Below are 70,070 nucleotides of genomic sequence, written 5' to 3'. Positions count from 1 at the left end.
GACTCACTCACTCTCTCAGTGACTCACTCGCTCTCTGTGACTCACTCGCTCTCTGTGACTCACTCACTCTATGTGACTCACTCACTCACTCAGTGACTCACTCACTCGCTCTCTGTGACTCACTCGCTCTCTGTGACTCACTCACTCTCTGTGAATCACTCACTCACTCAGTGACTCACTCACTCACTCTCTGTGACTCTCTCACTCTCTGTGACTCACTCACTCACTCAGTGACTCACTCACTCTCTCTGTGACTCACTCACTCTCTCTGTGACTCATTCACTCTCTGTGACTCACTCACTCTCTGTGACTCACTCGCTCTCTGTGACTCACTCGCTCTCTGTGACTCACTCACTCTCTGTGACTCACTCACTCACTCAGTGACTCACTCACTCGCTCTCTGTGAGTCACTCGCTCACTGTGACTCACTCACTCTCTGTGACTCACTCACTCACTCAGTGACTCACTCACTCACTCTCTGTGACTCTCTCACTCTCTGTGACTCACTCACTCACTCAGTGACTCACTCACTCTCTCTGTGACTCATTCACTCTCTGTGACTCACTCACTCTCTGTGACTCACTCACTCACTCAGTGACTCACTCGCTCTCTGTGACTCACTCGCTCTCTGTGACTCACTCACTCTCTGTGACTCACTCGCTCTCTGTGACTCACTCGCTCTCTGTGACTCACTCACTCTCTGTGACTCACTCACTCACTCAGTGACTCACTCACTCTCTGTGACTCACTCGCTCTCTGTGACTCACTCGCTCTCTGTGACTCACTCACTCTCTGTGACTCACTCACTCACTCAGTGACTCACTCACTCTCTCAGTGACACTCGCTCTCTGTGACTCACTCGCTCTCTGTGACTCACTCACTCTATGTGACTCACTCACACTCAGTGACTCACTCACTCGCTCTCTGTGACTCACTCGCTCTCTGTGACTCACTCACTCTCTGTGACTCACTCACTCACTCAGTGACTCACTCACTCACTCTCTGTGACTCTCTCACTCTCTGTGACTCACTCACTCACTCAGTGACTCACTCACTCTCTCTGTGACTCACTCACTCTCTCTGTGACTCATTCACTCTCTGTGACTCACTCACTCTCTGTGACTCACTCGCTCTCTCTGTGACTCACTCACTCACTCAGTGACTCACTCACTCTCTCTGTGACTCACTCACTCTCTCTGTGACTCACTCACTCTCTGTGACTCACTCACTCTCTGTGACTCACTCGCTCTATGTGACTCACTCACTCTCTCAGTGACTCACTCACTCTCAGTGACTCACTCGCTCTCTGTGACTCACTCACTCTCTCAGTGACTCACTCGCTCTCTGTGACTCACTCACTCTCTGTGACTCACTCACTCACTCAGTGACTCACTCAATCTCTCTGTGACTCACTCACTCTCTGTGACTCACTCACTCACTCAGTGACTCACTCACTCTCTCAGTGACTCACTCGCTCTCTGTGACTCACTCGCTCTCTGTGACTCACTCACTCTCTCTGTGACTCACTCGCTCTCTGTGACTCACTCACTCTCTGTGACTCACTCACTCACTCAGTGACTCACTCACTCTCTCTGTGACTCACTCACTCTCTCTGTGACTCACTCACTCTCTCTGTGACTCACTCACTCTCTGTGACTCACTCACTCACTCAGTGACTCACTCACTCTCTCTGTGACTCACTCACTCTCTCTGTGACTCACTCACTCACTCTGTGACTCACTCACTCTCTGTGTGACTCACTCACTCTCTCAGTGACTCACTCGCTCTCTGTGACTCACTCACTCTCTGTGACTCACTCACTCACTCAGTGACTCACTCACTCTCTCAGTGACTCACTCACTCTCTCAGTTACTCACTAGCTCTCTGTGACTCACTCGCTCTCTGTGACTCACTCGCTCTCTGTGACTCACTCACTCTCTCAGTGACTCACTCACTCTCAGTGACTCACTCACTCTCTGTGACTCACTCACTCTCTCAGTGACTCACTCACTCTCAGTGACTCACTCACTCTCTGAGTGACTCACTCGCTCTCTGTGACTCACTCACTCTCTGTGACTCACTCACTCACTCAGTGACTCACTCGCTCTCAGTGACTCACTCGCTCTCTGTGACTCACTCGCTCTCAGTGACTCACTCACTCTCTCAGTGACTCACTCGCTCTCTGACTCACTCACTCTCTCAGTGACTCACTCACTCTCAGTGACTCACTCACTCTCTGTGACTCACTCACTCTCTGTGACTCACTCACTCACTCAGTGACTCACTCACTCTGTCAGTGACTCTCTCACTCTCAGTGACTCACTCACTCTCTGTGACTCACTCACTCTCTGTGACTCACTCACTCACTCAGTGACTCACTCACTCTCTCAGTGACTCACTCGCTCTCAGTGACTCACTCACTCTCTGTGACTCACTCACTCTCTCAGTGACTCACTCGCTCTCTGTGACTCACTCACTCTCACAGTGACTCACTCACTCGCTCTCTGTGACTCACTCGCTCTCTGTGACTCACTCACTCTCTGTGACTCACTCACTCAGTGACTCACTCACTCGCTCTCTGTGACTCACTCACTCTCTCTGTGACTCACTCACTCTCTCAGTGACTCACTCACTCTCTCAGTGACTCACTCACTCTCTCTGTGACTCACTCACTCTCTCTGTGACTCACTCGCTCTCTGTGACTCACTCACTCTCTCTGTGACTCACTCGCTCTCTGTGACTCACTCACTCTCTGTGACTCACTCACTCTCTCAGTGACTCACTCACTCTCTCAGTGACTCACTCGCTCTCTGTGACTCACTCACTCTCTGTGACTCACTCACTCTCTCAGTGACTCACTCACTCTCTCAGTGACTGACTCACTCTCTCTGTGACTCACTCACTCTCTCTGTGACTCACTCACTCTCTCTGTGACTCACTCACTCTCTGTGACTCACTCACTCTCTCTGTGACTCACTCACTCTCTCAGTGACTCACTCACTCGCTCTCTGTGACTCACTCGCTCTCTGTGACTCACTCACTCTCAGTGACTCTCACTCTCAGTGACTCACTCACTCTCTCAGTGACTCACTCACTCTCTCAGTGACTCACTCACTCTCTCTGTGACTCACTCACTCTCTCAGTGACTCACTCACTCTCTCAGTGACTCACTCACTCTCTCTGTGACTCACTTGCTCTCTGTGACTCCCTCACTCACTCAGTGACTCACTCGCTCTCTGTGACTCCCTCACTCTCTCAGTGACTCACTCGCTCTCTGTGACTCACTCACTCACTCAGTGACTCACTCACTCTCTGTGACTCCCTCACTCTCTCAGTGACTCACTCGCTCTCTGTGACTCCCTCACTCACTCAGTGACTCACTCGCTCTCTGTGACTCCCTCACTCTCTCAGTGACTCACTCGCTCTCTGTGACTCACTCACTCACTCAGTGACTCACTCACTCTCTGTGACTCCCTCACTCTCTCAGTGACTCACTCACTCTCTGTGACTCCCTCACTCTCTCAGTGACTCACTCGCTCTCTGTGACTCCCTCACTCACTCAGTGACTCACTCGCTCTCTGTGACTCCCTCACTCACTCAGTGACTCACTCGCTCTCAGTGACTCACTCACTCTCTCAGTGACTCACTCACTCTCTCTGTGACTCACTCACTCACTCAGTGACTCACTCACTCTCTCAGTGACTCACTCGCTCTCTGTGACTCACTCACTCTCTGTGACTCACTCACTCTCTCAGTGACTCACTCACTCTCTCAGTGACTCACTCGCTCTCTCAGTGACTCACTCACTCTCTCTGTGACTCACTCACTCACTCAGTGACTCACTCACTCTCTCAGTGACTCACTCACTCTCTCAGTGACTCACTCACTCTCTCTGTGACTCACTCACTAACTCAGTGACTCACTCACTCTCTCAGTGACTCACTCGCTCTCTGTGACTCACTCACTCTCTGTGACTCACTCACTCTCTCAGTGACTCACTCACTCTCTCAGTGACTCACTCGCTCTCTCAGTGACTCACTCACTCTCTCTGTGACTCACTCACTCACTCAGTGACTCACTCACTCTCTCAGTGACTCACTCGCTCTCTGTGACTCACTCACTCTCTGTGACTCACTCACTCTCTCAGTGACTCACTCACTCTCTCAGTGACTCACTCACTCTCTCTGTGACTCACTCACTCACTCAGTGACTCACTCACTCTCTCAGTGACTCACTCGCTCTCTGTGACTCACTCACTCTCTGTGACTCACTCACTCTCTCAGTGACTCACTCTCTCAGTGACTCACTCGCTCTCTGTGACTCACTCTCTCTCAGTGACTCACTCACTCTTTCAGTGACTCACTCACTCTCTCAGTGACTCACTCGCTCTCAGTGACTCACTCGCTCTCTGTGACTCACTCGCTCTCAGTGACTCACTCACTCTCTCAGTGACTCACTCACTCTCTGTGACTCACTCACTCTCTCAGTGACTCACTCGCTCTCAGTGACTCACTCGCTCTCAGTGACTCACTCGCTCTCTGTGACTCACTCACTCTCTGTGACTCACTCACTCTCTCAGTGACTCACTCGCTCTCTGTGACTCACTCACTCACTCAGTGACTCACTCACTCAGTGACTCACTCACTCTCTCAGTGACTCACTCGCTCTCTGTGACTCACTCGCTCTCTGTGACTCACTCACTCAGTGACTCACTCACTCTCTGTGACTCACTCACTCAGTGACTCACTCGCTGTCTGTGACTCACTCACTCACTCAGTGACTCACTCACTCTCTGTGACTCACTCACTCACTCAGTGACTCACTCGCTCTCAGTGACTCACTCACTCTCTGTGACTCACTCACTCACTCAGTGACTCACTCGCTCTCTGTGACTCACTCACTCTCTGTGACTCCCTCACTCACTCACTCAGTGACTCACTCGCTCTCTCTGTGACTCACTCACTCACTCTGTGACTCACTCACTCTCTGTGACTCACTCACTCTCTCAGTGACTCACTCACTCTCTGTGACTCACTCACTCTCTGTGACTCACTCACTCACTCTGCGACTCACTCACTCTCTGTGACTCACTCACTCTCTCAGTGACTCACTCACTCTCTGTGACTCACTCACTCACTCAGTGACTCACTCGCTCTCTGTGACTCACTCACTCTCTCTGTGACTCACGCACTCTCTGTGACTCACTCACTCGCTCTCTGTGACTCACTCACTGTGACTCACTCACTCTCTCAGTGACTCCCTCACTCACTCTCTGTGACTCACTCACTCTCTGTGACTCACTCACTCTCTCAGTGACTCCCTCACTCTCTCTGTGACTCACTCACTCTCTGTGACTCACTCACTCTCTGTGACTCACTCACTCACTCTGTGACTCACTCACTCTCTGTGACTCACTCACTCACTCAGTGACTCACTCACTCTCTGTGACTCACTCACTCACTCAGTGACTTACTCACTCAGTGACTCACTCACTCTCTCAGTGACTCACTCGCTCTCTGTGACTCACTCGCTCTCTGTGACTCACTCACTCACTCAGTGACTCACTCACTCTCTGTGACTCACTCACTCACTCACTCAGTGACTCACTCGCTCTCAGTGACTCACTCACTCTCTGTGACTCACTCACTCACTCAGTGACTCACTCGCTCTCTGTGACTCACTCACTCTCTGTGACTCCCTCACTCACTCACTCAGTGACTCACTCGCTCTCTCTGTGACTCACTCACTCTGTGACTCACTCACTCTCTGTGACTCACTCACTCTCTCAGTGACTCACTCACTCTCTGTGACTCACTCACTCTCTGTGACTCACTCACTCACTCTGTGACTCACTCACTCTCTGTGACTCACTCACTCTCTGTGACTCACTCACTCTCTCTGTGACTCACTCACTCTCTCAGTGACTCACTCACTCGCTCTCTGTGACTCACTCACTATCTGTGACTCCCTCACTCACTCACTCAGTGACTCACTCGCTCTCTGTGACTCACTCACTCTCTGTGACTCACTCACTCTCTCAGTGACTCCCTCACTCACTCTCTGTGACTCACTCACTCTCTGTGACTCACTCACTCTCTCAGTGACTCCCTCACTCACTCTCTGTGACTCACTCACTCTCTCTGTGACTCACTCACTCTCTGTGACTCACTCACTCTCTGTGACTCACTCACTCACTCTGTGACTCACTCACTCTCTGTGACTCACTCACTCACTCAGTGACTCACTCACTCTCTGTGACTCACTCACTCACTCAGTGACTCACTCACTCTCAGTGACTCACTCACTCTCTGTGACTCACTCACTCACTCAGTGACTCACTCGCTCTCTGTGACTCACTCACTCTCTGTGACTCCCTCACTCACTCACTCAGTGACTCACTCGCTCTCTCTGTGACTCACTCACTCACTCTGTGACTCACTCACTCTCTGTGACTCACTCACTCTCTGTGACTCACTCACTCTCTGTGACTCACTCACTCACTCGGTGACTCACTCACTCTCTGTGACTCACTCACTCTCTCAGTGACTCACTCACTCTCTGTGACTCACTCACTCACTCAGTGACTCACTCGCTCTCTGTGACTCACTCGCTCTCTGTGACTCACTCACTCTCTCTGTGACTCACTCACTCTCTCAGTGACTCACTCACTCGCTCTCTGTGACTCACTCACTATCTGTGACTCCCTCACTCACTCACTCAGTGACTCACTCACTCTCTGTGACTCACTCACTCTCTGTGACTCACTCACTCTCTCAGTGACTCCCTCACTCACTCTCTGTGACTCACTCACTCTCTGTGACTCACTCACTCTCTCAGTGACTCCCTCACTCACTCTCTGTGACTCACTCACTCTCTCTGTGACTCACTGACTCTCTGTGACTCACTCACTCTCTCAGTGACTCACTCGCTCTCTGTGACTCACTCACTCTCTCTGACTCACTCACTCTCTCTGTGACTCACTCACTCTCTGTGACTCACTCGCTCTCTCTGTGACTCACTCACTCTCTCAGTGACTCCCTCACTCACTCTCTCAGTGACTCACTCGCTCTCTCAGTGACTCACTCGCTCTCTCAGTGACTCACTCACTCTCTGTGACTCCCTCACTCACTCAGTGACTCCATCACTCTCTCAGTGACTCACTCGCTCTCTCTGTGACTCCCTCACTCACTCAGTGACTCCCTCACTCTCTCAGTGACTCACTCGCTCTCTCAGTGACTCCCTCACTCACTCTCTCAGTGACTCACTCACTCTCTCAGTGACTCACTTGCTCTCTCTGTGACTCCCTCACTCACTCAGTGACTCCCTCACTCACTCTCTCAGTGACTCACTCGCGCTCTGTGACTCACTCACTCTCTCAGTGACTCACTCTCTCAGTGACTCACTCACTCTCTCAGTGACTCCCTCACTCACTCACTCAGTGACTCACTCGCTCTCAGTGACTCACTCTCTCAGTGACTCACTCACTCTCTCAGTGACTCCCTCACTCACTCACTCAGTGACTCACTCGCTCTCAGTGACTCACTCACTCTCTCTGTGACTCACTCACTCTCTCAGTGACTCACTCGCTCTCAGTGACTCACTCACTCACTCAGTGACTCAATCGCTCTCATTGACTCACTCACTCAGTGACTCACTCACTCTCTCAGTGACTCACTCACTCTCTCAGTGACTCCCTCACTCACTCACTCAGTGACTCACTCGCTCTCAGTGACTCACTCACTCTCTGTGACTCACTCACTCTCTCAGTGACTCACTCGCTCTCAGTGACTCACTCACTCACTCAGTGACTCACTCGCTCTCATTGACTCACTCACTCAGTGACTCACTCACTCTCTCAGTGACTCACTCACTCTCTCAGTGACTCTCTCACTCACTCACTCAGTGACTCACTCGCTCTCAGTGACTCACTCACTCTCTCTGTGACTCACTCACTCTCTCAGTGACTCACTCGCTCTCAGTGACTCACTCACTCACTCAGTGACTCACTCGCTCTCATTGACTCACTCACTCAGTGACTCACTCGCTCTCAGTGACTCACTCACTCACTCACTCAGTGACTCACTCGCTCTCAGTGACTCACTCACTCACTCAGTGACTCACTCGCTCTCAGTGACTCACTCACTCACTCAGTGACTCACTCGCTCTCAGTGACGCACTCACTCAGTGACTCACTCGCTCTCAGTGACTCACTCACTCACTCAGTGACTCACTCGCTCTCAGTGACTCACTCACTCACTCACTCAGTGACTCACTCACTCTCTGTGACTCACTCACTCTCTCAGTGACTCACTCGCTCTGTGACTCACTCGCTCTCTCAGTGACTCACTCACTCTCTGTGAGTCCCTCAGTGACTCACTCACTCTCTCAGTGACTCACTCACTCTCTCAGTGACTCCCTCACTCACTCTCTCAGTGACTCACTCACTCTCTCAGTGACTCACTTGCTCTCTCTGTGACTCCCTCACTCACTCAGTGACTCCCTCACTCACTCTCTCAGTGACTCACTCGCGCACTGTGACTCACTCACTCTCTCAGTGACTCACTCTCTGTGACTCACTCACTCTCTCAGTGACTCCCTCACTCACTCACTCAGTGACTCACTCGCTCTCAGTGACTCACTCTCTCAGTGACTCACTCACTCTCTCAGTGACTCCCTCACTCACTCACTCAGTGACTCACTCGCTCTCAGTGACTCACTCACTCTCTCTGTGACTCACTCACTCTCTCAGTGACTCACTCGCTCTCAGTGACTCACTCACTCACTCAGTGACTCAATCGCTCTCATTGACTCACTCACTCAGTGACTCACTCACTCTCTCAGTGACTCACTCACTCTCTCAGTGACTCCCTCACTCACTCACTCAGTGACTCACTCGCTCTCAGTGACTCACTCACTCTCTGTGACTCACTCACTCTCTCAGTGACTCACTCGCTCTCAGTGACTCACTCACTCACTCAGTGACTCACTCGCTCTCATTGACTCACTCACTCAGTGACTCACTCACTCTCTCAGTGACTCACTCACTCTCTCAGTGACTCCCTCACTCACTCACTCAGTGACTCACTCGCTCTCAGTGACTCACTCACTCTCTCTGTGACTCACTCACTCTCTCAGTGACTCACTCGCTCTCAGTGACTCACTCACTCACTCAGTGACTCACTCGCTCTCATTGACTCACTCACTCAGTGACTCACTCGCTCTCAGTGACTCACTCACTCACTCACTCAGTGACTCACTCGCTCTCAGTGACTCACTCACTCACTCAGTGACTCACTCGCTCTCAGTGACTCACTCACTCACTCAGTGACTCACTCGCTCTCAGTGACTCACTCACTCAGTGACTCACTCGCTCTCAGTGACTCACTCACTCACTCAGTGACTCACTCGCTCTCAGTGACTCACTCACTCACTCACTCAGTGACTCACTCACTCTCTGTGACTCACTCACTCTCTCAGTGACTCACTCGCTCTGTGACTCACTCGCTCTCTCAGTGACTCACTCACTCTCTGTGAGTCCCTCAGTGACTCACTCACTCTCTCAGTGACTCACTCACTCTCTCAGTGACTCATTCACTCTCTCAGTGACTCACTCGCTCTCTGTGACTCCCTCAGTGACTCACTCACTCTCTGTGACTCCCTCAGTGACTCACTCACTCTCTCAGTGACTCACTCGCTCTCTCAGTGACTCACTCGCTCTCTGTGACTCACTCGCTCTCTCAATGACTCACTCACTCTCTGTGACTCCCTCAGTGACTCACTCACTCTCTCAGTGACTCCCTCACTCACTCACTCTCTCAGTGACTCTCTCACTCTGTGACTCACTCACTCTCTCTGTGACTCCCTCACTCTCTCAATGACTCTCTCACTCTCTGTGACTCACTCACTCTCTCTGTGACTCCCTCACTCTCTCAGTTACTCCCTCACTCACTCAGTGACTCACTCGCTCTCTCAGTGACTCACTCACTTTCTCTGTGACTCCCCCACTCCCTCTGTCACTCCCTCACTCACTCTCTGTGACTCACTCACACTCTCAGTGACTCCCTCACTCACTCACTCTCTGTGACTCCCTCACTCTCTCACTCTCTCAGTGACTCACTCACTCTCTCAGTGACTCCATCACTCACTCACTCAGTGACTCACTCGCTCTCTCAGTGACTCACTCGCTCTCTGACTCACTCACTCTCTGTGACTCACTCACTCTCTCTGTGACTCCCTCACTCTCTCTGTGACTCCCCCACTCCCTCTGTCACTCCCTCACTCACTCTCTGTGACTCACTCGCTCTCTGTGACTCCCTCAGTGACTCACTCACTCTCTGTGACTCCCTCAGTGACTCACTCACTCTCTCAGTGACTCACTCGCTCTCTCAGTGACTCACTCGCTCTCTGTGACTCACTCGCTCTCTCAATGACTCACTCACTCTCTGTGACTCCCTCAGTGACTCACTCACTCTCTCAGTGACTCCCTCACTCACTCACTCTCTCAGTGACTCTCTCACTCTGTGACTCACTCACTCTCTCTGTGACTCCCTCACTCTCTCAATGACTCTCTCACTCTCTGTGACTCACTCACTCTCTCTGTGACTCCCTCACTCTCTCAGTTACTCCCTCACTCACTCAGTGACTCACTCGCTCTCTCAGTGACTCACTCACTTTCTCTGTGACTCCCCCACTCCCTCTGTCACTCCCTCACTCACTCTCTGTGACTCACTCACACTCTCAGTGACTCCCTCACTCACTCACTCTCTGTGACTCCCTCACTCTCTCACTCTCTCAGTGACTCACTCACTCTCTCAGTGACTCCATCACTCACTCACTCAGTGACTCACTCGCTCTCTCAGTGACTCACTCGCTCTCTGACTCACTCACTCTCTGTGACTCACTCACTCTCTCTGTGACTCCCTCACTCTCTCTGTGACTCCCTCACTCACTCAGTGACTCCCTCACTCACTCACTCAGTGACTCACTCACTCTCTGTGACTCACTCACTCTCTGTGACTCACTCACTCTCTCTGTAACTCCCTCACTCTCTCTGTGACTCCCTCACTCACTCAGTGACTCCCTCACTCACTCACTCAGTGACTCACTCGCTCTCTGTGACTCACTCGCTCTCTCTCTGACTCCCCCACTCCGTCAGTGACTTCCTCACTCACTCACTCAGTGACTCACTCGCTCTCTCAGTGACTCACTCGCTCTCTCAGTGACTCACTCGCTCTCTCAGTGACTCACTCACTCTCTCAGTGACTCCCTCACTCACTCACTCTCTGTGACTCCCTCACTCTCTCACTCTCTCAGTGACTCCCTCACTCTCTCAGTGACTCACTCGCTCTCTCAGTGACTCACTCACTCTCTGTGTGACTCCCTCACTCTTTCAGTGACTCCCTCACTCACTCACTCAGTGACTCACTCGCTCGCTCTGTGACTCACTCACTCTCTCAGTGACTCACTCGCTCTCTCAGTGACTCACTCGCTCTCTCAGTGACTCACTCACTCACTCACTCTCTGTGACTCCCTCACTCTCTCAGTGACTCCCTCACTCTCTCAGTGACTCACTCGCTCTCTCAGTGACTCACTCACTCTCTCTGTGACTCCCTCACTCTCTCAGTGACTCCCTCACTCACTCACTCAGTGACTCACTCGCTCTCTCTGTGACTCACTCACTCTCTCTGTGACTCCCTCACTCTCTCAGTGACTCCCTCACTCGCTCTCTCTGTGACTCACTCGCTCTCTCTGTGACTCACTCACTCTCTGTGTGACTCCCTCACTCACTCTCTCAGTGACTCACTCGCTCTCTCAGTGACTCCCTCACTCACTCACTCAGTGACTCACTCGCTCTCTCAGTGACTCACTCACTTTCTCTGTGACTCCCCCACTCCCTCTGTCACTCCCTCACTCACTCTCTGTGACTCACTCACTCTCTCAGTGACTCCATCACTCACTCACTCAGTGACTCACTCGCTCTCTCAGTGACTCACTCGCTCTCTGACTCACTCACTCTCTCAGTGACTCACTCACTCTCTCTGTGACTCCCTCACTCTCTCTGTGACTCCCTCACTCACTCAGTGACTCCCTCACTCACTCACTCAGTGACTCACTCGCTCTCTCAGTGACTCGCTCGCTCTCTCAGTGACTCCCCCACTCCCTCAGTGACTTCCTCACTCACTCACTCAGTGACTCACTCGCTCTCTGTGACTCACTCGCTCTCTCAGTGACTCACTCACTCTCTGTGACTCCCTCACTCACTCACTCTCTGTGACTCCCTCACTCTCTCACTCTCTCAGTGACTCCCTCACTCTCTCAGTGACTCCCTCACTCTCTCAGTGACTCACTCGCTCTCAGTGACTCACTCACTCACTCAGTGACTCACTCGCTCTCATTGACTCACTCACTCAGTGACTCACTCGCTCTCAGTGACTCACTCACTCACTCAGTGACTCACTCGCTCTCAGTGACTCACTCACTCAGTGACTCACTCGCTCTCAGTGACTCACTCACTCAGTGACTCACTCGCTCTCAGTGACTCACTCACTCAGTGACTCACTCGCTCTCAGTGACTCACTCACTCAGTGACTCACTCGCTCTCAGTGACTCACTCACTCACTCAGTGACTCACTCACTCTCTCAGTGACTCACTCACTCTCTCAGTGACTCACTCGCTCTCTGTGACTCACTCGCTCTCTCAGTGACTCACTCACTCTCTGTGACTCCCTCAGTGACTCACTCACTCTCTCAGTGACTCACTCACTCTCTCAGTGACTCACTCGCTCTCTGTGACTCCCTCAGTGACTCACTCACTCTCTGTGACTCCCTCAGTGACTCACTCACTCTCTCAGTGACTCACTCGCTCTCTCAGTGACTCACTCACTCTCTGTGACTCACTCGCTCTCTCAGTGACTCACTCACTCTCTGTGACTCCCTCAGTGACTCACTCACTCTCTCGGTGACTCCCTCACTCACTCACTCAGTGACTCACTCGCTCTCTCTGTGACTCACTCACTCTCTCTGTGACTCCCTCACTCTCTGTGACTCCCTCACTCGCTCTCTCTGTGACTCACTCGCTCTCTCTGTGACTCACTCACTCTCTCTGTGACTCCCTCACTCACTCTCTCAGTGACTCACTCGCTCTCTCAGTGACTCACTCACTTTCTCTGTGACTCCCCCACTCCCTCTGTCACTCCCTCACTCACTCTCTGTGACTCACTCACTCTCTCAGTGACTCCCTCACTCACTCACTCTCTCAGTGAATCACTCACTCTCTCAGTGACTCCATCACTCGCTCTCTCAGTGACTCACTCGCTCTCTCAGTGACTCACTCGCTCTCTGACTCACTCACTCTCTCAGTGACTCACTCACTCTCTCTGTGACTCCCTCACTCTCTCTGTGACTCCCTCACTCACTCAGTGACTCCCTCACTCACTCACTCAGTGACTCACTCGCTCTCTCAGTGACTCCCTCACTCTCTCTGTGACTCCCTCACTCACTCAGTGACTCCCTCACTCACTCACTCAGTGACTCACTCGCTCTCTCAGTGACTCACTCGCTCTCTCTGTGACTCCCCCACTCCCTCAGTGACTTCCTCACTCACTCACTCAGTGACTCACTCGCTCTCTCAGTGACTCACTCGCTCTCTCAGTGACTCACTCACTCTCTCAGTGACTCCCTCACTCACTCACTCTCTGTGACTCCCTCACTCTCACTCTCTCAGTGACTCCCTCACTCTCTCAGTGACTCCCTCACTCTCTCAGTGACTCACTCGCTCTCTCAGTGACTCACTCGCTCTCTCAGTGACTCACTCACTCTCTCAGTGACTCCCTCACTCACTCACTCAGTGACTCACTCGCTCTCTCTGTGACTCACTCGCTCTCTCTGTGACTCACTCACTCTCTCTGTGACTCCCTCACTCACTCTCTCAGTGACTCCCTCACTCTCTCAGTGACTCCCTCACTCACTCAGTGACTCACTCGCTCTCTCAGTGACTCACTCACTTTCTCTGTGACTCCCCCACTCCCTCTGTCACTCCCTCACTCACTCTCTGTGACTCACTCACTCTCTCAGTGACTCCCTCACTCACTCACTCTCTGACTCCCTCACTCTCTCAGTGACTCACTCACTCTCTCAGTGACTCCATCACTCACTCACTCAGTGACTCACTCGCTCTCTCAGTGACTCACTCGCTCTCTGACTCACTCACTCTCTCAGTGACTCACTCGCTCTCTGTGACTCCCTCAGTGACTCACTCACTCTCTGTGACTCCCTCAGTGACTCACTCACTCTCTCAGTGACTCACTCGCTCTCTCAGTGACTCACTCGCTCTCTGTGACTCACTCGCTCTCTCAATGACTCACTCACTCTCTGTGACTCCCTCAGTGACTCACTCACTCTCTCAGTGACTCCCTCACTCACTCACTCTCTCAGTGACTCTCTCACTCTGTGACTCACTCACTCTCTCTGTGACTCCCTCACTCTCTCAATGACTCTCTCACTCTCTGTGACTCACTCACTCTCTCTGTGACTCCCTCACTCTCTCAGTTACTCCCTCACTCACTCAGTGACTCACTCGCTCTCTCAGTGACTCACTCACTTTCTCTGTGACTCCCCCACTCCCTCTGTCACTCCCTCACTCACTCTCTGTGACTCACTCACACTCTCAGTGACTCCCTCACTCACTCACTCTCTGTGACTCCCTCACTCTCTCACTCTCTCAGTGACTCACTCACTCTCTCAGTGACTCCATCACTCACTCACTCAGTGACTCACTCGCTCTCTCAGTGACTCACTCGCTCTCTGACTCACTCACTCTCTGTGACTCACTCACTCTCTCTGTGACTCCCTCACTCTCTCTGTGACTCCCCCACTCCCTCTGTCACTCCCTCACTCACTCTCTGTGACTCACTCGCTCTCTGTGACTCCCTCAGTGACTCACTCACTCTCTGTGACTCCCTCAGTGACTCACTCACTCTCTCAGTGACTCACTCGCTCTCTCAGTGACTCACTCGCTCTCTGTGACTCACTCGCTCTCTCAATGACTCACTCACTCTCTGTGACTCCCTCAGTGACTCACTCACTCTCTCAGTGACTCCCTCACTCACTCACTCTCTGTGACTCTCTCACTCTGTGACTCACTCACTCTCTCTGTGACTCCCTCACTCTCTCAATGATTCTCTCACTCTCTGTGACTCACTCACTCTCTCTGTGACTCCCTCACTCTCTCAGTTACTCCCTCACTCACTCAGTGACTCACTCGCTCTCTCAGTGACTCACTCACTTTCTCTGTGACTCCCCCACTCCCTCTGTCACTCCCTCACTCACTCTCTGTGACTCACTCACACTCTCAGTGACTCCCTCACTCACTCACTCTCTGTGACTCCCTCACTCTCTCACTCTCTCAGTGACTCACTCACTCTCTCAGTGACTCCATCACTCACTCACTCAGTGACTCACTCGCTCTCTCAGTGACTCACTCGCTCTCTGACTCACTCACTCTCTGTGACTCACTCACTCTCTCTGTGACTCCCTCACTGTCTCTGTGACTCCCTCACTCACTCAGTGACTCCCTCACTCACTCACTCAGTGACTCACTCACTCTCTGTGACTCACTCACTCTCTGTGACTCACTCACTCTCTCTGTGACTCCCTCACTCTCTCTGTGACTCCCTCACTCACTCAGTGACTCCCTCACTCACTCACTCAGTGACTCACTCGCTCTCTGTGACTCACTCGCTCTCTCTCTGACTCCCCCACTCCGTCAGTGACTTCCTCACTCACTCACTCAGTGACTCACTCGCTCTCTCAGTGACTCACTCGCTCTCTCAGTGACTCACTCGCTCTCTCAGTGACTCACTCACTCTCTCAGTGACTCCCTCACTCACTCACTCTCTGTGACTCCCTCACTCTCTCACTCTCTCAGTGACACCCTCACTCTCTCAGTGACTCACTCGCTCTCTCAGTGACTCACTCACTCTCTGTGTGACTCCCTCACTCTTTCAGTGACTCCCTCACTCACTCACTCAGTGACTCACTCGCTCGCTCTGTGACTCACTCACTCTCTCAGTGACTCACTCGCTCTCTCAGTGACTCACTCGCTCTCTCAGTGACTCACTCACTCACTCACTCTCTGTGACTCCCTCACTCTCTCAGTGACTCCCTCACTCTCTCAGTGACTCACTCGCTCTCTCAGTGACTCACTCACTCTCTCTGTGACTCCCTCACTCTCTCAGTGACTCCCTCACTCACTCACTCAGTGACTCACTCGCTCTCTCTGTGACTCACTCACTCTCTCTGTGACTCCCTCACTCTCTCAGTGACTCCCTCACTCGCTCTCTCTGTGACTCACTCGCTCTCTCTGTGACTCACTCACTCTCTCTGTGACTCCCTCACTCACTCTCTCAGTGACTCACTCGCTCTCTCAGTGACTCCCTCACTCACTCACTCAGTGACTCACTCGCTCTCTCAGTGACTCACTCACTTTCTCTGTGACTCCCCCACTCCCTCTGTCACTCCCTCACTCACTCTCTCAGTGACTCACTCACTCTCTCAGTGACTCCCTCACTCACTCACTCTCTGTGACTCACTCACTCTCTCAGTGACTCCATCACTCACTCACTCAGTGACTCACTCGCTCTCTCAGTGACTCACTCGCTCTCTGACTCACTCACTCTCTCAGTGACTCACTCACTCTCTCTGTGACTCCCTCACTCTCTCTGTGACTCCCTCACTCACTCAGTGACTCCCTCACTCACTCACTCAGTGACTCACTCGCTCTCTCAGTGACTCGCTCGCTCTCTCAGTGACTCCCCCACTCCCTCAGTGACTTCCTCACTCACTCACTCAGTGACTCACTCGCTCTCTGTGACTCACTCGCTCTCTCAGTGACTCACTCACTCTCTGTGACTCCCTCACTCACTCACTCTCTGTGACTCCCTCACTCTCTCACTCTCTCAGTGACTCCCTCACTCTCTCAGTGACTCCCTCACTCTCTCAGTGACTCACTCGCTCTCAGTGACTCACTCACTCACTCAGTGACTCACTCGCTCTCATTGACTCACTCACTCAGTGACTCACTCGCTCTCAGTGACTCACTCACTCACTCAGTGACTCACTCGCTCTCAGTGACTCACTCACTCAGTGACTCACTCGCTCTCAGTGACTCACTCACTCAGTGACTCACTCGCTCTCAGTGACTCACTCACTCAGTGACTCACTCGCTCTCAGTGACTCACTCACTCAGTGACTCACTCGCTCTCAGTGACTCACTCACTCACTCAGTGACTCACTCACTCTCTCAGTGACTCACTCACTCTCTCAGTGACTCACTCGCTCTCTGTGACTCACTCGCTCTCTCAGTGACTCACTCACTCTCTGTGACTCCCTCAGTGACTCACTCACTCTCTCAGTGACTCACTCACTCTCTCAGTGACTCACTCGCTCTCTGTGACTCCCTCAGTGACTCACTCACTCTCTGTGACTCCCTCAGTGACTCACTCACTCTCTCAGTGACTCACTCACTCTCTCAGTGACTCACTCGCTCTCTGTGACTCCCTCAGTGACTCACTCACTCTCTGTGACTCCCTCAGTGACTCACTCACTCTCTCAGTGACTCACTCGCTCTCTCAGTGACTCACTCACTCTCTGTGACTCACTCGCTCTCTCAGTGACTCACTCACTCTCTGTGACTCCCTCAGTGACTCACTCACTCTCTCGGTGACTCCCTCACTCACTCACTCAGTGACTCACTCGCTCTCTCTGTGACTCACTCACTCTCTCTGTGACTCCCTCACTCTCTGTGACTCCCTCACTCGCTCTCTCTGTGACTCACTCGCTCTCTCTGTGACTCACTCACTCTCTCTGTGACTCCCTCACTCACTCTCTCAGTGACTCACTCGCTCTCTCAGTGACTCACTCACTTTCTCTGTGACTCCCCCACTCCCTCTGTCACTCCCTCACTCACTCTCTGTGACTCACTCACTCTCTCAGTGACTCCCTCACTCACTCACTCTCTCAGTGAATCACTCACTCTCTCAGTGACTCCATCACTCGCTCTCTCAGTGACTCACTCGCTCTCTCAGTGACTCACTCGCTCTCTGACTCACTCACTCTCTCAGTGACTCACTCACTCTCTCTGTGACTCCCTCACTCTCTCTGTGACTCCCTCACTCACTCAGTGACTCCCTCACTCACTCACTCAGTGACTCACTCGCTCTCTCAGTGACTCACTCGCTCTCTCTGTGACTCCCCCACTCCCTCAGTGACTTCCTCACTCACTCACTCAGTGACTCACTCGCTCTCTCAGTGACTCACTCGCTCTCTCAGTGACTCACTCACTCTCTCAGTGACTCCCTCACTCACTCACTCTCTGTGACTCCCTCACTCTCACTCTCTCAGTGACTCCCTCACTCTCTCAGTGACTCCCTCACTCTCTCAGTGACTCACTCGCTCTCTCAGTGACTCACTCGCTCTCTCAGTGACTCACTCACTCTCTCAGTGACTCCCTCACTCACTCACTCAGTGACTCACTCGCTCTCTCTGTGACTCACTCGCTCTCTCTGTGACTCACTCACTCTCTCTGTGACTCCCTCACTCACTCTCTCAGTGACTCCCTCACTCTCTCAGTGACTCCCTCACTCACTCAGTGACTCACTCGCTCTCTCAGTGACTCACTCACTTTCTCTGTGACTCCCCCACTCCCTCTGTCACTCCCTCACTCACTCTCTGTGACTCACTCACTCTCTCAGTGACTCCCTCACTCACTCACTCTCTGACTCCCTCACTCTCTCAGTGACTCACTCACTCTCTCAGTGACTCCATCACTCACTCACTCAGTGACTCACTCGCTCTCTCAGTGACTCACTCGCTCTCTGACTCACTCACTCTCTCAGTGACTCACTCACTCTCTGTGACTCCCTCAGTGACTCACTCACTCTCTCAGTGACTCACTCACTCTCTCAGTGACTCACTCGCACTCTGTGACTCCCTCAGTGACTCACTCACTCTCTGTGACTCCCTCAGTGACTCACTCACTCTCTGTGACTCACTCGCTCTCTCAGTGACTCACTCGCTCTCTGTGACTCACTCGCTCTCTCAATGACTCACTCACTCTCTGTGACTCCCTCAGTGACTCACTCACTCTCTCAGTGACTCCCTCACTCACTCACTCACTCACTCTCTCAGTGACTCTCTCAACTCTGTGACTCACTCACTCTCTCTGTGACTCCCTCACTCTCTCAGTGACTCTCTCACTCTCTGTGACTCACTCGCTCTCTCAGTGACTCACTCACTTTCTCTGTGACTCCCCCACTCCCTCTGTCACTCCCTCACTCACTCTCTGTGACTCACTCACACTCTCAGTGACTCCCTCACTCACTCACTCTCTGTGACTCCCTCACTCTCTCACTCTCTCAGTGACTCACTCACTCTCTGTGACTCCATCACTCACTCACTCAGTGACTCACTCGCTCTCTCAGTGACTCACTCGCTTTCTGACTCACTCACTCTCTGTGACTCACTCACTCTCTCTGTGACTCCCTCACTCTCTCTGTGACTCCCTCACTCACTCAGTGACTCCCTCACTCACTCACTCAGTGACTCACTCACTCTCTGTGACTCACTCACTCTCTCTGTGACTCCCTCACTCTCTCTGTGACTCCCTCACTCACTCAGTGACTCCCTCACTCACTCACTCAGTGACTCACTCGCTCTCTGTGACTCACTCGCTCTCTCTCTGACTCCCGCACTCCGTCAGTGACTTCCTCACTCACTCACTCAGTGACTCACTCGCTCTCTCAGTGACTCACTCGCTCTCTCAGTGACTCACTCGCTCTCTCAGTGACTCACTCGCTCTCTCAGTGACTCACTCACTCTCTCAGTGACTCCCTCACTCACTCACTCTCTGTGACTCCCTCACTCTCTCACTCTCTCAGTGACTCCCTCACTCTCTCAGTGACTCACTCGCTCTCTCAGTGACTCACTCACTCTCTCTGTGACTCCCTCACTCTCTCAGTGACTCCCTCACTCACTCAGTGACTCACTCGCTCTCTCTGTGACTCACTCACTCTCTCTGTGACTCCCTCACTCTCTGTGACTCCCTCACTCGCTCTCTCTGTGACTCACTCGCTCTCTCTGTGACTCACTCTCTCTGTGACTCCCTCACTCACTCTCTGTGACTCACTCGCTCTCTCAGTGACTCCCTCACTCACTCACTCAGTGACTCACTCGCTCTCTCAGTGACTCACTCACTTTCTCTGTGACTCCCCCACTCCCTCTGTCACTCCCTCACTCACTCTCTCAGTGACTCACTCACTCTCTCAGTGACTCCCTCACTCACTCACTCTCTCAGTGACTCACTCACTCTCTCAGTGACTCCATCACTCACTCACTCAGTGACTCACTCGCTCTCTCAGTGACTCACTCGCTCTCTGACTCACTCACTCTCTCAGTGACTCACTCACTCTCTCTGTGACTCCCTCACTCTCTCTGTGACTCCCTCACTCACTCAGTGACTCCCTCACTCACTCACTCAGTGACTCACTCGCTCTCTCAGTGACTCACTCGCTCTCTCAGTGACTCCCCCACTCCCTCAGTGACTTCCTCACTCACTCACTCAGTGACTCACTCGCTCTCTCAGTGACTCACTCGCTCTCTCAGTGACTCACTCGCTCTCTCAGTGACTCACTCACTCTCTGTGACTCCCTCACTCACTCACTCTCTGTGACTCCCTCACTCTCTCACTCTCTCAGTGACTCCCTCACTCTCTCAGTGACTCCCTCACTCTCTCAGTGACTCACTCGCTCTCAGTGACTCACTCACTCACTCAGTGACTCACTCGCTCTCATTGACTCACTCACTCAGTGACTCACTCGCTCTCAGTGACTCACTCACTCACTCAGTGACTCACTCGCTCTCAGTGACTCACTCACTCACTCAGTGACTCACTCGCTCTCAGTGACTCACTCACTCACTCAGTGACTCACTCGCTCTCAGTGACTCACTCACTCAGTGATTCACTCGCTCTCAGTGACTCACTCACTCACTCAGTGACTCACTCGCTCTCAGTGACTCACTCACTCACTCAGTGACTCACTCACTCTCTCAGTGACTCACTCACTCTCTCAGTGACTCACTCGCTCTCTGTGACTCACTCGCTCTCTCAGTGACTCACTCACTCTCTGTGACTCTCTCAGTGACTCACTCACTCTCTCAGTGACTCACTCACTCTCTCAGTGACTCACTCGCTCTCTGTGACTCCCTCAGTGACTCACTCACTCTCTGTGACTCCCTCAGTGACTCACTCACTCTCTCAGTGACTCACTCGCTCTCTCAGTGACTCACTCGCTCTCTGTGACTCACTCGCTCTCTCAGTGACTCACTCACTCTCTGTGACTCCCTCAGTGACTCACTCACTCTCTCAGTGACTCCCTCACTCACTCACTCAGTGACTCACTCGCTCTCTCTGTGACTCACTCACTCTCTCTGTGACTCCCTCACTCTCTCAGTGACTCCCTCACTCGCTCTCTCTGTGACTCACTCGCTCTCTCTGTGACTCACTCACTCTCTCTGTGACTCCCTCACTCACTCTCTCAGTGACTCACTCGCTCTCTCAGTGACTCCCTCACTCACTCACTCAGTGACTCACTCGCTCTCTCAGTGACTCACTCACTTTCTCTGTGACTCCCCCACTCCCTCTGTCACTCCCTCACTCACTCTCTGTGACTCACTCACTCTCTCAGTGACTCCATCACTCACTCACTCAGTGACTCACTCGCTCTCTCAGTGACTCACTCGCTCTCTGACTCACTCACTCTCTCAGTGACTCACTCACTCTCTCTGTGACTCCCTCACTCTCTCTGTGACTCCCTCACTCACTCAGTGACTCCCTCACTCACTCAGTGACTCACTCGCTCTCTCAGTGACTCACTCGCTCTCTCTGTGACTCCCCCACTCCCTCAGTGACTTCCTCACTCACTCACTCAGTGACTCACTTGCTCTCTCAGTGACTCACTCGCTCTCTCAGTGACTCACTCGCTCTCTCAGTGACTCACTCACTCTCTCAGTGACTCCCTCACTCACTCACTCTCTGTGACTCCCTCACTCTCTCACTCTCTCAGTGACTCCCTCACTCTCTCAGTGACTCCCTCACTCTCTCACTGACTCACTCGCTCTCTCAGTGACTCACTCGCTCTCTCAGTGACTCACTCACTCTCTCAGTGACTCCCTCACTCACTCACTCAGTGACTCACTCGCTCTCTCTGTGACTCACTCGCTCTCTCTGTGACTCACTCACTCTCTCTGTGACTCCCTCACTCACTCTCTGTGACTCCCTCACTCTCTCAGTGACTCCCTCACTCACTCACTCAGTGACTCACTCGCACTCTCAGTGACTCACTCACTTTCTCTGTGACTCCCCCACTCCCTCTGTCACTCCCTCACTCACTCTCTGTGACTCACTCACTCTCTCAGTGACTCCCTCACTCACTCACTCTCTGTGACTCCCTCACTCTCTCAGTGACTCACTCACTCTCTCAGTGACTCCATCACTCACTCACTCAGTGACTCACTCGCTCTCTCAGTGACTCACTCGCTCTCTGACTCACTCACTCTCTCAGTGACTCACTCACTCTCTCTGTGACTCCCTCACTCTCTCTGTGACTCCCTCACTCTCTCTGTGACTCCCTCACTCACTCAGTGACTCCCTCACTCACTCACTCAGTGACTCACTCGCTCTCTCAGTGACTCACTCGCTCTCTCTGTGACTCCCCCACTCCCTCAGTGACTTCCTCACTCACTCACTCAGTGACTCACTCGCTCTCTCAGTGACTCACTCGCTCTCTCAGTGACTCACTCACTCTCTCAGTGACTCCCTCACTCACTCACTCTCAGTGACTCCCTCACTCTCTGTGACTCACTCGCTCTCTGTGACTCACTCACTCTCTCTGTGACTCCCTCACTCTCTCAGTGACTCCCTCACTCACTCACTCAGTGACTCACTCGCTCTCTCTGTGACTCACTCACTCTCTCAGTGACTCCCTCACTCACTCACTCAGTGACTCACTCGCTCTCTCTGTGACTCACTCACTCTCTGTGACTCCCTCACTCACTCACTCAGTGACTCACTCGCTCTCTCTGTGACTCACTCGCTCTCTCTGTGACTCACTCACTCTCTCTGTGACTCCCTCACTCACTCTCTCAGTGACTCACTCACTCTCTCTGTGACTCACTCGCTCTCTCTGTGACTCACTCACTCTCTCTGTGACTCCCTCACTCACTCTCTCAGTGACTCACTCGCTCTCTCAGTGACTCCCTCACTCACTCACTCTCTGTGACTCACTCACTCTCTCAGTGACTCCATCACTCACTCACTCAGTGACTCACTCGCTCTCTCAGTGACTCACTCGCTCTCTGACTCACTCACTCTCTCAGTGACTCACTCACTCTCTCTGTGACTCCCTCACTCTCTCTGTGACTCCCTCACTCACTCAGTGACTCCCTCACTCACTCAGTGACTCACTCGCTCTCTCAGTGACTCACTCGCTCTCTCTGTGACTCCCCCACTCCCTCAGTGACTTCCTCACTCACTCACTCAGTGACTCACTTGCTCTCTCAGTGACTCACTCGCTCTCTCAGTGACTCACTCGCTCTCTCAGTGACTCACTCACTCTCTCAGTGACTCCCTCACTCACTCACTCTCTGTGACTCCCTCACTCTCTCACTCTCTCAGTGACTCCCTCACTCTCTCAGTGACTCCCTCACTCTCTCACTGACTCACTCGCTCTCTCAGTGACTCACTCGCTCTCTCAGTGACTCACTCACTCTCTGTGACTCCCTCACTCACTCACTCAGTGACTCACTCGCTCTCTCTGTGACTCACTCGCTCTCTCTGTGACTCACTCACTCTCTCTGTGACTCCCTCACTCACTCTCTGTGACTCCCTCACTCTCTCAGTGACTCCCTCACTCACTCAGTGACTCACTCGCACTCTCAGTGACTCACTCACTTTCTCTGTGACTCCCCCACTCCCTCTGTCACTCCCTCACTCACTCTCTGTGACTCACTCACTCTCTCAGTGACTCCCTCACTCACTCACTCTCTGTGACTCCCTCACTCTCTCAGTGACTCACTCACTCTCTCAGTGACTCCATCACTCACTCACTCAGTGACTCACTCGCTCTCTCAGTGACTCACTCGCTCTCTGACTCACTCACTCTCTCAGTGACTCACTCACTCTCTCTGTGACTCCCTCACTCTCTCTGTGACTCCCTCACTCTCTCTGTGACTCCCTCACTCACTCAGTGACTCCCTCACTCACTCACTCAGTGACTCACTCGCTCTCTCAGTGACTCACTCGCTCTCTCTGTGACTCCCCCACTCCCTCAGTGACTTCCTCACTCACTCACTCAGTGACTCACTCGCTCTCTCAGTGACTCACTCGCTCTCTCAGTGACTCACTCACTCTCTCAGTGACTCCCTCACTCACTCACTCTCAGTGACTCCCTCACTCTCTGTGACTCACTCGCTCTCTGTGACTCACTCACTCTCTCTGTGACTCCCTCACTCTCTCAGTGACTCCCTCACTCACTCACTCAGTGACTCACTCGCTCTCTCTGTGACTCACTCACTCTCTCAGTGACTCCCTCACTCACTCACTCAGTGACTCACTCGCTCTCTCTGTGACTCACTCACTCTCTGTGACTCCCTCACTCACTCACTCAGTGACTCACTCGCTCTCTCTGTGACTCACTCGCTCTCTCTGTGACTCACTCACTCTCTCTGTGACTCCCTCACTCACTCTCTCAGTGACTCACTCACTCTCTCTGTGACTCACTCGCTCTCTCTGTGACTCACTCACTCTCTCTGTGACTCCCTCACTCACTCTCTCAGTGACTCACTCGCTCTCTCAGTGACTCCCTCACTCACTCACTCTCTGTGACTCCCTCACTCTCTCACTCTCTCAGTGACTCACTCACTCTCTCTGTGACTCCCTCACTCTCTCTGTGACTCCCTCACTCACTCAGTGACTCCCTCACTCACTCACTCAGTGACTCACTCGCTCTCTCTGTGACTCCCCCACTCCCTCTGTCACTCCCTCACTCACTCACTCAGTGACTCCCTCACTCACTCATTCAGTGACTCACTCGCTCTCTCAGTGACTCACTCGCTCTCTCAGTGACTCACTCGCTCTCTCAGTGACTCACTCACTCTCTGTGACTCCCTCACTCCCTCAGTGACTTCCTCACTCACTCACTCAGTGACTCACTCGCTCTCTCAGTGACTCACTCGCTCTCTCAGTGACTCACTCACTCTCTCAGTGACTCCCTCACTCACTCACTCTCTGTGACTCCCTCACTCTCTCACTCTCTCAGTGACTCACTCGCTCTCTCAGTGACTCACTCACTCTCTCAGTGACTCCCTCACTCACTCACTCTCTGTGACTCCCTCACTCTCTCACTCTCTCAGTGACTCCCTCACTCTCTCAGTGACTCACTCGCTCTCTCAGTGACTCCCCCACTCCCTCAGTCACTCCCTCACTCGCTCTCTCTGTGACTCCCCCACTCCCTCAGTAACTCACTCACTCTCTCTGTGACTCCCCCACTCCCTCAGTCACTCCCTCACTCACTCTCTGTGACTCCCCCACTCCCTCAGTCACTCCCTCACTCACTCTCTCAGTGACTCCCCCACTCCCTCAGTCACTCCCTCACTCGCTCTCTCTGTGACTCCCCCACTCCCTCAGTCACTCCCTCACTCACTCTCTCTGTGACTCCCCCACTCCCTCAGTCACTCCCTCACTCACTCTCTCTGTGACTCCCCCACTCCCTCAGTCACTCCCTCACTCACTCTCTCAGTGACTCACTCGCTCTCTCTGTGACTCCCCCACTCCCTCAGTCACTCCCTCACTCGCTCTCTCTGTGACTCCCCCACTCCCTCAGTAACTCCCTCACTCTCTCTGTGACTCCCCCACTCCCTCAGTCACTCCCTCACTCTCTCTGTGACTCCCCCACTCCCTCAGTCACTCACTCGCTCTCTCTGTGACTCCCCCACTCCCTCAGTAACTCACTCGCTCTCTCTGTGACTCCCCCACTCCCTCAGTCACTCCCTCACTCGCTCTCTCTGTGACTCCCCCACTCCCTCAGTAACTCACTCGCTCTCTCTGTGACTCCCCCACTCCCTCAGTCACTCCCTCACTCCCTCTCTCTGTGACTCCCCCACTCCCTCAGTAACTCCCTCGCTCGCTCTGTGACTCCCCCACTCCCTCAGTCACTCACTCACTCTCTCTGTGACTCCCCCACTCCCTCAGTAACTCCCTCGCTCGCTCTGTGACTCCCCCACTCCCTCAGTCACTCACTCACTCTCTCTGTGACTCCCCCACTCCCTCAGTAACTCCCTCGCTCTCTCTGTGACTCCCCCACTCCCTCAGTCACTCCCTCACCCGCTCGCTCTGTGACTCCCCCACTCCCTCAGTCACTCACTCGCTCTCTCTGTGACTCCCCCACTCCCTCAGTCACTCCCTCACTCACTCTCTCTGTGACTCCCCCACTCCCTCAGTCACTCACTCGCTCTCTCTGTGACTCCCCCACTCCCTCAGTCACTCCCTCACTCCGGGTAACTTGGCTCAGTTTCATGCAGCAGTTTCATTCTGACTCACCAGCACCGCCAGCAGCAACAGGCGTCTCCTCATCCTCCCGGGACTGGCGGCCAGCTCTCCCGGTCTCTCCCCCGGCTCTCTGCCCCTCACCCGCTGCCCGGGGGGAGCGGCCGCCCCATGGCGGAGCCGCCCAGACACTGGGGCCGCTGCTCCGGCCGCAATTGCCCCTCCTGCGTCGGTCGCTCCGGTAAAAATCCCTGGCTCTTGCGGTGAATTTGCAGCCTGGCGGATCCGAGCCGCCCCACCGACAGTCCTCCCTTTGTCTTTCCCCCCCCTCCTCCGCCTCCTCCCCCCCCCCCCGCACTTACGTCCGATTTTCCCCCCCCCGCCACTCCTCCTCCTCCTTACGCCCGCATTTTCTGCTCCCCAATGCCCCAGTAGCCCTCACACTCCGCCGCTCGGGCAACAGAGCAGGAAATGAATCGGCAGAGAGCGAGAGAGAGAGACGTGCGGAGGCTGGGCGGCTGAAGGTTAACCCTTCAACACACCTCAAACAAGACCAGAACCACTGCAAGTACAGCAGCAATTTGCACACCCAAAATTTGGGGGAGGTGATGAGACCCCCAAAGTCTGGGGGGAGGGGGTGAGGGGTTCCACAGTCCTCACCCACCTCCTCCCAGTTACAGACCCTGTTCCCTATCGGAGGGGGATTAACCCTCTCACCCACCTCCTCCCAGTTACAGACCCTGTTCCCTATCGGAGGGGGATTAACCCTCTCACCCACCTCCTCCCAGTTACAGACCCTGTTCCCTATCGGAGGGGGATTAACCCTCTCACCCACCTCCTCCCAGTTACAGACCCTGTTCCCTATTGGAGGGGGATTAACCCTCTCGTCCACCTCCTCCCAGTTACAGACCCTGTTCCCTATCGGAGGGGGATTAACCCTCTCACCCACCTCCTCCCAGTTACAGACCCTGTTCCCTATCGGAGGGGGATTAACCCTCTCACCCACCTCCTCCCAGTTACAGACCCTGTTCCCTATCGGAGGGGGATTAACCCTCTCACCCACCTCCTCCCAGTTACAGACCCTGTTCCCTATCGGAGGGGGATTAACCCTCTCACCCACCTCCTCCCAGTTACAGACACTGTTCCCTATCGGAGGGGGATTAACCCTCTCGCCCACCTCCTCCCAGTTACAGACCCTGTTCCCTATCGGAGGGGGATTAACCCTCTCGCCCACCTCCTCCCAGTTACAGACCCTGTTCCCTATCGGAGGGGGATTAACCCTCTCACCCACATCCTCCCAGTTACAGACCCTGTTCCCTATCGGAGGGGGATTAACCCTCTCGCCCACCTCCTCCCAGTTACAGCCTGTTCCCTATCGGAGGGGGATTAACCCTCTCGCCCACCTCCTCCCAGTTACAGACCCTGTTCCCTATCGGAGGGGGATTAACCCTCTCACCCACCTCCCAGTTACAGACCCTGTTCCCTATCGGAGGGGGATTAACCCTCTCACCCACCTCCCAGTTACAGACCCTGTTCCCTATCGGAGGGGGATTAACCCTCTCACCCACCTCCTCCCAGTTACAGACCCTGTTCCCTATCGGAGGGGGATTAACCCTCTCACCCACCTCCTCCCAGTTACAGACCCTGTTCCCTATCGGAGGGGGATTAACCCTCTCACCCACCTCCTCCCAGTTACAGACCCTGTTCCCTATCGGAGGGGGATTAACTCTCTCACCCACCTCCTCCCAGTTACAGACCCTGTTCCCTATCGGAGGGGGATTAACCCTCTCACCCACCTCCTCCCAGTTACAGACCCTGTTCCCTATTGGAGGGGGATTAACCCTCTCGCCCACCTCCTCCCAGTTACAGACCCTGTTCCCTATCGGAGGGGGATTAACCCTCTCACCCACCTCCTCCCAGTTACAGACCCTGTTCCCTATCGGAGGGGGATTAACCCTCTCACCCACCTCCTCCCAGTTACAGACCCTGTTCCCTATCGGAGGGGGATTAACTCTCTCACCCACCTCCTCCCAGTTACAGACCCTGTTCCCTATCGGAGGGGGATTAACCCTCTCACCCACCTCCTCCCAGTTACAGACCCTGTTCCCTATCGGAGGGGGATTAACCCTCTCACCCACCTCCTCCCAGTTACACACCCTGTTCCCTATCGGAGGGGGATTAACCCCCTCACCCACCTCCTCCCAGTTACAGACCCTGTTCCCTATCGGAGGGGGATTAACCCTCTCACCCACCTCCTCCCAGTTACAGACCCTGTTCCCTATTGGAGGGGGATTAACCCTCTCACCCACCTCCTCCCAGTTACAGATCCTGTTCGCTATCGGAGGGGGATTAACCCTCTCGCCCACCTCCTCCCAGTTTCAGCGAGGAAGTCTCCAAAACATACCAGATGGTAGACATGTTGATTTTAATAGACATAAATCCTGATACAATATATACAAAGAGCTGTGAAATGGAGTATCTCAGCGTAATTGTTCCGTTGCAGCTGAATCTGGGGCAAAGTGGTTCCATTAATCCTCACCAGGTTAACCGTGAGGTCGGGACTGGACCTGATCGGATATTATCAGGGTCCGTCAGAGATTGTCAGTGTAATGTCTGCCCCCGTGAGGATGCTCAAAGGTTGGTTGAGCTGTTGAGTTGGGAGTGTCTGAGCCAATCACGTGACGTTTCACAAGACTCAATAAAACCCCGACCAGTTGGGGTTCGGGGGATGAGGTATGCAGTCGTGAGCTCGGTGGATGAACTGGCAATGTGTGTAGTGTTGAACCTTTTGCGAATAAACCAACTTGTTCTTAATAGCGATGTGTCGCTCTGAATTGTCAAGCAAAGAACCCAGGAAGGAAATACGTTACAAAATGGCGATGAAGGTTGGATTTCTTCATGAAGAAATCGTTGCTGGAATCTCCCTTGCTGAGAAGGCAAGGAGCTATATCGGTAGTGTGAGTCCTGCATGAGAGTCTGGTGGTACCATTGTTTTTGTTGCTAAGTACTGGACAGTGTTGAACCGACAAAGAGAGCTTGTGGAAAGCCATTTAGAGTCTTTGAAAAGCAGCCAGAGACAATCTTGCTCTCTCGTACGGTTGTAGCAAACGTCAATATCCATGTTGGGTATCCAGACCAAGGGTGTAACAGCGTGGATAACGTGCAAATTCCCCTCTGAGGGCAGTGCTCGATGATGTGCTCAAGGGTCTGATTAGTCACATGATGGAGGATGCTTCAGTCTTCCACCTCATCATCATAGGCAGTCCCTCGAAATCGAGGAAGACTTGCTTCCACTCTAACAGTGAGTCCTCAGGTGACTGAACCGTCCAATACAGGAGCCACAGTCCCTGTCACAGGTGGGACAGACAGTGGTTGAGGGAAGGGGAGGGTGGGACTGGTTTGCCGCACGCTCCTTCCGCTGCCTGCGCTTGGTCTCTGCACGCTCTCGGCGACGAGACTCGAGGTGCTCAGCGCCCTCCCGGATGCACTTCCTCCACTTAGGGGCGGACTGGTCTTTGGGCCCAGGGACTCCCAGGTGTCGGTGGGGATGTTGCACTTTATCAGGGAGGGGGTGTCCCTTGTAACGTTTCCTCTGCCCACCTGGGGCTCGCTTGCCGTGTAGGAGTTCCGAGTGGAGCGCTTGCTTTGGGAGTCTCGTGTCTGGGGGGCGTGCGGACAATGTGGCCCCGCCCAGCGGAGCTGGTCGAGTGTGGTCAGTGCTTCGATGCTGGGGATGTTGGGCCTGGTCGAGGACGCTAACGTTGGTGCGTCTGTCCTCCCGGGGGATTTGTTGGATCTTGCGGAGACATCGTTGGTGGTATTTCTCCAGCGACTTGAGGTGTCTGCTGTACATGGTCCATGTCTCTGAGCCATACAGGAGGGCGGGTATCACTACAGCCCTGTAGACCATGAGCTGGGGGTGAGATACCTACTGTACATGGTCCATGTCTCTGGGCCATACAGGAGGGCGGGTATCACTACAGCCCTGTAGACCATGAGCTGGGGGTGAGATACCTACTGTACATGGTCCATGTCTCTGGGCCATACAGGAGGGCGGGTATCACTACAGCCCTGTAGACCATGAGCTGGGGGTGAGATACCTACTGTACATGGTCCATGTCTCTGGGCCATACAGGAGGGCGGGTATCACTACAGCCCTGTAGACCATGAGCTGGGGGTGAGATACCTACTGTACATGGTCCATGTCTCTGAGCCATACAGGAGGGCGGGTATCACTACAGCCCTGTAGACCATGAGCTGGGGGTGAGATACCTACTGCACATGGTCCATGTCTCTGAGCCATACAGGAGGGCGGGTATCACTACAGCCCTGTAGACCATGAGCTGGGGGTGAGATACCTACTGCACATGGTCCATGTCTCTGAGCCATACAGGAGGGCGGGTATCACTACAGCCCTGTAGACCATGAGCTCGGTGATGGATTTGAGGGTCTGGTCTTCGAACACTCTGTTCCTCAGGCGGCCGAAGGCTGCACTGGCGCACTCGTCGCCAATGTCTGCCCTTGCCGATAGGAGGCTCCTGGAGCACTGGACCAAGACTTTGCTCAGCTAAGCCCGTGTGCTAGCTGGCTTGCAACGGCCACCCCACGTTGGAAGAACTCACGCACAGGCATCTTCCGCCATTCAATCTTCCACCTATGGAGAAGGTTGCAGCATTGGGCGTGGCTGGTTGTGAGGTGGTTTGATGGTTGTCCACAGTTTGCGAGACAAGGTTTAATCTTGCAGGTTGCCGTGTGGGGTCCTCGCTCAGGGTTCCATTGCGTGTGCCGCAGTTGCGCCCAAGCTTTTTTGCCGTCGGTCGCTTTGCGACGGGCTGCTGGGAGGTTGTTCAGGTCGGCCTGGATCGACGTGCCTTCGCTGGAGTAGCGGCTGGCTCCTCTGGAGACACATTCGTGGCGGAGGTGTGGTGGGGCGATGTTTGCGGCCAAGGGGGAGCCAAGGAATCGGTGTTGATTCAAGCGCAGCGGGGGGGGAGGGGAGGAATCGAGGGGAGGAGGGGGAGGGAGAGTCGGGGGTGGGTTGTCTTCGAGTCATTACGGCACAGAAGGATGGCCATTCTGCCCGTCGAGTCCATGCGCCTCTCTGTACAGCAATCCAGTCAGTCCCATTTCCCCCCACTCCCGCTCTGTCCCCGGAGAGTTTATTTCCCGCAGCTATTTCCCATCCGATTTCCTTTCGAAATCATCCGTCGTCTCTTCGCTTCCACCAGTCTGGTCGGCAGTGAGTTGCAGGCCACCACCACCCGCTCCGTGTCTCCCGCCCGTAACCTTCAATCTGTGTCAGCCGAGGCTCAGTGTGCCCGAGAGCAGCTCGTCTCCGGGTCAGAAGGTGGTGTGTTCAAGTCCCACTGCAGGGGCCTGAGCACATTAATCTAGGCCGACACTCCCAGGGCAGGGCTGAGGGAGCGCCGCACTGTCGGAGGGGCAGTACTGAGGGAGTGCCGCACTGTCGGAGGGGCAGTACTGAGGGAGCGCCGTACTGCGCTGTCAGAGGGGCAGTGCTGAGGGAGTGCCGTACTGTCGGAGGGGCAGTACTGAGGGAGTGCCGCACTGTCGGAGGGGCAGTGCTGAGGGAGCGCCGTACTGTCGGAGGGGCAGTGCTGAGGGAGTGCCGCACTGTCGGAGGGGCAGTGCTGAGGGAGCGCCGCACTGTCGGAGGGGCAGTACTGAGGGAGTGCCGCACTGTCGGAGGGGCAGTACTGAGGGAGTGCCGCACTGTCGGAGGGGCAGTACTGAGGGAGCGCCGCACTGTCGGAGGGGCAGTGCTGAGGGAGTGCCGTACTGTCGGAGGGACAGTACTGAGGGAGTGCCGTACTGTCGGAGGGACAGTACTGAGGGAGTGCCGTACTGTCTGAGGGGCAGTGCTGAGGGAGCGCCGCACTGTCGGAGGGGCAGTACTGAGGGAGTGCCGTACTGTTGGAGGGGCAGTACTGAGGGAGTGCCGTACTGTCGGAGGGACAGTACTGAGGGAGTGCCGTACTGTCGGAGGGACAGTACTGAGGGAGCGCTGTACTGTCGGAGGTGCCATACTCCAATTAAACCGAGGCCCCGTCTGCCCTCTCGGGTGGATGTAAAAGACACCATGGCCACTATTTGGAAGAAGCGCGGGGGGAGTTCTCCCCGTTGTCCTGGGGCCAATATTTATCCCTCGATCAACATCACAAAAACAGATGATCTGGGTCATTATCACATCGCTGTGTGTGGGAGCTTGCTGTGCGCAAATTGGCGAGTGTGGGGGAGAGTGAGTCACCGACGTCATGGTGGGTCGGATTGAAACTTGCCCCAGAGTCGGGATCCAGTGCCGGTTCCACGAATTTCCATCCGCAATCCACCTTTAACCGCTCCGGCAATTGTCGATTAACATTAAACCTCCCTGTGGAGAGATGCAAGATAAATTGTCCGAGTACCAAATTGACAATCGGGGGGAAAAATGTCGGTTGCTGGGAATCACCCGCCTCTTCCTCCTCGCGAGCCGATTGTCTCTCAATCATGTCCCCCTCCGCCTCCGGCAATCTGGTACCTCGTCCCATGGGCAGTGGTGGTGGGGGCGGGGTGCTGTTCTCCATTCGTGAGCCCAAGACAGGGGTCACTGGACAGGGATCAGGAGAAGGAACCCGGGCGGATTCACCCCTCCCCCCTTCCGAACCGAGGGGTGACTTGTAGAGGGAGCTTTACTCTGTATCTAACCCCGTGCTGTACCTGCCCTGGGAGTGTTTGATGGGACAGTGCAGAGGGAGCTTTACTCTGTATCTAACCCCCTGTACCTGCCCTGGGAGTGTTTGATGGGACAGTGTAGAGGGAGCTTTACTCTGTATCTAACCCCCTGTACCTGTCCTGGGAGTGTTTGATGGGACAGTGTAGAGGGAGCTTTACTCTGTATCTAACCCACTGTACCTGCCCTGGGAGTGTTTGATGGGACAGTGCAGAGGGAGCTTTACTCTGTATCTAACCCCCTGTACCTGCCCTGGGAGTGTTTGATGGGACAGTGTAGAGGGAGCTTTACTCTGTATCTAACCCCCTGTACCTGTCCTGGGAGTGTTTGATGGGACAGTGTAGAGGGAGCTTTACTCTGTATCTAACCCCCTGTACCTGCCCTGGGAGTGTTTGATGGGACAGTGCAGAGGGAGCTTTACTCTGTATCTAACCCCCTGTACCTGCCCTGGGAGTGTTTGATGGGACAGTGTAGAGGGAGCTTTACTCTGTATCTAACCCCCTGTACTTGCCCTGGGAGTGTTTGATGGGACAGTGTAGAGGGAGCTTTACTCTGTATCTAACCCCGTGCTGTACCTGCCCTGGGAGTATTTGATGGGACAGTGTAGAGGGAGCTTTACTCTGTATCTAACCCCCTGTACCTGTCTTGGGAGTGTTTGATGGGACAGTGTAGAGGGAGCTTCACTCTGTATCTAACCCCGTGCTGTACCTGCCCTGGGAGTATTTGATGGGACAGTGTAGAGGGAGCTTTACTCTGTATCTAACCCCCTGTACCTGCCCTGGGAGTGTTTGATGGGACAGTGCAGAGGGAGCTTTACTCTGTATCTAACCCCCTGTACCTGCCCTGGGAGTGTTTGTTGGGACAGTGTAGAGGGAGCTTTACTCTGTATCTAACCCCCTGTACCTGCCCTGGGAGTGTTTGATGGGACAGTGTAGAGGGAGCTTTACTCTGTATCTAACCCCGTGCTGTACCTGCCCTGGGAGTATTTGATGGGACAGTGTAGAGGAAGCTTTACTCTGTATCTAACCCCCTGTACCTGCCCTGGGAGTGTTTGATGGGACAGTGTAGAGGGAGCTTTACTCTGTATCTAACCCCGTGCTGTACCTGCCCTGGAAGTGTTTGATGGGACAGTGTAGAGGGAGCTTTACTCTGTATCTAACCCCGTGCTGTACCTGCCCTGGGAGTGTTTGATGGGACAGTGTAGAGGGAGCTTTACTCTGTATCTATCCCCCTGTACCTGCCCTGGGAGTGTTTGATGGGACAGTGTAGAGGGAGCTTTACTCTGTATCTAACCCCCTGTACCTGCCCTGGGAGTGTTTGATGGGACAGCTTTAACCTATGTAGAATTGCTTACGATGTGGTTAAGGTGGAATTCATGTACAGCGGTGATCGGATCCGCTGGAGTTCGGCGAGGGTGAGCGTCCGTTGCCGTGACGACGTGGCTGCTGCGTCCAATACCTCCGACTCGTCCACGACCTCCGACCCTTGGCTTACCGGCCTGCCCTGCATGGCCTTGGCCCTCTGCAAGGTTTCCAGCACCGAGCCGAGGCCTGGGAACTTTGGGCTCTCTTCCACCTCCTCCTGCTGCTGGGCCCAGTCCGGGGACTGAGGCCGGGAGTCGAGGCCTAGCTCAGGCTCGCCCTGGACCAGAGCCTGGTCCTGGATTTTGACGGCCTGCTCCGGAGCCTGGATTTCCTGCTCCTCCTCGGGCAGCTCTTCCCAGGCCCCCTCGAGAGCCTGGGCCCAGATTGCGGGGCCCTCCGCGGGGGGTGACCGCCCAGGCCCATCCTCCTTCCTTAGGCGTCGCTCGATGAACCGCTGGGCCCCGAACCTGGCCGGCGATCGGGGCCTGCGGGTGAGGCCTGGGCTGGCCGGGGGTCCCAGGCCTGTCTCGCCCTCCTGGGCCTCGAGCTCAGGCTCCGACCCCACCTCCAGGTCCTCAGGGCGTGTCAGCAGCAGCTGCGGGAGGTGAGCGACCATCTCCGATGGGCTGCAGAGAGACAGAGCAAGAGAGAAAGACAAGAGGAGAAGGTTCAGTCAGCGGGAACGGAGCATTTTCTGTAGCAGTAACAGGATATTCAACCATGAGAGTCTCCTCATCCACGCTGATCCCCCTCCCTTTTAATATCCCCAGCCTAATCCCCCTCCCCTTTAATATCCCCCAATCTAATCCCCCTCTCCTTTAATACCCTCAATCTAATCCCCCTCCCCTTTAATATCCCCATTCTAATCCCCCTCCCATTTAATATCCCCCAATCTAATCCCCCTCTCCTTTAATACCCTCAATCTAATCCCCCTCTCCTTTAATACCCTCAATCTAATCCCCCTCTCCTTTAATACCCTCAATCTAATCCCCCTCTCCTTTAATACACTCAATCTAATCCCCCTCTCCTTTAATACCCTCAATCTAATCCCCCTCTCCTTTAATACCCTCAATCTAATCCCCCTCTCCTTTAATATCCCCAGTCTAATCCCCCTCCCATTTAATATCCCCAGCCTGATCCCCCTCCCCTTTAATATCCCCATTCTAATCCCCCTCCCATTTAATATCCCTCAATCTAATCTCCCTCCCCTTTAATACCCTCAATCTAATCCCCCTCCCCTTTAATATCCCCAATCTAATCCCCCTCCCCTTTAATACCCTCAATCTAATCTCCCTCCCCTTTAATATCCCCAATCTAATCCCCCTCCCCTTTAATATCCCCATTCTAATCCCCCTCCCCTTTAATACCCTCAATCTAATCCCCCTCCCCTTTAATACCCTCAATCAAATCTCCCTCCCCTTTAATATCCCCAATCTAATCCCGCTCCCATTTAATATCCCCCAATCTAATCCCCCTCTCCTTTAATACCCTCAATCTAATCTCCCTCCCCTTTAATATCCCTCAGTCTAATCCCGCTCCCATTTAATATCCCCCAATCTAATCCCACTCCCCTTTAATAACCCCAATCTAATCCCCCTCCCCTTTAATATCCCCCAGTCTAATCCTCTTCCCCTTTAATACCCTCAATCTAATCCCCCTCCCCTTTAATACCCTCAATCCAATCCCACTCCCCTTTAATAACCTCATCTAATCCCCTTCCCCTTTAATACCCTCAATCTAATCCCCCTCCCCTTTAATAACCCCAATCTAATCCCCCTCCCCTTTAATAACCCCAATCTAATCCCCCTCCCCTTTAATATCCCCCAGTCTAATCCCCCTCCCCTTTAATATCCCCCAGTCTAATCCCCCTCCCCTTTAATATCCCCCAGTCTAATCCTCCTCCCCTTTAATATCCCCCAGTCTAATCCCCCTCTCCTGCATTAAGACCCCCCCCACCCCCAGTCTGTAATGTCTGAACCCGTGAGCAGGATCACACGTTTAGAGAGCTGCTTGTGGAGGCTGTTGCATGGGGGCAGTCCTGTGCGATCGGTTCGTACGTCGGTTCACGGGCAGGTCGGAAGGCCTCCTCGTGGGGCCTGCACCTGGGCCTGGCCAAGGGGGCCATCAGCCGGTCCAGGCAGCGGGCGGTCGAGGGGGTCGTTCAGCCCGACTGCCTGCCTCTCTTCCGCGGCTACATCCGAGCCGGGGTGTCCCTGGAGATGGAGCACACGGTGTCCACCGGTACGCTCGCGGCCTTCCGCGAGAGGTGGGCGCCGGAGGGACTGGTGGGCATCATCACCCCCGGCAACCAAATTTTAATTTGACCGTTTAAAGTTTAATTGGTTGCTTTTAGTTCCCCTTTAATAAGGAGGCACTTGATTTAAACGTTCAACGAAAACAGTTGTAGAGCTGTTGAGTTGGGAGTGGCTGAGCCAGTCAGGTGACCTTCACAAGACTCAATAAAACCCCGACCAGTCGGGTTCGGGGTACCCACGATGAGGTATGCAGTTGTGAGCCTGGTGGATGAACTGGTAATGTGCCATGCAATTGTTAACATAGAAACATAGAAAATAGGTGCAGGAGTAGGCCATTCGGCCCTTCGAGCCTGCACCACCATTCAATAAGATCATGACTGATCATTCCCTCAGTACCCCTTTCCTGCTTTTCTCCATACCCCTTGATCCCTTTAGCCGTAAGGACCATATCTAACTCCCTCTTGAATATATCCAATGAACTGACCCCAACAACTCTCTGCGGCCGGGAATTCCACAGGTTCACAACTCTCTGAGTGAAGAAGTTTCTCCTCAACTCGGTACTAAATGGCCTACCCCTTATCCTTAGACTGTGTCCCCTGGTTCTGGACTTCCCCAACAGCAGGAACATTCTTCCTGCATCTAACCTGTCCAATCCCGTCAGAATTTTATATGTTTCTATGAGATCCCCTCTCATTCTTCTAAACTCCAGTGAATATAAGCCTAGTCGATCCAATCTTTATTCATATATCAGTCCTGCCATCCCGGGAATCAGTCTGGTGAACCTTCGCTGCACTCCCTCAATAGCAAGAATGTCCTTCCTCAGATTAGGAGACCAACACTGAACACACTATTCCAGGTGAGGCCTCACTAAGGCCCTGTACAACTGCAGTAAGACCTCCCTGCTCCTATACTCAAATCCTCTCGCTATGAAGGCCAACATGCCATTTGCCTTCTTCACCGCCTGCTGTACCTGCATGCCAACTTTCAATGACTGATGTACCATGACACCCAGGTCTCGTTGCACCTCCCCTTTTCCTCATCTGTCACCATTCAGATAATATTCTGCCTTCGTGTTTTTGCCCCCAAAGTGGATAACCTCACATTTATCCACATTATACTGCATCTGCCATGCATTTGCCCACTCACCTAACCTGTCCAAGTCACCCTGCAGCCTCTTAGCATCCCCCTCACAGCTCACACCGCCACCCAGCTTAGTGTCATCTGCAAACTTGGAGATATTACACTCAATTCCTTCATCTAAATCGCTAATGTATATTGTAAAGAGCTGGGGTCAATAAGCCAGCTAGTTTTTAACAGCAATGTGTTGCTACGAATTCTTAAGCAAAGACCCCACGAATCAAATACGTCACACAGTCTAAACCCCCGACCCTTTAATATCCCATCCAGTTCAATCCCCCCCCTTTAATATCTTACCTCGTCTAATTCCCCTTCCCTTCAATGCCACGCGGGAAATGGTGAGAGGGGCTGAGAGAGGGGCGATTGGGGGGAGTGGGGACGGGGGACTGAGTGGAGAGCTCGTTCAGAGCGAGGACGCAATGAAACGTTGCATTTCTACCGCGTCGTGAAACGTCCCACGGAGCTTTGCAGGAGTGTTACGAGACAAACGTTTTGACACCGAACCACATAAGGGCAAATTGAAAGGTTTCTGCTGAGTGGATACAGAGAGAATGTTTTCACATGACACCATCGATATAAGATCGTCACCGAGAAACCCAATGGGGGTAATTCAGGAGCACCATCTTCACCCAGAGAGCGGTGAGAATGTGGGACTCGCTGCCACAGGGAGCGGTTCAGGTGAATATTATCGATACATTTAAGGGGAGGCTGGACAAGCGTATGGGGGAGAAGGGAACAGAGGGTTATGCCGATAGAGTTAGACGAGGAAAGACCGGGAGGAGCCTCGAGTGGAACATAAACACCGGCACGGACCGGTTGGGCCACAAGGCCTGTTTCTGTGCCGCATATCCCGTGTAAATCAGCGCAGGTGACCCAAAGCTGGGTCAAAGAGGTCGGTTTTAAGGAGCGTCTCGAAGGAGGAGAGAGAGGTCGAGAGGCGGAGAGGTTCAGGGAGGGAGTTCCAGAGCTTGGGGCCCAGGCAACAGAAGGCACGGCCACCGATGGTGGAGCGATTATAATCAGGGATGGTCAGGAGGGCAGAGTTAGAGGAGTGCAGACATCTCGGGGGGGTTGTGGGGCTGTAGGTTACAGAGATAGGGAGGGGTGTAGGGGCTGGAGGAGGTTACAGAGATAGGGAGGGGTTGTAGGGGCTGGAGGATTTACAGAGATGGGGAGGGGTGTAGGGGCTGGAGGAGGTTACAGAGATAGGGAGGGGTTGTAGGGGCTGGAGGATTTACAGAGATGGGGAGGATGTCGGGGCTGGAGGAGGTTACAGAGATAGGGAGGGGTGTAAGGGCTGGAGGGGGTTACAGAGATAGGGAGGGGTGTAGGGGCTGGAGGTTACAGAGATAGGGAGGGGTGTAGGGGCTGGAGGAGGTTACAGAGATAGGGAGGGGTGTAGGGGCTGGAGGTTACAGAGATAGGGAGGGGTGTAGGGACTGGAGGTTACAGAGATAGGCAGGGGTGCAGGGGCTGGAGGTTACAGAGATAGGGAGGGGTGTCGGGTCTGGAGGTTACAGAGATAGGGAGGGGTGTAGGGACTGGAGGAGGTTACAGATATAGGGAGGGCTGTAGGGGCCGGAGGAGGTTACAGAGATAGGGAGGGGTGTAGGGGCTGGAGGTTACAAAGATAGGGAGAGGTGTAGGGGCTGGAGGTTAGAGATGGGGAGGGGTGTAGGGGCTGGAGGAGGTTACAGAGATAGGGAGGGGTGTAGGGGCTGGAGGTTACAAAGATAGGGAGAGGTGTAGGGGCTGGAGGTTAGAGATAGGGAGGGGTGTCGGGGCTGGAGGGGGTTACAGAGATAGGGAGGGGTGTTGGGCTGGAGGAGGTTACAGAGATAGGGAGGGTTGTAGGGGCTGGAGGAGGTTACAGAGATAGGGAGGGGTGTAGGGGCTGGAGGAGGTTACATAGATAGGGAGGGGTGTAGGGGCTGGAGGAGGTTACAGAGATAGGGAGGGGTGTAGGGGCTGGAGGTGGTTACAGAGCTAGGGAGGGTTGTAGAGGCTGGAGGAGGTTACAGAGATAGGGAGGGTGTAGGGGTTGGAGGAGGTTACAGAGATAGGGAGGGGTGTAGGGGCTGGAGGAGGTTGCAGAGATAGGGAGGGGTGTAGGGGCTGGAGGAGGTTACAGAGATAGGGAGGGGTGTAGGGGCTGGAGGAGGTTACAGAGATAGGGAGGGTGCGAGGGGCTGGAGGAGGTTACAGAGATAGAGAGGGGTGTAGGGGCTGGAGGAGGTTACAGAGATAGGGAGGGGTGTAAGGGCTGGAGGAGGTTACAGAGATAGGGAGGGGTGTAGGGGCTGGAGGAGGTTAAAGAGATAGGGAGGTGTGTAGGGGCTGGAGGAGGTTACAGAGATAGGGAGGGGTGTAGGGGCTGGAGGAGGGTACAGAGATAGGGAGGTATGTAGGGGCTGGAGGAGGTTACAGAGATAGGGAGGGGTGTAGGGGCTGGAGGAGGTTACAGAGATAGGGAGGGGTGTAGGGGCTGGAGGAGGTTACAGAGATAGGGAGGGGTGTAGGGGCTGGAGGAGGTTACAGAGATAGGGAGGGGTGTAGGGGCTGGAGGAGGTTACAGAGATAGGGAGGGGTGTAGGGGCTGGAGGAGGTTACAGAGATAGGGAGGGGTGTAGGGGCTGGAGGGGGTTACAGAGATAGGGAGGGGTGTAGGGGCTGGAGGAGGTTACAGAGATAGGGAGGGGTGTAGGACTGGAGGGGGTTACAGAGATAGGGAGGGGTGTAGGGCTGGAGGGGGTTACAGAGATAGGGAGGGTTGTAGGGGCTGCAGGGGGTTACAGAGATAGGGAGTGGGCGAGGGGCTATGGAGGGATTTGTAAACACGGATGAGAATTTTGAAATCGAGGCGTTGCTTAAACAGGAGCCAATGTAGGTCAGTGAGCACAGTGGGTGATGGGTGAGTGGGACTGGGTGTGAGTTAGGACACGGGGGCAGTGAGCACAGGGGGTGATGGGTGAGTGGGACTGGGTGCGAGTTAGGACACGGGGCAGTGAGCACAGGGGGTGATGGGTGAGTGGGACTCGGTGTGAGTTAGGACACGGGGGCAGTGAGCACAGGGGGTGATGGGTGAGTGGGACTGGGTGTGAGTTAGGACATGGGGGCAGCGAGCACAGGGGGTGATGGGTGAGCGGGACTCGGTGCGAGTTAGGACACGGGGGCAGCGAGCACATGGGGTGATGGGTGAGCGGGAGGGACTCGGTGCGAGTTAGGACACGGGGGCAGCGAGCACAGGGGGTGATGGGTGAGCGGGAGGGACTCGGTGCGAGTTAGGACACGGGGGCAGCGAGCACAGGGGGTGATGGGTGAGCGGGAGGGACTCGGTGCGAGTTCGGACACGGGGGCGGCCGAGTTTTGGATCACCTCTGGTTGACGTCGGGTAGAACGTGGGAGGCCGGCCAGGAGCGCAGCGCGTTGGAATAGTCAAGTCTGGAGGGTAACGGAGGTAGGGATGAGGGCTTCAGCAGCGGATGAGCTGAGGCGGTGGTGGGGCGGAGACGGGCAATGTTACGGGAGGCGGAGACGGGCACGGGGAGGGGCTGGGGTTGGTGACTGGGGAAGGGATAGAGAGAGAGAGAGAGGGCACATGGGTCAGGGGAGCAAGGCGACAGGATGAGAATTTCGATGATCTATTTGAGCGGACACTGCAGAGTCTCACCTCGTCTCTCCCGCGATGGAATCACGTCGGGCCGGAGTGGGGGAGCTGGGAGCAGAGTTCCTGCTGCCCTGGCCCTCGTCCTGAAGTTGTTTAAAGTGCTGATGGCTGATCCAAGCCTCTCGGGACCGAAGCAGCTCTAACTGTTTCTGTGTGAAGAAAAGGTACCATGGAATCAGAGAGATTTACAGCACGGCAGGAGGCCATTCGGCCCATCGTGTCCGCCTCGCGCCGGCCGACCAAGAGCCCCCCCCCCCGGCCTAATCCCACTTTCCCGCTCTGGGTCCGTAGCCCTGCAGCTTACGGCACTTCAAGGTGCACTGCCAAATGTGGGGAGGGTTTCTGCCTCTACCACCCCTTCAGGCCGTGAGTTCCACCCCAGACCCCCACCACCCTCTCCCCTCAAATCCCCTCTAAACCTCCCCCCAGTTACTTTCAATCCCTGCCCCCTGGTTGTTGACCCCTCTGCCCAGGGAAACAGGTCCGTCCTATCCACTCTATCCAGGCCCCTCATCATTTTACACACCTCAATCAGGTCTCCCCTCAGCCTCCTCTGTTCCAGAGAGAACCACCCCAGTCTATCCAATCTTTCCTCATCGCTAAAATTCTCCAGTCCAGGCAACATCCTGGTAAATCTCCTCTGTATCCTCTCCAGTGCAACATCCTGGTAAATCTCCTCTGTACCCTCTCCAGTGCAACATCCTGGTAAATCTCCTCTGTACCCTCTCCAGTGCAACATCCTGGTAAATCTCCTCTGTACCCTCTCCAGTGCAACATCCTGGTAAATCTCCTCTGTACCCTCTCCAGTGCAACATCCTGATAAATCTCCTCTGTACCCTCTCCAGTGCAACATCCTGGTAAATCTCCTCTGTACCCTCTCTAGTGCAACATCCTGGTAAATCTCCTCTGTACCCTCTCTAGTGCAACATCCTGGTAAATCTCCTCTGTACCCTCTCCAGTGCAACATCCTGGTAAATCTCCTCTGTACCCTCTCTAGTGCAACATCCTGGTAAATCTCCTCTGTACCCTCTCTAGTGCAACATCCTGATAAATCTCCTCTGTACCCTCTCTAGTGCAACATCCTGGTAAATCTCCTCTGTACCCTCTCCAGTGCAACATCCTGGTAAATCTCCTCTGTACCCTCTCTTGTGCAACATCCTGGTAAATCTCCTCTGTACCCTCTCTAGTGCAACATCCTGGTAAATCTCCTCTGTACCCTCTCTAGTGCAACATCCTGGTAAATCTCCTCTGTACCCTCTCTAGTGCAACATCCTGGTAAATCTTCTCTGTACCCTCTCTAGTGCAACATCCTGGTAAATCTCCTCTGTACCCTCTCTAGTGCAACATCCTGGTAAATCTCCTCTGTACCCTCTCTCGTGCAACATCCTGGTAAATCTCCTCTGTACCCTCTCTAGTGCAACATCCTGGTAAATCTCCTCTGTACCCTCTCTAGTGCAACATCCTGGTAAATCTCCTCTGTTACCTCTCTAGTGTAACATCCTGATAAATCTCCTCTGTACCCTCTCTAGTGCAACATCCTGGTAAATCTCCTCTGTACACTCTCTGGTGCAACATCCTGGTAAATCTCCTCTGTACCCTCTCTAGTGCAACATCCTGGTAAATCTCCTCTGTACCCTCTCTCGTGCAACATCCTGGTAAATCTCCTCTGTACCCTCTCTAGTGCAACATCCTGGTAAATCTCCTCTGTACCCTCTCTAGTGCAACATCCTGGTAAATCTCCTCTGCACCCTCTCTCGTGCAACATCCTGGTAAATCTCCTCTGTACCCTCTCTAGTGCAACATCCTGGTAAATCTCCTCTGTACCCTCTCTAGTGCAACATCCTGGTAAATCTCCTCTGTACCCTCTCTAGTGCAACATCCTGGTAAATCTCCTCTGTACCCTCTCTAGTGCAACATCCTGGTAAATCTCCTCTGCACCCTCTCTCGTGCAACATCCTGGTAAATCTCCTCTGTACCCTCTCTAGTGCAACATCCTGGTAAATCTCCTCTGTACCCTCTCTAGTGCAACATCCTGGTAAATCTCCTCTGTACCCTCTCTAGTGTAACATCCTGGTAAATCTCCTCTGTTACCTCTCTAGTGCAACATCCTGGTAAATCTCCTCTGTACCCTCTCCACATCTTTCCTGTAATGCGGTGACCAGACCTGCACGCAGTACTCCAGCTGTGGCCTAACCAGTGTTTTATACTGTTCAAGCATAACCTCCCTGCTCTTGTATTCCATGCCTCGGCTAATAAGGGTAAGTATTCCGTATGCCTTCTTTAACCACCTTATCTCCCTGGCCTGCTACCTTCAGGGATCTGTGGACCTGCACTCCAAGGTCCCTTTGTTCATGTACGCTTCAACCATTTAATGTGTTCAGGGATCAGGAGCAGGAACCCAGGCTGATTCACCCCCCTCCCTAACCCAGGGGTCACTGGACAGGGATCAGGAGCAGGAACCCGGGCTGATTCACCCCCTCCCTAACCCAGGGGTTACCGGACAGGGATCAGGAGCAGGAACCCGTGCTGATTCACCCCCTCCCTAACCCAGGGGTTACTGGACAGGGATCAGGAGCAGGAACCCGGGCTGATTCACCCCCCCTCCCTAACCCAGGGGTCACTGGACAGGGATCAGGAGCAGGAACCCGGACTGTTTCACCCCCCTCCCTAACCCAGGGGTCACTGGACCGGGATCAGGAGCAGGAACCCGGGCTGATTTACCCCCCTCCCTAACCCAGGGGTCACTGGACAGGGATCAGGAGCAGGAACCCGGGCTGATTCACCCTCCCTAACCCAGGGGTCACTGGACAGGGATCAGGAGCAGGAACCCGGGCTGATTCACCCCTCCCTAACCCAGGGGTCACTGGACAGGGATCAGGAGCAGGAACCCGGGCTGATTAACCCCCCTCCCTAACCCAGGGGTCACTGGACAGGGATCAGGAGCAGGAACCCGGGCTGATTCACCCCCCTCCCTAACCCAGGGGTCACTGGACAGGGGTCAGGAGCAGGAACCCGGGCTGATTCACTCCCCTCCCTAACCCAGGGGTCACTGGACAGGGATCAGGAGCAGGAACCCGGGCTGATTCAACCCCCCTCCCTAACCCAGGGGTCACTGGACAGGGATCAGGAGCAGGAACCCGGGCTGATTCACCCCTCCCTAACCCAGGGGTCACTGGACAGGGATCAGGAGCAGGAACCTGGGCTGATTCACCCCCCTCCCTAACCCAGGGGTCACTGGACAGGGATCAGGAGCAGGAACCCGGGCTGATTCACCACAGGCTGGGGCTGGAGGCTGATCAGGATCCCGAGTTAACCCACAGACTCTTCATCGAATGTTAAAATCTCAACTCACCTGGGCGGTAGAGAGGTTCTCTGTCCAATCCTTGCACACTGCACTACTCGGAGCCTGAAACGTGTAGGCCGCAACCACACAGTGCATCTCATTCACATACATCAGCAGGAATGTACCTGCATAGAAAGATTCCACAGGCATCAGAGTCAACACCTGCCCTGGGAGTGTTTGATGGGACAGTGTAGAGGGAGCTTTACTCTGTATCTAACCCCGTGCTGTACCTGCCCTGGGAGTGTTTGATGGGACAGTGTAGAGGGAGCTTTACTCTGTATCTAACCACCTGTACCTGCCCTGGGAGTGTTTGATGGGACAGTGCAGAGGGAGCTTTACTCTGTATCTAACCCCCTGTACCTGCCCTGGGAGTGTTTGATGGGACAGTGTAGAGGGAGCTTTACTCTGTATCTAACCCCGTGCTGTACCTGCCCTGGGAGTGTTTGATGGGACAGTGTAGAGGGAGCTTTACTCTGTATCTAACCCCCTGTACCTGCCCTGGGAGTGTTTGATGGGACAGTGTAGAGGGAGCTTTACTCTGTATCTAACCCCCTGTACCTGCCCTGGGAGTGTTTGATGGGACAGTGTAGAGGGAGCATTACTCTGTATCTAACCCCCTGTACCTGCCCTGGGAGTGTTTGATGGGACAGTGTAGAGGGAGCTTTACTCTGTATCTAACCCCCTGTACCTGCCCTGGGAGTGTTTGATGGGACAGTCCTGTACCTGTTGAGTGTTGGGGGGTTCGGGGTGTTGTGGTTTGGGTTGTTGGAGGGTTTGGGGTGTTGGGGGGTGTTGGGGGGGTTTGGGGTGTTGGAGGGTTTGGGGTGTTGTGGTGTTGGGGGGTTTGGGGTGTTGGGGGGGTTGGGGTGTTTGGTGTGTTTGGGGGTTTGGGGTGTTGGGAGGTTTGGGGTGTTGGGAGGTTTGGGGTGTTGGGGGGCTTGGGGTGTTTGGGGTGTTGGGGGGATGGGTGTTGGGGGGTTTGGGGTGTTTGGGGTGTTGTGGGGTTTGGGTGTTGGGGTGTTTTGGGGTGTTGGGGTGTTTGGGGTGTTGGGGGTTGGGGGTTTACGGTGTGGTGGGGTTTCGGATGTTGGGGTTTTGGGGGGTTGGGTGTTTGGGGTGTTGGGGGGTTTTGGGTGTTGGGGCATTTGGGGTGTTAGGGTGTTGTGGGGTTTGGAGTGTTGGGGGTTTGGGGTGTTGGGTGGTTTGGGGGTTTGGGGTGTTGGGGGGTTGGGGGGTTGGGGTATTGGGGTGTTTGGTGTGTTCGGGGTTTGGGGGTGTTGGGGTGTTGGGGTGTTTGGGATGTTGGGGGGTTTAGGGGTGTTGGGGGGTTTGGGATGTTGGGAAGTTTGGGGGGTTGGGTTGCTGGGGGTTTTGGGTGTTTTTGGGTGTTGGAGGTTTGGGCTGTTGGAGGGTTTGGGGTGTTGGGGGGTGTTGGGGGGCTTGGGGTGTTGGGGGGTTTGGGGTATTGGGGGGTTTGGAGTGTTGGAGGTTTGGGCTGTTGGGGGGTTTGGGGTATTGGGGTGTTGGGGGGTTTGGGGGGTTTGGGGTGTTGTAGGTTTGGGCTGTTGGAGGGTTTGGGGTGTTGGGGGTGTTGCGGTGTTGGGAGGTTTGGGGTGTTTGAGGTGTTGGGGGTGTTGGGGGGTTTAGGGTGTTGGGGGATTTGGGGTATTGGGGTGTTGGGGGGTTCGGGGTGTTGGGGGGTTTGGGGAGTTGGGGGGGTTGGGGTGTTGAGGGGGTTTGGGTGTTGGGGGGTTTGGGGGTTGGGGTGTTGGAGGGTTTGGGGTGTTGGGGGGGTTGGGGTTTTGGGCGGGTTTGGGGTGTTGGGGTGTTGGTGTGTTTGGGGGGTTTGGGTGTTGGGGGGGTTTGGGGTGTTGGTGTGTTGGGGGGGTTTGGGGTGTTGGGGTGTTGGTGTGTTGGGGGGTTTTGGGTGTTGGGGTGTTGGGATGTTGGGGGTTTGGGGGTGTTGGGTTGTTGGGGGTCTTGGGTGGTTTGGGGTGTTGGGGGTTTGGGGTGTTGGGCCGATGGGGGGTGTTGCGGTGTTGGGAGGCTTGGGGTGTTGGGGGTGTTGGGGTATTGTGGGGGTTTGGGGTGTTGGGGGTTTGGGGTATTGGGGTGTTGGGGTGTTGGGCTGTTGGGGGGTTTGGGGTGTTGGGGTGTTTGGGGTGTTGGGGTGTTTGGGGTGTTGGGGGGGGTTGAGTTGTTGGGGTGTTGGGTTGTTGGGGGTGTTGGGGGGTTTGGGGTGTTGGGCTGTTGGGGTGTTGGGGAGCTTGAGTTGTTGGGGGGTTTGAGGTGTTGGGGGTGTTGTGGGGGTTTGGGGTGTTGGGGTGTTGGGGGGTTTGGGTTGTGTGGTTTGGGGTGTTGGGGGGTTTGGGTTGTTGGGGGGTTTGGGGTGTTGGGTTGTTTGGGGGTGTTGGGGGGGTTGGAGTATTGGGGGGTTTGGACTGTTGGGATGTTGGGGGGTGTGAGGTGTTGGGGGGGTTTGGGGGTGTTGGGGATTTGGGGGTCTGAGGTGTTGTGTGGTTTGGGGTGTTGGGGCGTTTGGGGTGTTGGGAGGTTTGGGGGGTGTGAGGTGTTGGGGGGTTTGGGGGGGTGTGGGTTTGTGGGATTTGGGGTGTTGAGGGCTTTGGGGGGTTTTGGGTGTTGGGGATGTTGGGGGGTTTGGGATGTTGGGGGGTTTGGGGTGTTGTGACGTTTGGGGTGTTTGGGGGTGTTGGGGTGTTGGGGAGTTTGGGGTGTTGGGGGGTTTGGGGTGTTGGGGTGTTGCGGGGTTTGGGATGTTGGGGGTGTTGGGTTTTGGGGGGTTTGGGGTGTTGGGGGGTTTGGGGTGTTGGGGGATTTGGGGTGTTGGAGGGTTTGGGGTGTTGGGGATTTGGGGTGTTGGAGGGTTTGGGGTGTTGGGGATTTGGGGTGAGGCGGGGTTTGGGGTGTTGGGGGTTTAGGGTGTTGGGATGTTCGGGGGTTTGGGGTATTGGGTGGTTTGGGGTGTTGGGGGGTTTGGTGTGAGGCAGGGTTTGGGGGGTTTGGGGTGTTGGGCTGTTGGGGGTTTTGGGGTGTTGGGGGGTTTGGGGTGTTGGGGGATTTGGGGTGTTGGGGTGTTGCGGGGTTTGGGGTTTTGGGGGGTTTGGGGTGTTGGGATGTTAGGGGGTTTGGGGTGTTGGGTGGTTTGGGCTGTTGGGTGGTTTGGGGTGTTGGGTGGTTTGGGGTGTTGGGTGGTTTGGGATGATGCGTGGTTTGGGGTGTTGGGTGGTTTGGGATGATGCGTGGTTTGGGGTGTTGTGGGGTTTGGGGTTTTGGGGGGTTTGGGGTGTTGGGATGTTAGGGGGTTTGGGGTGTTGGGTGGTTTGGGCTGTTGGGTGGTTTGGGGTGTTGGGTGGTTTGGGATGATGCGTGGTTTGGGGTGTTGGGTGGTTTGGGATGATGCGTGGTTTGGGGTGTTGTGGGGTTTGGGGTGTTGGGGGGTTTGGGGTGATGCGGGGTTTGGGGTGTTGGGTGGTTTGGGGTGTTGGGGGGTTTGGGGTGTTGGGGGGTTTGGGGTGTTGGGGGGTTTGGGGTGTTGGGGTGTTGGGGGGTTTGGGGTGTTGGAGTGTTAGGGGGTTTGGGGAGTTGGGGGGTTTGGGGTATTGGGCTGTTGGGGGGTTTGGGGATTTGGGGGCTTTGGGGTGTGGGGTGTTGGGATGTTGGGGGGTTTGGGGTGTTGGGTGATTTGGGGTGTTGGGGAGTTTGGAGTGTTGCGGGGTTTGGGGTGTTGGGGGGTTTGGGGTGTTGGGGGGTTTGGGGTGTTGCGGGGTTTGGGGTGTTGGGATGTTGGGGGGTTTGGGGTGTTGGGTGATTTGGGGTGTTGGGATGTTGGGGGGTTTGGGGTGTTGGGGGGTTTGGAGTGTTGCGGGGTTTGGGGTGTTGGGATGTTGGGGGGTTTGGGGTGTTGGGATGTTGGGGGGTTTGGGGTGTTGCGGGGTTTGGGGTGTTGGGGGGTTTGGAGTGTTGCGGGGTTTGGGATGTTGGGATGTTGGGGGGTTTGGGGTGTTGGGATGTTGGGGGGTTTGGGGTGTTGCGGGGTTTGGGGTGTTGGGGGGTTTGGGGTGTTGGGTGATTTGGGGTGTTGGGGGGTTTGGAGTGTTGCGGGGTTTGGGGTGTTGGGGGGTTTGGGGTGTTGCGGGGTTTGGGGTGTTGGGGGGTTTGGGGTGTTGCGGGGTTTGGGGTGTTGGGTGATTTGGGGTGTTGGGGGGTTTGGAGTGTTGCGGGGTTTGGGGTGTTGGGGGGTTTGGGGTGTTGGGATGTTGGGGGTTTTGGTGATTTGGGGTGTTGGCGGCTTTAGGGTGTTGGGTTTGGGTGTTGGATCTTTTGGGTTGTTGGCGGGTTTGGGGGGGTTTAGGCTGTTGGGATGTTGGGGGGTTTGGGGGTGTTGGGGGTTTGTTTTTTTGGGGGGGTTGGGTGTTGGGGGGTTTGGGTTGTTGGGGGGTTTGTGGGGTTCGGGCTGTTGGGATGTTGGGGGGTTTGGGATGTTGTGGGGTTTGGGGGTGTTGGGGGTTTGGGGTGTTGTGGGGTTTGGGCTGTTGGGATGTTGGGGGGTTTGGGGGTGTTGGGGGTTTGGGATGTTGGGGGGTTTGGGGTGTTGGGGGGTTTGGGATGTTGGGGGGTTTGGGGTGTTGCGGGGTTTGGGATGTTGCGGGGTTTGGGGTGTTGCGGGGTTTGGGATGTTGCGGGGTTTGGGATGTTGGGGGATTTGTGAGTTGGGGGGTTTGGGGTGTTGGGGGGTTTGGGATGTTGGGGGATTTGGGAGTTGGGGGGTTTGGGGTGTTGGGGGGTTTGGGCTGTTGGGATGTTGGGGGGTTTGGGGGTGTTGGGGGTTTGGGATGTTGGGGGGTTTGGGGTGTTGGGGGTGTTGGGGGGGTTGGGGAGTTGGGGGTTTGGGGGGTTTGGGCTGTTGGGATGTTGGGGGGTTTGGGGGTGTTGGGGGTTTGGGGTGTTGGGAGTTAGGGGGTTTGTGGAGTTGGGGGGTTTGGGGTGTTGGGGGGTTTGGGATGTTGGGGGGTTAGGGGTGTTGGGGGGGTTTGGGGTGTTGCGGGGTTTGGGGTGTTGCGGGGTTTGGGGTGTTGGGGGGGTTTGGGGTGTTGGGAGTTAGGGGGTTTGGGGAGTTGGGGGGTTTGGGGTGTTGGGGGGTTTGGGGTGTTGGGGGGTTTGGGATGTTGGGATGTTGGGGGGTTTGGGGTGTTGGGGGTGTTGGGGGGGTTGGGGAGTTGGGGGTTTGGGGGGTTTGGGCTGTTGGGATGTTGGGGGGTTTGGGGTGTTGGGGGTGTTGGGGGGGTTGGGGAGTTGGGGGTTTGGGGGGTTTGGGCTGTTGGGATGTTGGGGGGTTTGGGGGTGTTGGGGGTTTGGGATGTTGGGGGGTTTGGGGTGTTGCGGGGTTTGGGGTGTTGGGGGGTTTGGGTGTTGGAGGTTTGGGGGGTTTGGGGTTGTTGAGGGTTTGGGTTGTTGGGGGTTTTGGGTTTGGGGGGTTTTGGTTGTTGGGAAGTTGGGGGCTTGGGGTGTTGGGGGGTTCGGGGGTGTTGGGGGTTTGGGGGGTTTGGGGGGTTTGGCGTGTTGGAGGGTTTGGTGTTTTGGTGGGTTTGGAGTCTTTGGGGTGTTGTGGGGTTTGGGGTGTTGGGCTGTTGGGGGGTTTGGGGGTTGCGATGTTGGGGGGTTTGGGGGTTTGGGGTGTTGGGATGTTGGGGGGTTTGGGGTGATGTGGGATTTGGGGGGTTTGGGGTTTGGGCTGTTTGCGGGTTTGGGGTGTTGGGGTTTTTTGGGGTTTTGGGGTTTTTTGGGGTGTTGGAGGGTTTGGGGTGTTGGGGTTTTTTGGGGTTTTGGGGTTTTTTGGGGTGTTGGAGGGTTTGGGGTGTTGGGGGGTTTGGGGTGTTGGGGGGGTTGGGGTTTTGGGAGGGTTTGGGGTGTTGGGGTGTTGGTGTGTTTGGGGGGTTTGGGTGTTGGGGGGGTTTGGGGTGTTGGTGTGTTGGGGGGGTTTGGGGTGTTGGGGTGTTGGTGTGTTGTGGGGTTTTGGGTGTTGGGGTGTTGGGGTGTTGGGATGTTGGGGGTTTGGGGGTGTTGGGTTGTTGGGGGTCTTGGGTGGTTTGGGGTGTTGGGGGTTTGGGGTGTTGGGCCGATGGGGGGTGTTGCGGTGTTGGGAGGCTTGGGGTGTTGGGGGTGTTGGGGTATTGTGGGGGTTTGGGGTGTTGGGGGTTTGGGGTATTGGGGTGTTGGGGTGTTGGGCTGTTGGGGGGTTTGGGGTGTTGGGGTGTTTGGGGTGTTGGGGGGGGTTGAGTTGTTGGGGTGTTGGGTTGTTGGGGGTGTTGGGGGGTTTGGGGTGTTGGGCTGTTGGGGTGTTGGGGAGCTTGAGTTGTTGGGGGGTTTGAGGTGTTGGGGGTGTTGTGGGGGTTTGGGGTGTTGGGGTGTTGGGGGGTTTGGGTTGTGTGGTTTGGGGTGTTGGGGGGTTTGGGTTGTTGGGGGGTTTGGGGTGTTGGGTTGTTTGGGGGTGTTGGGGGGGTTGGAGTATTGGGGGGTTTGGGTTGTTGGGGGGTTTGGGCTGTTGGGATGTTGGGGGGTGTGAGGTGTTGGGGGGTTTGGGGGTGTTGGGGATTTGGGGGTCTGAGGTGTTGTGTGGTTTGGGGTGTTGGGGCGTTTGGGGTGTTGGGGAGTTTGGGGTGTTGGGGGGTTTGGGGTGTTGGGGGGTTTTGGGTGTTGGGGATGTTGGGGGGTTTGGGATGTTGGGGGGTTTGGGGTGTTGTGACGTTTGGGATGTTTGGGGGTGTTGGGGTGTTGGGGAGTTTGGGGTGTTGGGGGGTTTGGGGTGTTGGGGTGTTGCGGGGTTTGGGATGTTGGGGGTGTTGGGTTTTGGGGGGTTTGGGGTGTTGGGGGGTTTGGGGTGTTGGGGGATTTGGGGTGTTGGAGGGTTTGGGGTGTTGGGGATTTGGGGTGTTGGAGGGTTTGGGGTGTTGGGGATTTGGGGTGAGGCGGGGTTTGGGGTGTTGGGGGGTTTGGGGTGTTGGGGGTTTAGGGTGTTGGGATGTTCGGGGGTTTGGGGTATTGGGTGGTTTGGGGTGTTGGGGGGTTTGGGGTGAGGCGGGGATTGGGGGGTTTGGGGTGTTGGGCTGTTGGGGGTTTTGGGGTGTTGGGGGGTTTGGGGTGTTGGGGGATTTGGGGTGTTGGGGTGTTGTGGGGTTTGGGGTTTTGGGGGGTTTGGGGTGTTGGGATGTTAGGGGGTTTGGGGTGTTGGGTGGTTTGGGCTGTTGGGTGGTTTGGGGTGTTGGGTGGTTGGGGTGTTGGGTGGTTTGGGATGATGCGTGGTTTGGGGTGTTGGGTGGTTTGGGATGATGCGTGGTTTGGGGTGTTGTGGGGTTTGGGGTTTTGGGGGGTTTGGGGTGTTGGGATGTTAGGGGGTTTGGGGTGTTGGGTGGTTTGGGCTGTTGGGTGGTTTGGGGTGTTGGGTGGTTTGGGGTGTTGGGTGGTTTGGGATGATGCGTGATTTGGGGTGTTGGGTGGTTTGGGATGATGCGTGGTTTGGGGTGTTGTGGGGTTTGGGGTGTTGAGTGGTTTGGGATGATGCGGGGTTTGGGGTGTTGGGTGGTTTGGGATGATGCGGGGTTTGGGGTGTTGGGTGGATTGGGGTGTTGGGGGGTTTGGGGTGATGCGGGGTTTGGGGTGTTGGGTGGTTTGGGGTGTTGGGGGGTTTGGGGTGTTGGGGGGTTTGGGGTGTTGGGGGGTTTGGGGTGTTGGGGTGTTGGGGGGTTTGGGGTGTTGGAGTGTTAGGGGGTTTGGGGAGTTGGGGGGTTTGGGGTATTGGGCTGTTGGGGGGTTTGGGGATTTGGGGGCTTTGGGGTGTGGGGTGTTGGGATGTTGGGGGGTTTGGGGTGTTGGGTGATTTGGGGTGTTGGGGAGTTTGGAGTGTTGCGGGGTTTGGGGTGTTGGGGGGTTTGGGGTGTTGGGGGGTTTGGGGTGTTGCGGGGTTTGGGGTGTTGGGATGTTGGGGGGTTTGGGGTGTTGGGTGATTTGGGTTGTTGGGATGTTGGGGGGTTTGGGGTGTTGGGGGGTTTGGAGTGTTGCGGGGTTTGGGATGTTGGGATGTTGGGGGGTTTGGGGTGTTGGGATGTTGGGGGGTTTGGGGTGTTGCGGGGTTTGGGGTGTTGGGGGGTTTGGGGTGTTGGGTGATTTGGGGTGTTGGGGGGTTTGGAGTGTTGCGGGGTTTGGGGTGTTGGGGGTTTGGGGTGTTGCGGGGTTTGGGGTGTTGGGGGGTTTGGGGTGTTGCGGGGTTTGGGGTGTTGGGTGATTTGGGGTGTTGGGGGGTTTGGAGTGTTGCGGGGTTTGGGGTGTTGGGGGGTTTGGGGTGTTGGGATGTTGGGGGGTTTGGTGATTTGGGGTGTTGGCGGCTTTAGGGTGTTGGGTTTGGGTGTTGGATGGTTTGGGTTGTTGGCAGGTTTGGGGGGGTTTAGGCTGTTGGGATGTTGGGGGGTTTGGGGGTGTTGGGGGTTTGTTTTTTTTGGGGGGGTTGGGTGTTGGGGGGTTTGGGTTGTTGGGGGGTTTGTGCGGTTCGGGCTGTTGGGATGTTGGGGGGTTTGGGATGTTGTGGGGTTTGGGGGTGTTGGGGGTTTGGGGTGTTGTGGGGTTTGGGCTGTTGGGATGTTGGGGGGTTTGGGGGTGTTGGGGGTTTGGGATGTTGGGGGGTTTGGGGTGTTGGGGGGTTTGGGATGTTGGGGGGTTTGGGGTGTTGCGGGGTTTGGGATGTTGCGGGGTTTGGGATGTTGGGGGATTTGTGAGTTGGGGGATTTGGGGTGTTGGGTGATTTGGGGTGTTGGGATGTTAGGGGGTTTGGGGTGTTGGGCTGTTGGGGGGTTTGGGGTGTTGGGGGGGTTGGGGAGTTGGGGGTGTTGGGGGGTTGGGGGTGTTGGGATGTTAGGGGGTTTGGGGTGTTGGGCTGTTGGGGGGTTTGGGGTGTTGGGGGGGTTGGGGAGTTGGGGGTGTTGGGGGGTTGGGGGTGTTGGGATGTTAGGGGGTTTGGGGTGTTGGGAGGTTTGGGGGGTTTGAGGTGTTGGGGGGGTTTGGGGTGTTGGTTTTTTTGGGGGGGGGTTGGGTGTTGGGGGGTTTGGGTTGTTGGGGGGTTTGTGGGGTTTGGGATGTTGGGATGTTGGGGGGTTTGGGATGTTGTGGGGTTTGGGGGTGTTGGGGGTTTGGGGTGTTGTGGTGTTTGGGCTGTTGGGATGTTGGGGGGTTTGGGGGTGTTTGGGGTTTGGGTTGTTGGGGGTTTGGGGGGTTTGGGCTGTTGGGATGTTGGGGGGTTTGGGATGTTGGGGGGTTTGGGGTGTTGGGGGGTTTGGGATGTTGGGATGTTGGGGGGTTTGGGGTGTTGGGGGTGTTGGGGGGGTTGGGGAGTTGGGCTGTTGGGGGGTTTGGGGTGTTGGGGGTGTTGGGGGGGTTGGGGAGTTGGGGGTTTGGGGGGTTTGGGCTGTTGGGATGTTGGGGGTTTGGGGGTGTTGGGGGTTTGGGATGTTGTGGGGTTTGGGGTGTTGGGGGTGTTGGGGGGGTTGGGGAGTTGGGGGTTTGGGGGGTTTGGGCTGTTGGGATGTTGGTGGGTTTGGGGGTGTTGGGGGTTTGGGGTGTTGGGAGTTAGGGGGTTTGGGGAGTTGGGGGGTTTGGGGTGTTGGGGGGTTTGGGATGTTGGGGGGTTAGGGGTGTTGGGGGGGTTTGGGGTGTTGGGGGGTTAGGGGTGTTGGGGGGTTTGGGGTGTTGCGGGGTTTGGGGTGTTGGGGGGGTTTGGGGTGTTGGGAGTTAGGGGGTTTGGGGAGTTGGGGGGTTTGGGGTGTTGGGGGGTTTGGGGTGTTGGGGGGTTTGGGATGTTGGGATGTTGGGGGGTTTGGGGTGTTGGGGGTGTTGGGGGTGTTGGGGAGTTGGGGGTTTGGGGGGTTTGGGCTGTTGGGATGTTGGGGGGTTTGGGGTGTTGGGGGTGTTGGGGGGGTTGGGGAGTTGGGGGTTTGGGGGGTTTGGGCTGTTGGGATGTTGGGGGGTTTGGGGGTGTTGGGGGTTTGGGATGTTGGGGGGTTTGGGGTGTTGCGGGGTTTGGGGTGTTGGGGGGTTTGGGTGTTGGAGGTTTGGGGGGTTTGGGGTTGTTGTGGGTTTGGGTTGTTGGGGGTTTTGGGTTTGGGGGGTTTTGGTTGTTGGGAAGTTGGGGGCTTGGGGTGTTGGGGGGTTCGGGGGTGTTGGGGGTTTGGGGGGTTTGGGGGGTTTGGCGTGTTGGAGGGTTTGGTGTTTTGGTGGGTTTGGGGTCTTTGGGGTGTTGTGGGGTTTGGGGTGTTGGGCTGTTGGGGGGTTTGGGGGTTGCGATGTTGGGGGGTTTGGGGGTTTGGGGTGTTGGGGGGTTTGGGGTGATGTGGGATTTGGGGGGTTTGGGGTTTGGGCTGTTTGCGGGTTTGGGGTGTTGGGGTTTTTTGGGGTTTTGGGGTTTTTTGGGGTGTTGGAGGGTTTGGGATGTTGGGTTTTTTTTGGGTTTTGGGGTTTTTTGGGGTGTTGGAGGGTTTGGGGTGTTGGGGGGTTTGGGGTGTTGGGGGGGTTGGGGTTTTGGGCGGGTTTGGGGTGTTGGGGTGTTGGTGTGTTTGGGGGGTTTGGGTGTTGGGGTGTTGGGGTGTTGGGATGTTGGGATGTTGGGGGTTTGGGGTGTTGGGGTGTTGGGGGTCTTGGGTGGTTTGGGGTGTTGGGGGTTTGGGCCGATGGGGGGTGTTGCGGTGTTGGGAGGCTTGGGGTGTTGGGGGTGTTGGGGTATTGTGGGGGTTTGGGGTGTTGGGGGTTTGGGGTATTGGGGTGTTGGGGTGTTGGGCTGTTGGGGGGTTTGGGGTGTTGGGGTGTTTGGGGTGTTGGGGGGGTTGGGGTGTTGTGGTGTTGGGGGGTTTGGGGTGTTGGGGGGGTTGGGGTGTTTGGTGTGTTTGGGGGTTTGGGGTGTTGGGAGGTTTGGGGTGTTGGGAGGTTTGGGGTGTTGGGGGGCTTGGGGTGTTTGGGGTGTTGGGGGGATGGGTGTTGGGGGGTTTGGGGTGTTTGGGGTGTTGTGGGGTTTGGGTGTTGGGGTGTTTTGGGGTGTTGGGGGTTGGGGGTTTACGGTGTGGTGGGGTTTCGGATGTTGGGGTTTTGGGGGGTTGGGTGTTTGGGGTGTTGGGGGGTTGGGGCATTTGGGGTGTTAGGGTGTTGTGGGGTTTGGAGTGTTGGGGGTTTGGGGTGTTGGGTGGTTTGGGGGTTTGGGGTGTTGGGGGGTTGGGGGGTTGGGGTATTGGGGTGTTTGGTGTGTTCGGGGTTTGGGGGTGTTGGGGTGTTGGGGTGTTGGGGTGTTTGGGATGTTGGGGGGTTTAGGGGTGTTGGGGGGTTTGGGATGTTGGGAAGTTTGGGGGGTTGGGTTGCTGGGGGTTTTGGGTGTTTTTGGGTGTTGGAGGTTTGGGCTGTTGGAGGGTTTGGGGTGTTGGGGGGTGTTGGGGGGCTTGGGGTGTTGGGGGGTTTGGGGTATTGGGGGGTTTGGAGTGTTGGAGGTTTGGGCTGTTGGGGGGTTTGGGGTATTGGGGTGTTGGGGGGTTTGGGGGGTTTGGGGTGTTGTAGGTTTGGGCTGTTGGAGGGTTTGGGGTGTTGGGGGTGTTGCGGTGTTGGGAGGTTTGGGGTGTTTGAGGTGTTGGGGGTGTTGGGGGGTTTAGGGTGTTGGGGGATTTGGGGTATTGGGGTGTTGGGGGTTTGGGGGTTGCGGTGTTGGGGGGTTCGGGGTGTTGGGGGGTTTGGGGAGTTGGGGGGGTTGGGGTGTTGAGGGGGTTTGGGTGTTGGGGGGTTTGGGGGTTGGGGTGTTGGAGGGTTTGGGGTGTTGGGGGGGTTGGGGTTTTGGGCGGGTTTGGGGTGTTGGGGTGTTGGTGTGTTTGGGGGGTTTGGGTGTTGGGGGGGTTTGGGGTGTTGGTGTGTTTGGGGGGTTTGGGGTGTTGGGGTGTTGGTGTGTTGGGGGGTTTTGGGTGTTGGGGTGTTGGGATGTTGGGGGTTTGGGGGTGTTGGGTTGTTGGGGGTCTTGGGTGGTTTGGGGTGTTGGGGGTTTGGGGTGTTGGGCCGATGGGGGGTGTTGCGGTGTTGGGAGGCTTGGGGTGTTGGGGGTGTTGGGGTATTGTGGGGGTTTGGGGTGTTGGGGGTTTGGGGTATTGGGGTGTTGGGGTGTTGGGCTGTTGGGGGGTTTGGGGTGTTGGGGTGTTTGGGGTGTTGTGGTGTTTGGGGTGTTGGGGGGGGTTGAGTTGTTGGGGTGTTGGGTTGTTGGGGGTGTTGGGGGGTTTGGGGTGTTGGGCTGTTGGGGTCTTGGGGAGCTTGAGTTGTTGGGGGGTTTGAGGTGTTGGGGGTGTTGTGGGGGTTTGGGGTGTTGGGGTGTTGGGGGGTTTGGTTTGTGTGGTTTGGGGTGTTGGGGGGTTTGGGTTGTTGGGGGGTTTGGGGTGTTGGGTTGTTTGGGGGTGTTGGGGGGGTTGGAGTATTGGGGGGTTTGGGTTGTTGGGGGGTTTGGGCTGTTGGGATGTTGGGGGGTGTGAGGTGTTGGGGGGTTTGGGGGTGTTGGGGATTTGGGGGTCTGAGGTGTTGTGTGGTTTGGGGTGTTGGGGCGTTTGGGGTGTTGGGAGGTTTGGGGGGTGTGAGGTGTTGGGGGGTTTGGGGGGGTGTGGGTTTGTGGGATTTGGGGTGTTGAGGGCTTTGGGGGGTTTTGGGTGTTGGGGATGTTGGGGGGTTTGGGATGTTGGGGGGTTTGGGGTGTTGTGACGTTTGGGGTGTTTGGGGGTGTTGGGGTGTTGGGGAGTTTGGGGTGTTGGGGGGTTTGGGGTGTTGGGGTGTTGCGGGGTTTGGGATGTTGGGGGTGTTGGGTTTTGGGGGGTTTGGGGTGTTGGGGGGTTTGGGGTGTTGGGGGATTTGGGGTGTTGGAGGGTTTGGGGTGTTGGGGATTTGGGGTGTTGGAGGGTTTGGGGTGTTGGGGATTTGGGGTGAGGCGGGGTTTGGGGTGTTGGGGGGTTAGGGTGTTGGGATGTTCGGGGGTTTGGGGTATTGGGTGGTTTGGGGTGTTGGGGGGTTTGGGGTGAGGCAGGGTTTGGGGGGTTTGGGGTGTTGGGCTGTTGGGGGTTTTGGGGTGTTGGGGGGTTTGGGGTGTTGGGGGATTTGGGGTGTTGGGGTGTTGCGGGGTTTGGGGTTTTGGGGGGTTTGGGGTGTTGGGATGTTAGGGGGTTTGGGGTGTTGGGTGGTTTGGGCTGTTGGGTGGTTTGGGGTGTTGGGTGGTTTGGGGTGTTGGGTGGTTTGGGATGATGCGTGGTTTGGGGTGTTGGGTGGTTTGGGATGATGCGTGGTTTGGGGTGTTGTGGGGTTTGGGGTTTTGGGGGGTTTGGGGTGTTGGGATGTTAGGGGGTTTGGGGTGTTGGGTGGTTTGGGCTGTTGGGTGGTTTGGGGTGTTGGGTGGTTTGGGGTGTTGGGTGGTTTGGGATGATGCGTGGTTTGGGGTGTTGGGTGGTTTGGGATGATGCGTGGTTTGGGGTGTTGTGGGGTTTGGGGTGTTGAGTGGTTTGGGATGATGCGGGGTTTGGGGTGTTGGGTGGTTTGGGATGATGCGGGGTTTGGGGTGTTGGGTGGATTGGGGTGTTGGGGGGTTTGGGGTGATGCGGGGTTTGGGGTGTTGGGTGGTTTGGGGTGTTGGGGGGTTTGGGGTGTTGGGGGGTTTGGGGTGTTGGAGTGTTAGGGGGTTTGGGGAGTTGGGGGGTTTGGGGTATTGGGCTGTTGGGGGGTTTGGGGATTTGGGGGCTTTGGGGTGTGGGGTGTTGGGATGTTGGGGGGTTTGGGGTGTTGGGTGATTTGGGGTGTTGGGGAGTTTGGAGTGTTGCGGGGTTTGGGGTGTTGGGGGGTTTGGGGTGTTGGGGGGTTTGGGGTGTTGCGGGGTTTGGGGTGTTGGGATGTTGGGGGGTTTGGGGTGTTGGGTGATTTGGGGTGTTGGGATGTTGGGGGGTTTGGGGTGTTGGGGGGTTTGGAGTGTTGCGGGGTTTGGGGTGTTGGGATGTTGGGGGGTTTGGGGTGTTGGGATGTTGGGGGGTTTGGGGTGTTGCGGGGTTTGGGGTGTTGGGGGGTTTGGGGCGTTGGGTGATTTGGGGTGTTGGGGGGTTTGGAGTGTTGCGGGGTTTGGGGTGTTGGGGGGTTTGGGGTGTTGCGGGGTTTGGGGTGTTGGGGGGTTTGGGGTGTTGCGGGGTTTGGGGTGTTGGGTGATTTGGGGTGTTGGGGGGTTTGGAGTGTTGCGGGGTTTGGGGTGTTGGGGGGTTTGGGGTGTTGGGATGTTGGGGGTTTTGGTGATTTGGGGTGTTGGCGGCTTTAGGGTGTTGGGTTTGGGTGTTGGATCTTTTGGGTTGTTGGCGGGTTTGGGGGGGTTTAGGCTGTTGGGATGTTGGGGGGTTTGGGGGTGTTGGGGGTTTGTTTTTTTGGGGGGGTTGGGTGTTGGGGGGTTTGGGTTGTTGGGGGGTTTGTGGGGTTCGGGCTGTTGGGATGTTGGGGGGTTTGGGATTTTGTGGGGTTTGGGGGTGTTGGGGGTTTGGGGTGTTGTGGGGTTTGGGCTGTTGGGATGTTGGGGGGTTTGGGGGTGTTGGGGGTTTGGGATGTTGGGGGGTTTGGGGTGTTGGGGGGTTTGGGATGTTGGGGGGTTTGGGGTGTTGCGGGGTTTGGGATGTTGCGGGGTTTGGGATGTTGGGGGATTTGTGAGTTGGGGGGTTTGGGGTGTTGGGGGGTTTGGGATGTTGGGGGATTTGGGAGTTGGGGGGTTTGGGGTGTTGGGGGGTTTGGGCTGTTGGGATGTTGGGGGGTTTGGGGGTGTTGGGGGTTTGGGATGTTGGGGGGTTTGGGGTGTTGGGGGTGTTGGGGGGGTTGGGGAGTTGGGGGTTTGGGGGGTTTGGGCTGTTGGGATGTTGGGGGGTTTGGGGGTGTTGGGGGTTTGGGGTGTTGGGAGTTAGGGGGTTTGTGGAGTTGGGGGGTTTGGGGTGTTGGGGGGTTTGGGATGTTGGGGGGTTAGGGGTGTTGGGGGGGTTTGGGGTGTTGGGGGGTTAGGGGTGTTGGGGGGTTTGGGGTGTTGCGGGGTTTGGGGTGTTGGGGGGGTTTGGGGTGTTGGGAGTTAGGGGGTTTGGGGAGTTGGGGGGTTTGGGGTGTTGGGGGGTTTGGGGTGTTGGGGGGTTTGGGATGTTGGGATGTTGGGGGGTTTGGGGTGTTGGGGGTGTTGGGGGGGTTGGGGAGTTGGGGGTTTGTGGGGTTTGGGCTGTTGGGATGTTGGGGGGTTTGGGGTGTTGGGGGTGTTGGGGGGGTTGGGGAGTTGGGGGTTTGGGGGGTTTGGGCTGTTGGGATGTTGGGGGGTTTGGGGGTGTTGGGGGTTTGGGATGTTGGGGGGTTTGGGGTGTTGCGGGGTTTGGGGTGTTGGGGGGTTTGGGTGTTGGAGGTTTGGGGGGTTTGGGGTTGTTGAGGGTTTGGGTTGTTGGGGGTTTTGGGTTTGGGGGGTTTTGGTTGTTGGGAAGTTGGGGGCTTGGGGTGTTGGGGGGTTCGGGGGTGTTGGGGGTTTGGGGGGTTTGGGGGGTTTGGCGTGTTGGAGGGTTTGGTGTTTTGGTGGGTTTGGGGTCTTTGGGGTGTTGTGGGGTTTGGGGTGTTGGGCTGTTGGGGGGTTTGGGGGTTGCGATGTTGGGGGGTTTGGGGGTTTGGGGTGTTGGGATGTTGGGGGGTTTGGGGTGATGTGGGATTTGGGGGGTTTGGGGTTTGGGCTGTTTGCGGGTTTGGGGTGTTGGGGTTTTTTGGGGTTTTGGGGTTTTTTGGGGTGTTGGAGGGTTTGGGGTGTTGGGGTTTTTTGGGGTTTTGGGGTTTTTTGGGGTGTTGGAGGGTTTGGGGTGTTGGGGGGTTTGGGGTGTTGGGGGGGTTGGGGTTTTGGGCGGGTTTGGGGTGTTGGGGTGTTGGTGTGTTTGGGGGGTTTGGGTGTTGGGGGGGTTTGGGGTGTTGGTGTGTTGGGGGGGTTTGGGGTGTTGGGGTGTTGGTGTGTTGTGGGGTTTTGGGTGTTGGGGTGTTGGGGTGTTGGGATGTTGGGGGTTTGGGGGTGTTGGGTTGTTGGGGGTCTTGGGTGGTTTGGGGTGTTGGGGGTTTGGGGTGTTGGGCCGATGGGGGGTGTTGCGGTGTTGGGAGGCTTGGGGTGTTGGGGGTGTTGGGGTATTGTGGGGGTTTGGGGTGTTGGGGGTTTGGGGTATTGGGGTGTTGGGGTGTTGGGCTGTTGGGGGGTTTGGGGTGTTGGGGTGTTTGGGGTGTTGGGGGGGGTTGAGTTGTTGGGGTGTTGGGTTGTTGGGGGTGTTGGGGGGTTTGGGGTGTTGGGCTGTTGGGGTGTTGGGGAGCTTGAGTTGTTGGGGGGTTTGAGGTGTTGGGGGTGTTGTGGGGGTTTGGGGTGTTGGGGTGTTGGGGGGTTTGGGTTGTGTGGTTTGGGGTGTTGGGGGGTTTGGGTTGTTGGGGGGTTTGGGGTGTTGGGTTGTTTGGGGGTGTTGGGGGGGTTGGAGTATTGGGGGGTTTGGGTTGTTGGGGGGTTTGGGCTGTTGGGATGTTGGGGGGTGTGAGGTGTTGGGGGGTTTGGGGGTGTTGGGGATTTGGGGGTCTGAGGTGTTGTGTGGTTTGGGGTGTTGGGGCGTTTGGGGTGTTGGGGAGTTTGGGGTGTTGGGGGGTTTGGGGTGTTGGGGGGTTTTGGGTGTTGGGGATGTTGGGGGGTTTGGGATGTTGGGGGGTTTGGGGTGTTGTGACGTTTGGGATGTTTGGGGGTGTTGGGGTGTTGGGGAGTTTGGGGTGTTGGGGGGTTTGGGGTGTTGGGGTGTTGCGGGGTTTGGGATGTTGGGGGTGTTGGGTTTTGGGGGGTTTGGGGTGTTGGGGGGTTTGGGGTGTTGGGGGATTTGGGGTGTTGGAGGGTTTGGGGTGTTGGGGATTTGGGGTGTTGGAGGGTTTGGGGTGTTGGGGATTTGGGGTGAGGCGGGGTTTGGGGTGTTGGGGGGTTTGGGGTGTTGGGGGTTTAGGGTGTTGGGATGTTCGGGGGTTTGGGGTATTGGGTGGTTTGGGGTGTTGGGGGGTTTGGGGTGAGGCGGGGATTGGGGGGTTTGGGTTGTTGGGCTGTTGGGGGTTTTGGGGTGTTGGGGGGTTTGGGGTGTTGGGGGATTTGGGGTGTTGGGGTGTTGCGGGGTTTGGGGTTTTGGGGGGTTTGGGGTGTTGGGATGTTAGGGGGTTTGGGGTGTTGGGTGGTTTGGGCTGTTGGGTGGTTTGGGGTGTTGGGTGGTTTGGGGTGTTGGGTGGTTTGGGATGATGCGTGGTTTGGGGTGTTGGGTGGTTTGGGATGATGCGTGGTTTGGGGTGTTGTGGGGTTTGGGGTTTTGGGGGGTTTGGGGTGTTGGGATGTTAGGGGGTTTGGGGTGTTGGGTGGTTTGGGCTGTTGGGTGGTTTGGGGTGTTGGGTGGTTTGGGGTGTTGGGTGGTTTGGGATGATGCGTGATTTGGGGTGTTGGGTGGTTTGGGATGATGCGTGGTTTGGGGTGTTGTGGGGTTTGGGGTGTTGAGTGGTTTGGGATGATGCGGGGTTTGGGGTGTTGGGTGGTTTGGGATGATGCGGGGTTTGGGGTGTTGGGTGGATTGGGGTGTTGGGGGGTTTGGGGTGATGCGGGGTTTGGGGTGTTGGGTGGTTTGGGGTGTTGGGGGGTTTGGGGTGTTGGGGGTGTTGGAGTGTTAGGGGGTTTGGGGAGTTGGGGGGTTTGGGGTATTGGGCTGTTGGGGGGTTTGGGGATTTGGGGGCTTTGGGGTGTGGGGTGTTGGGATGTTGGGGGGTTTGGGGTGTTGGGTGATTTGGGGTGTTGGGGAGTTTGGAGTGTTGCGGGGTTTGGGGTGTTGGGGGGTTTGGGGTGTTGGGGGGTTTGGGGTGTTGCGGGGTTTGGGGTGTTGGGATGTTGGGGGGTTTGGGGTGTTGGGTGATTTGGGTTGTTGGGATGTTGGGGGGTTTGGGGTGTTGGGGGGTTTGGAGTGTTGCGGGGTTTGGGATGTTGGGATGTTGGGGGGTTTGGGGTGTTGGGATGTTGGGGGGTTTGGGGTGTTGCGGGGTTTGGGGTGTTGGGGGGTTTGGGGTGTTGGGTGATTTGGGGTGTTGGGGGGTTTGGAGTGTTGCGGGGTTTGGGGTGTTGGGGGGTTTGGGGTGTTGCGGGGTTTGGGGTGTTGGGGGGTTTGGGGTGTTGCGGGGTTTGGGGTGTTGGGTGATTTGGGGTGTTGGGGGGTTTGGAGTGTTGCGGGGTTTGGGGTGTTGGGGGGTTTGGGGTGTTGGGATGTTGGGGGGTTTGGTGATTTGGGGTGTTGGCGGCTTTAGGGTGTTGGGTTTGGGTGTTGGATGGTTTGGGTTGTTGGCGGGTTTGGGGGGGTTTAGGCTGTTGGGATGTTGGGGGGTTGGGGGTGTTGGGGGTTTGTTTTTTTTGGGGGGGTTGGGTGTTGGGGGGTTTGGGTTGTTGGGGGGTTTGTGGGGTTCGGGCTGTTGGGATGTTGGGGGTTTGGGATGTTGTGGGGTTTGGGGGTGTTGGGGGTTTGGGGTGTTGTGGGGTTTGGGCTGTTGGGATGTTGGGGGGTTTGGGGGTGTTGGGGGTTTGGGATGTTGGGGGGTTTGGGGTGTTGGGGGGTTTGGGATGTTGCGGGGTTTGGGATGTTGGGGGATTTGTGAGTTGGGGGGTTTGGGGTGTTGGGTGATTTGGGGTGTTGGGATGTTAGGGGGTTTGGGGTGTTGGGCTGTTGGGGGGTTTGGGTTGTTGGGGGGTTTGTGCGGTTCGGGCTGTTGGGATGTTGGGGGGTTTGGGATGTTGTGGGGTTTGGGGGTGTTGGGGGTTTGGGGTGTTGTGGGGTTTGGGCTGTTGGGATGTTGGGGGGTTTGGGGGTGTTGGGGGTTTGGGATGTTGGGGGGTTTGGGGTGTTGGGGGGTTTGGGATGTTGGGGGGTTTGGGGTGTTGCGGGGTTTGGGATGTTGCGGGGTTTGGGATGTTGGGGGATTTGTGAGTTGGGGGGTTTGGGGTGTTGGGTGATTTGGGGTGTTGGGATGTTAGGGGGTTTGGGGTGTTGGGCTGTTGGGGGGTTTGGGGTGTTGGGGGGGTTGGGGAGTTGGGGGTGTTGGGGGGTTGGGGGTGTTGGGATGTTAGGGGGTTTGGGGTGTTGGGCTGTTGGGGTGTTTGGGGTGTTGGGGGGGTTGGGGAGTTGGGGGTGTTGGGGGGTTGGGGGTGTTGGGATGTTAGGGGGTTTGGGGTGTTGGGAGGTTTGGGGGGTTTGAGGTGTTGGGGGGGTTTGGGGTGTTGTTTTTTTTTGGGGGGGGTTGGGTGTTGGGGGGTTTGGGTTGTTGGGGGGTTTGTGGGGTTTGGGATGTTGGGATGTTGGGGGGTTTGGGATGTTGTGGGGTTTGGGGGTGTTGGGGGTTTGGGGTGTTGTGGTGTTTGGGCTGTTGGGATGTTGGGGGGTTTGGGGGTGTTTGGGGTTTGGGTTGTTGGGGGTTTGGGGGGTTTGGGCTGTTGGGATGTTGGGGGGTTTGGGATGTTGGGGGGTTTGGGGTGTTGGGGGGTTTGGGATGTTGGGATGTTGGGGGGTTTGGGGTGTTGGGGGTGTTGGGGGGGTTGGGGAGTTGGGCTGTTGGGGGGTTTGGGGTGTTGGGGGTGTTGGGGGGGTTGGGGAGTTGGGGGTTTGGGGGGTTTGGGCTGTTGGGATGTTGGGGGTTTGGGGGTGTTGGGGGTTTGGGATGTTGGGGGGTTTGGGGTGTTGGGGGTGTTGGGGGGGTTGGGGAGTTGGGGGTTTGGGGGGTTTGGGCTGTTGGGATGTTGGGGGGTTTGGGGGTGTTGGGGGTTTGGGGTGTTGGGAGTTAGGGGGTTTGGGGAGTTGGGGGGTTTGGGGTGTTGGGGGGTTTGGGATGTTGGGGGGTTAGGGGTGTTGGGGGGGTTTGGGGTGTTGGGGGGTTAGGGGTGTTGGGGGGTTTGGGGTGTTGCGGGGTTTGGGGTGTTGGGGGGGTTTGGGGTGTTGGGAGTTAGGGGGTTTGGGGAGTTGGGGGGTTTGGGGTGTTGGGGGGATTGGGGTGTTGGGGGGTTTGGGATGTTGGGATGTTGGGGGGTTTGGGGTGTTGGGGGTGTTGGGGGTGTTGGGGAGTTGGGGGTTTGGGGGGTTTGGGCTGTTGGGATGTTGGGGGGTTTGGGGTGTTGGGGGTGTTGGGGGGGTTGGGGAGTTGGGGGTTTGGGGGGTTTGGGCTGTTGGGATGTTGGGGGGTTTGGGGGTGTTGGGGGTTTGGGATGTTGGGGGGTTTGGGGTGTTGCGGGGTTTGGGGTGTTGGGGGGTTTGGGTGTTGGAGGTTTGGGGGGTTTGGGGTTGTTGAGGGTTTGGGTTGTTGGGGGTTTTGGGTTTGGGGGGTTTTGGTTGTTGGGAAGTTGGGGGCTTGGGGTGTTGGGGGGTTCGGGGGTGTTGGGGGTTTGGGGGGTTTGGGGGGTTTGGCGTGTTGGAGGGTTTGGTGTTTTGGTGGGTTTGGGGTCTTTGGGGTGTTGTGGGGTTTGGGGTGTTGGGCTGTTGGGGGGTTTGGGGGTTGCGATGTTGGGGGGTTTGGGGGTTTGGGGTGTTGGGGGGTTTGGGGTGATGTGGGATTTGGGGGGTTTGGGGTTTGGGCTGTTTGCGGGTTTGGGGTGTTGGGGTTTTTTGGGGTTTTGGGGTTTTTTGGGGTGTTGGAGGGTTTGGGGTGTTGGGGTTTTTTGGGGTTTTGGTTTTTTTTGGGGTGTTGGAGGGTTTGGGGTGTTGGGGGGTTTGGGGTGTTGGGGGGGTTGGGGTTTTGGGCGGGTTTGGGGTGTTGGGGTGTTGGTGTGTTTGGGGGGTTTGGGTGTTGGGGTGTTGGGGTGTTGGGATGTTGGGGGTTTGGGGGTGTTGGGTTGTTGGGGGTCTTGGGTGGTTTGGGGTGTTGGGGGTTTGGGGTGTTGGGCCGATGGGGGGTGTTGCGGTGTTGGGAGGCTTGGGGTGTTGGGGGTGTTGGGGTATTGTGGGGGTTTGGGGTGTTGGGGGTTTGGGGTATTGGGGTGTTGGGGTGTTGGGCTGTTGGGGGGTTTGGGGTGTTTGGGGTGTTGGGGGGGGTTGAGTTGTTGGGGTGTTGGGTTGTTGGGGGTGTTGGGGGGTTTGGGGTGTTGGGCTGTTGGGGTGTTGGGGAGCTTGAGTTGTTGGGGGGTTTGAGGTGTTGGGGGTGTTGGGGGGGTTTGGGGTGTTGGGGTGTTGGGGGGTTTGGGTTGTGTGGTTTGGGGTGTTGGGGGTTTGGGTTGTTGGGGGGTTTGGGGTGTTGGGTTGTTTGGGGGTGTTGGGAGGGTTGGAGTATTGGGGGGTTTGGGTTGTTGGGGGGTTTGGGCTGTTGGGATGTTGGGGGGTGTGAGGTGTTGGGGGGTTTGGGGGTATTGGGGATTTGGGGGTCTGAGGTGTTGTGTGGTTTGGGGTGTTGGGGCGTTTGGGGTGTTGGGAGGTTTGGGGGGTGTGAGGTGTTGGGGGGTTTGGGGGGGTGTGGGTTTGTGGGATTTGGGGTGTTGAGGGCTTTGGGGGGTTTTGGGTGTTGGGGATGTTGGGGGGTTTGGGATGTTGGGGGGTTTGGGGTGTTGTGACGTTTGGGGTGTTTGGGGGTGTTGGGGTGTTGGGGTGTTGGGGAGTTTGGGGTGTTGGGGGGTTTGGGGTGTTGGGGTGTTGTGGGGTTTGGGATGTTGGGGGTGTTGGGTTTTGGGGGGTTTGGGGTGTTGGGGGGTTTGGGGTGTTGGGGGATGTGGGGTGTTGGAGGGTTTGGGGTGTTGGGGATTTGGGGTGTTGGAGGGTTTGGGGTGTTGGGGATTTGGGGTGAGGCGGGGTTTGGGGTGTTGGGGGGTTTGGGGTGTTGGGGGTTTAGGGTGTTGGGATGTTCGGGGGTTTGGGGTGTTGGGGGGTTTGGGGTGAGGCGGGGTTTGGGGGGTTTGGGGTGTTGGGCTGTTGGGGGTTTTGGGGCGTTGGGGGGTTTGGGGTGTTGGGGGATTTGGGGTGTTGGGGTGTTGCGGGGTTTGGGGTTTTGGGGGGTTTGGGGTGTTGGGATGTTAGGGGGTTTGGGGTGTTGGGTGGTTTGGGCTGTTGGGTGGTTTGGGGTGTTGGGTGGTTTGGGGTGTTGGGTGGTTTGGGATGATGCGTGGTTTGGGGTGTTGGGTGGTTTGGGATGATGCGTGGTTTGGGGTGTTGTGGGGTTTGGGGTTTTGGGGGGTTTGGGGTGTTGGGATGTTAGGGGGTTTGGGGTGTTGGGTGGTTTGGGCTGTTGGGTGGTTTGGGGTGTTGGGTGGTTTGGGGTGTTGGGTGGTTTGGGATGATGCGTGATTTGGGGTGTTGGGTGGTTTGGGATGATGCGTGGTTTGGGGTGTTGTGGGGTTTGGGGTGTTGAGTGGTTTGGGATGATGCGGGGTTTGGGGTGTTGGGTGGTTTGGGATGATGCGGGGTTTGGGGTGTTGGGTGGATTGGGGTGTTGGGGGGTTTGGGGTGATGCGGGGTTTGGGGTGTTGGGTGGTTTGGGGTGTTGGGGGGTTTGGGGTGTTGGGGGGTTTGGGGTGTTGGGGGGTTTGGGGTGTTGGGGTGTTGGGGGGTTTGGGGTGTTGGAGTGTTAGGGGGTTTGGGGAGTTGGGGGGTTTGGGGTATTGGGCTGTTGGGGGGTTTGGGGATTTGGGGGCTTTGGGGTGTGGGGTGTTGGGATGTTGGGGGGTTTGGGGTGTTGGGTGATTTGGGGTGTTGGGGAGTTTGGAGTGTTGCGGGGTTTGGGGTGTTGGGGGGTTTGGGGTGTTGGGGGGTTTGGGGTGTTGCGGGGTTTGGGGTGTTGGGATGTTGGGGGGTTTGGGGTGTTGGGTGATTTGGGTTGTTGGGATGTTGGGGGGTTTGGGGTGTTGGGGGGTTTGGAGTGTTGCGGGGTTTGGGGTGTTGGGATGTTGGGGGGTTTGGGGTGTTGGGATGTTGTAGGGTTTGGGGTGTTGCGGGGTTTGGGGTGTTGGGTGATTTGGGGTGTTGGGGGGTTTGGAGTGTTGCGGGGTTTGGGGTGTTGGGGGGTTTGGGGTGTTGCGGGGTTTGGGGTGTTGGGGGGTTTGGGGTGTTGCGGGGTTTGGGGTGTTGGGTGATTTGGGGTGTTGGGGGGTTTGGAGTGTTGCGGGGTTTGGGGTGTTGGGGGGTTTGGGGTGTTGGGATGTTGGGGGGTTTGGTGATTTGGGGTGTTGGCGGCTTTAGGGTGTTGGGTTTGGGTGTTGGATGGTTTGGGTTGTTGGCGGGTTTGGGGGGGTTTAGGCTGTTGGGATGTTGGGGGGTTTGGGGGTGTTGGGGGTTTGTTTTTTTTGGGGGGGTTGGGTGTTGGGGGGTTTGGGTTGTTGGGGGGTTTGTGGGGTTCGGGCTGTTGGGATGTTGGGGGGTTTGGGATGTTGTGGGGTTTGGGGGTGTTGGGGGTTTGGGGTGTTGTGGGGTTTGGGCTGTTGGGATGTTGGGGGGTTTGGGGGTGTTGGGGGTTTGGGATGTTGGGGGGTTTGGGGTGTTGCGGGGTTTGGGATGTTGCGGGGTTTGGGATGTTGGGGGATTTGTGAGTTGGGGGGTTTGGGGTGTTGGGTGATTTGGGGTGTTGGGATGTTAGGGGGTTTGGGGTGTTGGGCTGTTGGGGGGTTTGGGGTGTTGGGGGGGTTGGGGAGTTGGGGGTGTTGGGGGGTTGGGGGTGTTGGGATGTTAGGGGGTTTGGGGTGTTGGGCTGTTGGGGGGTTTGGGGTGTTGGGGGGGTTGGGGGTGTTGGGGGGTTGGGGGTGTTGGGATGTTAGGGGTTTGGGGTGTTGGGAGGTTTCGGGGGTTTGAGGTGTTGGGGGGGTTTGGGGTGTTGGTTTTTTTTGGGGGGGGTTGGGTGTTGGGGGGTTTGGGTTGTTGGGGGGTTTGTGGGGTTTGGGATGTTGGGATGTTGGGGGGTTTGGGATGTTGTGGGGTTTGGGGGTGTTGGGGGTTTGGGGTGTTGTGGTGTTTGGGCTGTTGGGATGTTGGGGGGTTTGGGGGTGTTTGGGGTTTGGGTTGTTGGGGGTTTGGGGGGTTTGGGCTGTTGGGATGTTGGGGGGTTTGGGATGTTGGGGGGTTTGGGGTGTTGGGGGGTTTGGGATGTTGGGATGTTGGGGGGTTTGGGGTGTTGGGGGTGTTGGGGGGGTTGGGGAGTTGGGCTGTTGGGGGGTTTGGGGTGTTGGGGGTGTTGGGGGGGTTGGGGAGTTGGGGGTTTGGGGGGTTTGGGCTGTTGGGATGTTGGGGGTTTGGGGGTGTTGGGGGTTTGGGATGTTGGGGGGTTTGGGGTGTTGGGGGTGTTGGGGGGGTTGGGGAGTTGGGGGTTTGGGGGGTTTGGGCTGTTGGGATGTTGGGGGGTTTGGGGGTGTTGGGGGTTTGGGGTGTTGGGAGTTAGGGGGTTTGGGGAGTTGGGGGGTTTGGGGTGTTGGGGGGTTTGGGATGTTGGGGGGTTAGGGGTGTTGGGGGGTTTGGGGTGTTGGGGGGTTAGGGGTGTTGGGGGGTTTGGGGTGTGCGGGGTTTGGGGTGTTGGGGGGGTTTGGGGTGTTGGGAGTTAGGGGGTTTGGGGAGTTGGGGGGTTTGGGGTGTTGGGGGGTTTGGGGTGTTGGGGGGTTTGGGATGTTGGGATGTTGGGGGGTTTGGGGTGTTGGGGGTGTTGGGGGGGTTGGGGAGTTGGGGGTTTGGGGGGGTTTGGGCTGTTGGGATGTTGGGGGGTTTGGGGTGTTGGGGGTGTGGGGGGGTGGGGAGTTGGGGGTTTGGGGGGTTTGGGCTGTTGGGATGTTGGGGGGTTTGGGGGTGTTGGGGGTTTGGGATGTTGGGGGGTTGGGGTGTTGGGGGTGTTGGGGGGGTTGGGGAGTTGGGGGTTTGGGGGGTTTGGGCTGTTGGGATGTTGGGGGGTTTGGGGGTG

General features: G+C 56.2%; 1 protein-coding gene across 1 annotated transcript; it reads right to left on the bottom strand.

Moving 5' to 3' along the window:
• Positions 1–32,525: 32,525 nt before the first annotated feature.
• On the bottom strand, positions 32,526–67,799 carry LOC139257028 (pleckstrin homology domain-containing family G member 5-like; the record flags this gene model as incomplete). The annotated part of the gene is made up of 6 exons (XM_070874370.1): positions 32,526–32,987; positions 34,681–35,316; positions 41,753–41,898; positions 45,102–45,217; positions 66,687–66,816; positions 67,640–67,799. Coding segments are annotated over 6 exons (1,198 nt in total), but the record flags the coding sequence as incomplete, so codon positions are not given.
• Positions 67,800–70,070: the final 2,271 nt, after the last annotated feature.

Source organism: Pristiophorus japonicus, unplaced genomic scaffold, assembly GCF_044704955.1.
Source record: "Pristiophorus japonicus isolate sPriJap1 unplaced genomic scaffold, sPriJap1.hap1 HAP1_SCAFFOLD_795, whole genome shotgun sequence".
Classification (NCBI taxonomy): Eukaryota; Metazoa; Chordata; class Chondrichthyes; family Pristiophoridae; genus Pristiophorus; species Pristiophorus japonicus.
This window is presented reverse-complemented; position numbering and strand designations above follow the sequence as displayed.